The sequence below is a fragment of the Callospermophilus lateralis genome, chromosome 7 (genome assembly GCF_048772815.1).
Source record: "Callospermophilus lateralis isolate mCalLat2 chromosome 7, mCalLat2.hap1, whole genome shotgun sequence".
NCBI classification, from domain to species: domain Eukaryota; kingdom Metazoa; phylum Chordata; class Mammalia; order Rodentia; family Sciuridae; genus Callospermophilus; species Callospermophilus lateralis.
Window position 1 is genome coordinate 22,633,862 of NC_135311.1, and position 72,089 is coordinate 22,705,950.

Here is a 72,089-nt window from a genome sequence, read left to right on the forward strand (position 1 = left end):
GGCAAAGAGACCATCTTGGAGTGTCCCAGTAAAATAGCATCAGGATGAGGCTCTTCAGATACTTTTAATTAAAAAGCTGAATCCAGCAGGAGAGTGCTTGCTTAGCATGTGCAAGACACTGAGTTTGATCTTCAACACCACATAAAAATAAATAAGTAAAATAAAGGTATTATATCCAACTACGATGAAAAAAAATCTTTAAAAATAGCTGGATCCAATGAAAAGAGGAGTTCACACTAATTTTGGCTGTTGGGATACTTACTCTCCAAGTTATTTGTGTGTTTTCTAAAGTAGAACACAAGATAGCATTGCAGAGTTAGGAGAGGAGAGAACAGGAGGAGTGCTGTCACAGGCTCACTTGACCTGGAGACCCAGTGGGAAGCCTAGGGCTATTTGTGCAGAAAGCAGCAAAAAGGGACTTTAACCTAGAAAATAACCAGTGTTTTAACCTCTCAGGAGGTACGCAAGGGAATAGATTACATATGCACTCATATTAAGTGCAGTGAAAGATTCAACTTCAAGGTAAACCTATAGCCAATGCTTAGGTATCAGGACCTGTCAATTCAGCCTCTCACAGTGCAGTTAGAACCCCCATCATCAAAAAGAATAAAGGACTGCCCCCTGAACAAGGTTAAGAACAGCTAGAAGTCTTCTGGAATATTCCTTATAGAGCATTCCTTATGTGGCTCCCCTTACAGCATATTCACTCAGGCCCTGAAACACCAGGCCTTTTGTTGCCTTCATGAAATATCAACAAGTTTCCAAATTGAAGTCATTCTCCTATCAGTGGCCAGATTTAGATATGTGCAAACCAGGATGTGAACAGTCTCCACAATTATCATCCAGTCACCATTTTCTTCTTCTAAATCATGAATTGCTGAAGATTTTGCTTAATTTACTTTAATGAACATGCAAATGTGAAGTCTGTGGTAATTCAGTGACTGGAACAAAACTAATTAGAAAGTGTTTTGTGAAGGAATTTTTCAATTCAGAGTATCATTAGTCAAAATTTGGGTGGAAGGAGTGGTGGAAAATAATTTAGAAGAGAAAAAAATTCTCTTGAAAAGATAAAAGACATTTTCTGTATATTATTATAAACTGCTCTCTTTACTGCAAGAAATTCAGCACAATTATAACAAAGGAATTTGTCATTTTCATTCTAGAAGCATTAATATAATTAATATAAGTAAAAATTTTTATTATTGGTTCATTTTAGTTATATACATGACAGTAGAATCCATTTTGATATAATTACAGAAGCATGGAATATAGCTTATCCTATTAGAAACCCATTCTTGTGGATGTACTTGATGTTAACATTCACTGGTTTTTTCCTGTATATATGCATAGGAATGTTATGCACAGTTCATTCTGCTGATGGAAAATCTTCTCAAATTCTATTCACTTTTTTAATGATTATCATTATTAAAGAATAACTACAGCTCATAGAACAGCTGGGAGAAGAGAAAAATTCTAGAAATTTTTCAATATGCCAACCCATAGTATAGTATTACTATATGTAGTATATAGTATGGTATGTTTTAAATTATTACAAACGTGTTTATTCTATTATTTTCCTGTCTCCCTGCATCTTTAGGACAATTTAAAAAGCATAAATGTGCCTCCACTGAATATCTATGTGCAAAAAAGAGGAAGATAAAGTAATTCTGATGTAGTGTACCAAGGGTCATTTGAAAGAATGCAGTGTCCTTTTTTTCATGTAAATATACACTATAATTTTGTTGGAAGTTGCTACTCAAAATAAGATATATTAGAAATACTTTTTAGCAGTTGAGTCTGTGAGCTTATAAATTATCAAATGCTGTTTAGAGACATTTTAAGTTCTGGAAAATAATGTAAAACTAGAAATTGCTGGCCTTTTAAATTATTATAAATTGTGAGTCTTTATGGTGAAAAAAATCACTCATGTAAGGTAATAATATTTGTAATATTATAAATAATAACAATATTTTGAATTTTAAAATGATAGAATGAAAATTCAGATAAATCATACTACAAATTCAAAGAAGTGCTGTAGCACATTAGAAATAAATACCTGTGCCTGGATTTGAAGTAGTAAGAGGCAGACTGCAAAATGCATCCCTCCAGTGCTGACAACGCAGTCTCTTCTGCCTCCTCTTTCCACAGAGCTGAGGCTTCCAAGATGAGGTTTTATGGGACAGACACCTTTAGCTCATCTCTCGGTGGACTGATAATCTTGGTGTTGCGTCTGAAGTCTGACAGCACCTGTCTTGCTGTAGGCAGGGAGGGAGTCCCCAGAGGGAAAAAAAATACATTCTTCCATTATCAGGCCATGGTAAACAAGCATCATCTGGATGAAAACTTTTTACATGTAGCTCTCACTTTCCAAGGTCAGAGTACACTTGGTTGTTATTTGCATAGAATTCATAGCAAACAAGTTGAGGGGCTCTTCTTCTGATGCCAAAGAGTCCTGGCCTGGAATAAAATAATGTGACCAAACAAAAATAACTAATGTCATATTTACATTCTCAGATATGTCAGCTCAGAGTAATGACACCCCTATATCAATGAATATGCCTCAGAGGCAGTTTTGATTTCTAAATGCCTTAAACTTGAGAAGAAAATATGGAGAGTGATGTGGGACATCTTCTCCTAGCAAGAAATCCAGGAAGGGAGCCATGGTGGGAGGTAGTAGGAAGAAGGAAGGGAAATGAGGGAAGGGAGAATTCATGACTGAGGAGTTTCTCTGGTTGGGCCTGAAGACAGGTTAAAGGCCTTCTCCATGAAGGAGCCAGTTTTCTCTTCATTGTGGTGATTTTTACTGCCATTAATAGCTTTAGGTCCTCAAATTGTCCCCTATTGTAGTCCCTGTCTCCACCTCTCTCACCTAAGCCATACAAAATATGCAGCAGTATGTTTCCTTCATTAAAGACAAAACCCATTCAAAAGGCCCATGAGCCACACTTGTGTCTGGAGGTAATTTCTTCAGCTTTGGCAGATTTCAGATTAGTCACAGCATGAGGACCTTGAAGATCAGTCACCTGGAACTCTTTCCTTGTCATTCTAGCACCCAAAATGAGAACATTTTCCCGCTAACTCTTGCTAAGAAATGTCAGGGAAGCTCCTGACTGGCCCTGATTGTGTCCACCTCTACTAAACACAGTTGTGAGGACAGTGAGGACCTTGAGCTGGTCAGAACTGATTCACAGGCCCTGATCCCTGCTTCTAGCAGCTCAGTGTCATGCACAAAGTCCAGATATGGATTGTCCCTATGAGCAAAGTATTACATCATTAGAAAAAAAAGTAACAATGTGGGGCTGTCCAAAAGCAAATATCTGCCCAAACTCTGATCATAAACTTTGTCTTCATAATAACAGGAGCCACTGTTTATTTGTCCTTTCATGTGTATGAGCACGACTTTTTACCTCCATTATCTTGAATTCCTATCAAACCTTGATCATTAGTAAAATGGACAGTATTCTGTAAAGGTCACCTGGTGGAAATGAGGCAGACTTTAAAAAAGTTTCTTGGATAATTCTTTTTTCAATCATTAGTGTAAGAAGGTCACTTGGGAGCAAATGTTCCTTAGGAATCACACATTATGGAACAGAGGGACACAGAGTCACTGTTGTCTGATGGAAAAAAATCTGAACACTCTGTACATCTACTGTTGTAGTGTCCTTCTGAAGTCCTTTGCTCACTTTTCTTTGTAAAGAAAATAAAATTTGTGAACATAGACTTGGTTGAGCAACTGAGAGGAAAGAATCAGCAAAACCTCCCAGGGAAATAGAGTCCAAGGAAGACAGGGCTACTATGATTCCTTAATTCTCAGTACAAATACACAGTTGCTGATCATCAAGAGGGAGTTGTGGACTAGGGTTTGGCTGAGATGGAAAAAACCCTAAGCTTGGTCAGTTTGTTGTAATTAATAAACTTTGTTTTTTAGAACAGTTTTAGGTTCTCAGAATAATAAAACCCATGAGCCTGGACCATGTGCCTGGGTGCATGCTCCCCACACATGTTTTCTCCTAGTTTTTATATCTTGCATTTCTTTGATGCATTTAATATAATTACCAAAACTGGATAATTAAATCAGTATAGATGTATTTGTATTTATTAACCTACTTGTGCATTTGTTTCTTTTCCCTCCCTCCCTCTCTCCCTCCCTTCCTTCCTTCCTCCCATCTTTCCCTTCCCTTCCCTTCCTTTATTTCCTTTATTCTGTGGATCAAATCCAGGGGTGCTTAACCACTGCATGATATCCCCAGCCCTTCTTATATTTTCTTTAAAGACAGGGTCTGGCTAAGTTGATTAGGGCCTCAAGAAATTGCTGAGGCTGTCTTTGAACTTTTAGGTTTTTTTTTTTTTTTTTGTCTCCTGTACCTCTGGGATTACAGGCTGCTCACCATGCCTGACTATGCAGTTGTTTTAACTATTGGGAGAATAGTTAAAACAACTAAATAGGCATCATTTTGGTGTCTTACACAACAATGCATTCCACATCCGAAGGCCCCAGTATTTTTTCTTGTCATCCTCTCCTATTCCCCCCAAATCCCAGGGAACCACTAACCTTATTGTTGTCTGTGGTTTAGTCTCTTAAGTCCCCTCTTGGTCATTCCATGTTGGTCAGCCCATTACTGTCTCATGGCTGAAGCATAGTACATTTAATGGATGTGTCCATTTTTTGACAAATAATATGTAAACTTGCTTAAGTCTACCTTGGTTGCTTCTTGTTCTTGGTAATTATCAATAAAGAAATTAGATTTTTTTTTTTTTTTTTTGTGTGTGTGTATGTGTGATGCTGGGGATGGAATCTGAGACCTTATTTTCTCTCAACAAGTGCTCTACCACAGAGCTACATCTCTAGTCCAAGAAGTTACACACATTTGCATGCAGGATTTTGTATGGACATCCGCTTTCAACTCGATTAGACAAATACCAAGGATATGGTCATTAGATATATAGTAAGACAAGGGCTGGGTGTGTGGATCACTGGATGAGTGCCCCTGAGTTCATTCTCCAGTACCCCCTCCCCCAAAGAAAAGATATGGTTAGACTACAGCTTAATGAGGAACTGCTACAGGTGGGCTGCACAGTGTTGTGACATCAGTAGCCATGGATGAGTGCTCCTCTTGTCCTTTGGCTTTACCAGCAGTTGACATTGTCAGAATTTTGAATTTTAGTCATGCTTATGGATGTGTTAATTGCAATTTACTATGACCCATAATATTGAGCATCTTTTCCTGTCTTTTTTTCCTGCATCTATGAATCCCCGTTATTTAGTTTATGCTCAGATCTTTCATTAATTAAAAAAAATATTCAGGTAAAACTGATACATTGATACAATGAACTACACACATTGAGTGAACAATGCATTGAGTTTTGATATATTATTGTCTTTATGAAACATCGCCACAATTATGACAGTGAACACTGACATCACACTCAAACAGGTTCCTGGTGCCCCTGTGAAATACCTTTGTTTTGCCTCCTTCATTTAGAAAAAAAAAAAAAAAAAGAACACTAATAGGCCTTTTATTCTCATATGTAAATTATTAATTTAGAGTTCATACAAGTAGTCATATCCCTAGTCTGCATGTTGGGTGACATTGAAACATTCAGTTTGTCTCTTAGTCTTAATTAAATCATATGTAAAATTAGGATTCTGCATGGTGCGGTGGCTCAGACCTGCAATAACAGTGGTCTGGGAGGTTAAGGCAGGAGGATTACAAGTTCAAAGTGAACCTCATCAACTTATTGAGGGTAAAACAACTTAGGAAGACCCTATCTCAAAAATAAAAAATAAAAAGTTCTGCTGACACAGCTCAGTGGCTAAACACCCCTGGATAAATCCCTAATTTAAATAAAAGTAAAATAAAATAAAATAAGGATTCCTCCAAGCATGCTGTAAGACCTTGGAGAAAGGTAAGGATTAAAGTATATAAAGAATCTGGAATAGGCCCTGACACATACTAGGGTCCAAACTCCTGAAAGTCAGAATTACCATTCAAGGTTTGATTGAGGGATCCAGAGGACATGGGGGAGCCCGTAGCTTCCCAGTGGCTGTTTTCTTCAAGAGATGGTATCTCTAGCAACTAGGTAGACTTCTATTGTCTTTTGTATTTGTTATGTTTTGTTTTGTTTTTTTCAAAGTTAAATTCTTCGAATAGTGATAATTTTACCTTTAAAATTTAGTGACCATTCCAATATTGCTGTGTAATCACCAGCTTTATTTTCTTTCTAAACTTTTATTGACTACAAAAGAAAACCATGAATCCATTAAGAAAACACTCCCCACCACCCTTTCAGCCCTTGTGACCACCACTTTCCTTTCCATCTGTGAGTTTACTAATTAACTGCTGATACTTCACATGAATGGAATTGTACTATATATAATTTGCTCTTTCTGGTTTTGTTTACTTAGTTTAATATTTTTGAGATTGATCTATGTTGTAGGATGTATCTGTATTGCTTGGTTTTTATGGCACACATAAAAACTAATTCTCAAGAAATAAAAATTTCTCAAAGAAAGATAGTGCAGGAAGAAAGAAAACAACCCCAGAATAAGAGTCTGAGATACAAAATAAGTGGAAATTAAAGAAATTCATGAGCATGCATTGAAGATAATGATGAGGGGATAGGGAGAAAGAACACACAAGCTTCTCGCTAGCCATAGAGGTTTCTTGTTCAAAAAAAAAAGATGTTGATATATTATTATTATTATTATTATTATTATTATTATTATTATCTGTACAGGAAAATGAATCTAGAGAGGGTTGAACACTCAAGTGCATCACCAGCCTTTTTTCTTCCTTTTGTTTTTGCCTTGGGACAGGGTCTCACCAAGGTACCAGAGTGGCCTCAGACTGGAAATCTGCTGCCTCACCTGCTGAGTGGCTTGGCTCACAGCTGTCCTCCACATGCTGCTTGTGATTGTGGAGCAATTACAGCACAGCTACTTTAAGAGAAAAAGGAACAATATATCTTAAATGGAACTTCATTAAGAGTATTTTTAAGAAATAAAATGCAGGACAAAGAAAGTATACATATTATAAAAGTCTAAGATACAAAACAACAAGAAACTGTAAAAATCCATGGGTGTAAATCAAAACTGTCGTGCAGCTCCAGGGTAGAATTATACACAAGGCCTTAGTAGTGATATAGATTACTTTTACTGATCTAAAATTGAATATATTACATTAATTGTTTTTCATTCAGAGGATAATTCTATAAAGTAGAGAAAATTGTCTTAATGAGAGGGGCAAAGTTGTCTTAGGCCAGTTTTGTCAGAAGCTCACTTTGTTTCTCTGTTTAAATTGCAAAACTTTTATTATTTGAGTGTCTGCACTGATCAGCACCAAAGGACAGATTGTGCTATAGCCATTGCCCACAGCATGTGGATGCACACTAGGATGAGGTCATTTCTCCATGTCATAGTTATGAGCAATGACAAGACTGAATCTGCACAGCACAGGAAGGCAAAGCAGCTGATGAGCAGAAGAATAGTGTGAGTGGACCATTGTTCTAGGAGGTTCTTGGGGAAAACCTGGAGTTACAAAGAGGAATGGACCATTGTTTTAGTGTGTGTGTGTGTGTGTGTGTGTTTTCTAACATATACTTAGGGTGATGATGTCCATCTCATTTCATCATCTTTCCTACCCCTGGGCCAATTCTCTTCTCCTCCCAACCCTTTGCCCTTTCTAAAGCTTATCTAATCCTCCCATGATCCCCCACTATCCCCATTATGAATCAGCATCCTTATATCAGAGAAGACATTCAGCATTTTTTTTTGTGGGGGTTGGATAACTTCACTTACCATCATTTTATCCAACTCCATCCATTTATTTGAAAATGCTATGATTTTATTCTCTTTCAATGCTGAGTAATATTCCATTGTGTGTGTAATATATATATATATATATATATATTATATATATATATATATATATATATATATATATATATATATATATAGATATAGATACACACACACACACACACATATATATATATATATATATACACATACATACCACCTTTTCTTTATGCACTCATATACTGAAGGACATCTGGGTTAGTTCCATAGTTTACCTTTTGTGAATTGTGCTGCTATAAACATTGATGTGGCTGTGTCCCTGTAGTATGCTATTTTCTAATTTTTTTGGGTATACACCAAAGAGTGGGACAGATGGGTCAGATGAAGATTCCCTTCCCAGTTTTCCAAGGTTTCTCCATACTGCTTTCTATATTGGCTGCACCAATTTGCAGTCCCACCAGCAATGTATGAATTTGCCATTTCGCCCACATCCTCACCAACACTTATTGTTGTTTGTCTTCATAATAGCTGCCATTCTGTCTGGAGTGAAATGAAATCTTAGAGTAGTGGAAGAAATCATCATAATAATAAAGGGTGACACAGACACAATGAGTAAGGCAGGAAAGTTGCAGAGTGGCTGAGAGGCCAGATGCTAAGCTTTATTTATATCAACAGGTTACATTAGCTCATTAGTACCTTAACTACATTATTCTTTGGGATATCAATAAGGTTGCTTATTTTACAGTTACATTTCACAGTTATGTTATGCAATGTTAAATTTATTCAGTTTTCAAGAAGGTTCATTGTCTAAAGTTACTGTTAGGCAGGTAGATCCAGGAGCCCCACAGCTTGGTGAGACATTGTAATTACCAAGAAAGCAAGATCCTTTTTTCCAGAAGTTATGAGCCTGAGATCAAGATCAAAACCCTCTTAAAGAACACTGCTACAGGAGCCGGGCATCCTGTGTCTTTTACATGGAAGTTCCCCAGCAGCCAGACATTCTGTACCTTTGCACAGAAACTTCCTAGCCAGCAATGCCACAATCACAAAGTTTATCAGAGACCCTAATCTTAAGCACAGAAACACTACAGCTCCCTTTTCTTGTTTTCTTAAGGCCTTTTGGATAAATAATATTTGTTTCCTTCTTAATGCTGGTGGAGGAAAAATTAGGGTAGGCATTGACAACAGAAACCAACACATAACAATCCCAGTATCAGTAACATCCACTAAGAATAATTGTTTGACCCACATAAAGTTGGGTAACCATGAAGTTAGCCAATACATTAAGTCTAAACCTCCATCATCTTGTCAGACCTTATCAATGATGTCTTTAAAATAATCTAACTTCTTTGAAATAGAATTACTGTTATCACTTAAGTTAAAGCAACACATATTATTAAGCTCCTGAGATCCTTTATTACGTAATCATAAATAATCAATTGTGGCCCGATTGTTTAGAATAACTCAATAATGTTGTTTTTGTTCTTCATTAAGCATTTGGATGGCCATAGAGGTAAGATTAATATTTTTGACCACAGCACACACCCGTTTCATAGTTGTTTTGTAAGCCCTGACACCTAGTCCAGGGATACTCACTAAGGAAAACCACAAGGCTTTCAATTCTGCCTCGGAGAGAAGTTTACTGAATCATCACAGTTTTCATCCAGGGGAAGAGACTTTTTATGGATGCATTATTCAGGATGGTGGCCTATTAAATCCTGTGGGGATGGTAAGAACACAGCCTGCTATGAGGACAATAGGTACCATGAGACATTTTCACAGGTATATGACAATTTCAGTCAAGTGAACCCAGATATTGTAATGGGTTTTAGAAGTGAAGGAGTCAGGCTGTACTGAACTTCCACAGCTGGGGTCCAACAACAGAACAGCAACATTGTTAAGACTGAAAAATTTACAGAGTTTTAGCACTCAAAGCAGTAACTAAGTTTTCTGGAGTATATTTTAACCCTCTTTGAGCCAACAGCTGTTGAGCTGAGGTTGTTAATGATTTTGTATCTCCCCAAGTCACTGGAAGTCTAGAAGCTTGGAATCCTCTTTCAGAGTGCCTTCTCTTTTGAGGAGAGTGATCCTTGTTCTTTTGTTTGGTGAGATTCTCCTCATCCACAATCAGATGAAACTTGGGGATCAGGTTGTGAAGTCCCTGATGTCCACTCATAATTGGTAGGACTCATACCCTGAGCTGGAATCTAAACTGGACCTGTTGGTGTAAGTATAGCAGTCAGTCATTTCCCATGTGATCAGATGCATAGGGGCTGGTCTTCCTGGTTTGGTGGAACCCTATATTTTACATAAAATTTTTGTAATGGCTGTTTGGGAATAAAATGTCTATCCAAAGCAGATGACAAAATGTGACTATTTTATTGTATATAGACTGCATTAACTATAAATAAAATAATATCTAAAGCATTATTAATATGAGAGAGGCTAGATTTCTTTTTTATGCTTGTTTTTGTTTAAAAAGGTAAGTTTTAAGAGTACAATGTGCTCATTTAACCAAAGTCTGTCCAGTAGGATTATTAGGAATATTATGATTCAAAATTATATTACTTTAATTATAAAATTGTGCAAAAGCGTGAGATGTATATGTGGGGGGCATTGCCCAATTTTAAATGAGCAGGCTTTCCCATGGTGGCTAAACAAAGCAATAAGTGAGAAATGCAAGTAGATAGCTTTTTAGACCTGTGGGCACCAGCCCAGGTGATCCCAGAATGAGTATCAATGGGAACATGAAGAAAGGAGTAAGGCTAAAAAGAAGGAAAATGGGTAACATTAATTTTAAAGCATATTAGAATGTAGGCCTCATGGACTTACAGACTTCCACATAGGGGCCCAAAAGCGTATGCAATAAGAACAGTTGTTAACTAGATCATGAGCCTGTTGTGAAGAGAGAAAACATCTTTATTAATGATTGAGCATTTTGATGAAAAAATCCATGGGATTTTATAGCCTCTGAAAATAAAGGAATTTTATAGCTTTATCTGCATGAGCGTTACCTTTCATCAAAAGTTCAGGAATTTTGGTGTGGCTGAATATATGAGAGAGAAAGATAGGAGACACATGATGCTGCAAAAGAGTTTATAGGGCTAAAAAAAGAGAGATAGTAAATTGAAATCCAAACAAGGCCATAACACAGCTATGAAAATAAGAGGAAGAAGTTTAGTTACATATTGAGAATCTGTAATCATGTATAAAGTAGTAGACAACAGTCTTAGTGCCAGGACAATAATAGTGAACTCAGCTTGTTATGGAGAGACTTGGGGTCGAGTATAATAGTCCATTTATCATCAGTAAACACAGATATTATTATTTTTTGTTTACCTCCATCTGTACACATTGTTATTTCATCTACAGAAGGCACAATAGAAATCAAGGAAGAAGGAGAATGTGTTACCTGAGATAGTCATCCATTATGAGGTATGTGAAAATTAACAGGTTGTATAAATTTAGTTAATACAGCTTGATAGTAGAATGAAAACTGCAAATATCGAAGAAGTGGAGTTTTTTTTTATAAGTAAGATATAAAACATGAATGTCTATGTCTGTCAAAGATAAAATTTTTTATAATCATTAGTAATTAACTGAGCATACATGTCAGCAAAAGGCAATATATCTTAGCCTAAAAAATGAGGACAATATCATTATTTTAATATATATATTTTTATTACAATTAACTATTGTTGTAAAATTATAAGGTGTTTAACAAAAATTATTAATACCAATGACATAATAAATGTGGAAAGTTGACTTACAATTATTGTTGACAACTTTTATTATTTTTTTTTTTTTTGTAAATCCTGTTTTAAAGAAGGAGTCAAGTAAGGAAGGAGGCAGCATCCTGTTTCTTGAATAGCTGAAAAAAATGAGAGATCATTTTGGCATCAGCTGTAATTTTTAATTTATGTTTTAAAGAAACTATACTCATGAAGATTAATCCCTTTTATGTAAAATTTAATTTATTTATTTTAATTATAACATAAAACATAAGAAAAACATGATCAATACCATTAATCATCAATTTTTAGTTGAAGAAAAATTTGGGAAATTATAGATATTGTATCTTTGATAACTTTTAGAAATTAAGACTACCGTGTGGACACCTAGAAAACCCCAAGAGCCTTAACTTTAAAGACATTTATATATTATTTAATGATTTGATTTGAATTAAATTATTTGAATCCATTTAATTTTTTAAAATTGTTTTATTTATGAGCACTCATTGTCTAAATGTAAATTTTAATATCAAGTACAAAATATATAGAGACATAAAGCATGCCTGTACAATTGGAAATACCAGGTACAGAAATACAGTAGGTATCCTGGAAACTGAATCAAAAGTTTCAGCTTAGCTGACCTTTTTGTCCTTGATACTTATCACACTTATTTCCAACATAACCATATTTACATCCTCTTGAGGATGTGTTAAAGAAATTTTTGGATGTATTTGAGAGTTAACTCTGGGGAAATTAGCCTTTGGATAAAGACAGAATAGAAAAACTTTTATAGTTAGATAAAACAAGTCTGACCAGAAAAATACATCAACTTATACAAAATATTTTAAAACTTACATTGCTGTAATATCAACTTTTTTTTTTTTTTAAATCAGGCCAGAGTGTAGTTTTAACTCAGATAAGAGCCAGTGGAAGCTTATGAAATTATTAAGAAAAACTTTTTTTTTCTTTTAAAAAAAGAAAGCTTGTACGTTTAAAATTTTTCTCCTTTTTTTTTTTTTTTTTTGTGTGTGTGTGTGTGTGTGTTGGAATAGTAGGGAGGAACTGGGTAAAAAACCTGGCTGAAAACAGGTAAAATAGCCAGCCAAGCAGCTTGGATTGAAAAGACATGCTTTTTTTTTTTCTTGTGTCTTAACTGGTTTTTCATAAGCCTAGTGAATTTTGTAGGTTTTTAAATTCACATTTTAAATATAAGGCTAGGCAAGTTAGAGATCCAGCAGAAGTTAAATGGTAAGTAAAACTGGCATAACCATTTATTTTTTTTTAAATGAACACAATCCCTTTATTTTTTAAATTTATTTTTATATGGTGCTGAGGATAGAACGCATTTGTCAAAATTTCTCAGTTCACTTTCTTCTTAAAGTCTCTCTTTTAATTTACCCACATTAGAGTTCGGTCTTTGTAAAATGAATTCCATGGTTTTGAACAATGGCAGGCATCCATTTTATGCATTCAGTACAGAAAAGTCTCTTCAACTTAAAAGTGACCTTGGTATTGGTTTGTTTGCTGTTGTTGTTTCTGTTTTTTTTGTTGTTGTTCATGTGTTTATGAGACCATCTTGCTGTGATGCCCACCCTGGTCCCACACTTGTGGGCTTATTGTCCTGCCTCAGCCTCCTGAGCAGCTGGGACAGCAGGCACAGTGTGCCGGGCCACATCCACTTGTTACCCAAGGGCTGCTCTTTTGTCTAATCCTGAAAACCAGTCCTCTCAGGTCTGGTCTCTATTTTCTCCTCAGAAATGGGATTTAAATGGAATGAAAGAAGTATCCTTTGCATCCTGATTTCTTTTATTTAGTAAAATTCACTTAAGTTTCATTTTCATTGTTGAGCAAAGGAAAAGGCTACTATTTTTATTTAATGGAAATTTTATAAAAGCATATTTTCTTCTCTCTAAATTTGCAAAAGAATGTGTGTATTCCTTCCAGTGTACAGTGATAGTGAAGGAAGCTGCTGTCTACACTTGCATATGTACAAGTTGTCCACCTCATGCTTTGCTGCTTTGCCAATGATGCTTCTATTAAAATAGACAGGTTTTCTTTTTCTCTTTTTCCTTTCATCCTCCACAACCTGTTAAGGGGGAATAAGATCATCTTTACCTATCCTAGACCAGAAACCTTTGAGCACACACCTACCATAGGAACCAAGGAATTAGACTTCAGGGATAGCACCAAAAGACCTAAGGAACTGTTGTCTCCCAAATTAACAAGTGAATTAAATTCCTATAGAGGGACTTCTTGACAGGCAGCCTTTGAAAGGCTTTTTAAAAAACCTTGCCCTGCTGGGCACAGTGGCTCATGCCTGTAATCCCCTTGTCTCAGGAGGCTGAGGCAGGAGGATCAAGAGTTCAAAGTCAGCCTCAGACAAAGTGAGGTCCTATGCAACTCAGTGAGACCTTGTCTCTAAATAAAATATAAAACAAGGCTAGGGATGGGGCTCAGTGATCAAGGGCCCCTGAGTCCAGTTCCCAATACCGCCCCCCCCCCCAAAAAAAAACAACAACAACAAAAACAAACTCTGTTCCCTGTGATGAGCAGAATCACATCCTCTGGGACTGGAGCCCCCTATGCTTCTTCATTGATAGCAAAGCAATAATGTACCTGCTTTTCCTTTTTGTCAAAACCATGCCATTCTTGTTCAATTGGCATGAGGGACAAGGTGCAGCCTTCAGTAACATACACCATTCCGGTGGGCATCAGTTTACAAATAATGTGGGTAAAATTTCGAAGTGTGATTCATGGATCATAAGGCAACTTTATTATGGAAAAAGAAAACCACAACACTCCTGCCCAGAGACTGTATGTGGCATCCCAGCAACAATCAAAGGTCCTTCCTGTACTATGCCACCAAGCAGTATTTGTTACTATTGTTTTGTGTGAGTGTGTGCCATTCTGAGTGCTTATTGGGATCTTATAGTTTTATTTTATTTTTCCAGAGACATGTGTTGTTGAGCATCTTTTCAGACACCTTCCTGCTGTCTCTAGAGCTTATTTTGTGAAGAGTCTTTTCATGTTTCATTTCTTCTTCTCCATTTGTCATTTTCTGCAAGTCCTGTGACACAGGAGACCATCATTTTAATTTGTTGGAGATGTTTGTTAACTAAGGCATTAGTTATTGTGCATTTTGAATATTTTATTATTTAGAAGATACACATGTGCAGCATTTTCACAAGTTACCTGAACCAGTCCTCAATTTTCAGTTGCTTCTTAGGTCATAATTTTAAAGCCAAAATTACCAGATAGGAGTAATGACAATATGAGACAGTAAAATATAACACTGCAAGAGCTCCTCCTCTATCTTCGGATAAATTTCAAGGTGGTGCATACCTGTAATCCCAGCTACTTGGGAGGTTGAGGCAAGAGAACTACAAGTTTGAGGCCAGTCTAGTTTTGCAAGGTACTAAGAAACTTGTTTCAAAATAAAAAATAAAAATGCCTGGGGATGTGGCTCAGTGGTTAGTCACTGCTGGGTTCAATCCTTGGCCAAAACAAATAAACAAATGAAAAAAGATTTGTGGACTGTTGTTATGGCTCAGTGGTAGAGAATTTGCCTAGCACATGTGAGGCACTGAGTTTGATCCTCAGCACTACATAAAAGTAAATAATTGAAATAAAGAAAATGTCTCCATATACAACTAAAAAGATTAAGAAAGGTAAAGTTTTGGATCTGATTCACTAAAATGCCACAAAAGTGTTAGAATATTCTAAAAATTATATTTTGGCATTTTTAGAATCACAGCATGTAAAATTCTTTTTATTTTAGAGAATTTTTTTCACAGTAGTTTATAAGGTTACTGGAAACCTCATTTTAAAAACATATTTTTACACATATATTTTTATGGAGTACATTATGGTAAGTGAGTACATGTATATAAATTGTAGTAATAAGATCATAGTAATAAGGATTTTCATCTTTTCAGCTGATAATGGTTTTTAATATTGGGAATTTCATTTTAAAACACAATTTAGGTTGTTTTAAATAATAGTTCCGCTACTGGGTCAGAGAAGCACCTAAAGTGATTCCTCCATCCTGTTTTTGGTGCCCCTCACTGAACTCATTCCATGTGTCCTTTGCCTGCTCTTCCCATTCCATGCTGACCACCATTCCATTCTGTTCTAGTATATTTACTTACTGCTTTCTACAAAAGAGTGGGAACATGTGCTGCTTGTCCTTCAGAACCAGGCATGTTTCTCTTAACATAAAGAAAGTCATGGGCCACTTTTTGTTATGGTAAGATGCACGTAACAAGAAATTTATGACTTTATCCTTTTTTTTTTTATTCCAACATCTTTGTTTTATTTGTTTGTTTTGCATTTACAAGACAGTTGGTCGTATTTTGACATATTATACATATCTGGGTTGCAACCTAAAACAATTTTGTTCCCATTCTCTGGTTGAATATTTGGATCCTTTCTAAGAGTGTAGATCAGATTTATTCCCTCAAGAATTTATTTATTTTTGTTTCCAGCTGAATAATATTCCATGGTATGCCAAGGACATGTTTTGCTTTTATATTCATATGCTTTTGGGCATTGCGGCATTTCTGACTACCATTAATAATGGTGGGCTACCATTAATAATGCTACTTTGAGCACTAGTGTACATACGGTAACTTGAGTCCTTACATTCAGTACTTTTTAAAAGATCAATAAGAGGACAATTGATGAATCAGGGATTATTTGTGACAATAAATATGTCAATATTTATTGGGAAGAATACAGCTCACTTAAGCACTTATTAAGACCTGCTGTACACTGTCAATGTATTTTCAATGACTCACCCAGGCCAGGAAGGTCCCACTTCATAACAATCACTTGCTGACACCAAGCAGATATGTTGGGCCCTTGTGTTAACTCAAAAAGTAAAGAATTGACATTTCTATAAATTTGTTATTCACTTGTTTTAAAGTAACAGATTTAACCAAACATGCATTTCTCCATATTAACTTCCTCCAGAGGGCATCTATTCTAGGCTATAATTTACTGTTCATAAGCCAGTTTATTGGCATATTAGGAAAACTTATCTATCATCACTAGTTAAGTATGTGCTATCTTCACCCACAAAGATTTCAAAAAGTTAATGATCTGTTTTTCAGTGCAGATCAGCAGCATAGGACTGGTTGTGGCATAGCCATTGGCCACCATCATATGGATATAATAATAAACTGGGTCATTGTTCCCCGTAGTTCTTGAGGAGGAGAAGATGTTGTCCAAACAGTACATGAACACAAATAAACTCATGAGCAGCAGGATGGTCCAGGTGGCCCTCTGCACGGGGGATGCCTTTGAAGAAAGCCTGGTGTTGTGGAGGTGCTGGATGTGCCTCCTATGCCTGCACAGCAGGGCCACCATGTACCCACTCGAGAGGGCCATTAACCCTATGAGAAAGACATCCCGGAATACACCTAATACAGAAAATAAATGCCTGAAGAAGTAACTCATTTGAACAATTTTGCAGGGTTCAGTAATAAACACAATGACATTTGAGGTCACATTGGGAATGGCATTAGAGGACAAGGAGAAGTGAGCACTGAAGGACATGTAGAAAGCCCACAGGAAAACAAGGGCACACAGGGTCTGCTGTGGGGATTTATGTTTGAACTTGGCCAAGCAGGAGCTTCTGGGGCTGAGGGTGATGGCCTGGAGGACACTCAGCAGGCAGGTGGCACAAATGGAGAAGCCCCTCAGAAACCTGTGCACGTAGATGACCGATTTACACTTGATGTCATCCCAAAAATCCTGAGAAAGAGCAACATCTGTAGCTATGTACCCCAAAATTGTCATCATCCCTATGTGGACTAGGGCCAAGAGACCAATGATCAGGTCAGTGGGCTTGAGCCTGTGCTGGAGGAGGAATGTGAAGATGTGGAAGAGAAGGAGGATGGAGTTGGCTGAGATCCCAAGGCCAACTTCGGAGAAAAATGCATTTCTTATGCCAATATAATCATAGAGTTTGTTGGAGATTTTCATCTTTTGAGCAATGAATCACATAGTATATATCTTAGGAGAAAATGAAGAAAAGACTTTATTTTGAATAGCATAACACCCATTAACCTCAGCCTCTCCTGTTACCATCAGGACATGTGTGGATTCACCCCAACACACTCTTTTCTCACTTCAGCATTCAAGTCTCTCTGATACTCTCCGGGTGCCATTTTCCTGTTATTACCAAATCATGTCTGGATTGTGTAATGATTTTGGGGGCTGTCATCCTTCCTGTGCATTCAGAATTATAATGTGCTACTGAAAATATTTCTAGTTTATAATATCATCTTGAAGTTTTTGGCATAGTGCCTTAATTGGTTTCTATCTTTATCTTCTCAATTCAGCCTCAAGTCCATATTGAAAATTGTACAATTATTGATGCATTTAAATGGGAGGCTTGCATAATAATAGAGAATTCCAACTCTCTCAAGAAATGAATCTTGATGGAGTAGTTGTATGCCTGGTTATTTTATTGGAGTTTTATCTTTAGTCTGGTTTATTACCAGACCTAATATCTTTAATACATTAACCAAGCCAACATTAACAACTACACACTGTAAGACATGTTGTTTGAATATGAATTTAAAATCTACCATTTATTTCAAGTGTGATCTTGAGCAGTCTGTGATGCTTAACTCTTATCATCTCACCTATAAATATGGGCAGGCATATTACCTGAATTCAAGAGCTATTGTGTGTGCAAAAGGGTGAAGTACCAAATGTGGAAGTGTTTTTGACATATAATGACATTAAGAAATATTGACCATTATTTTTAATTATGTGATTACTCACAGGTGACTGGAAGGACATTTCAGTTTTTTTTTTTTTAATAATAACTACCTCTGTTGCTGCCTCAAAAGAGTTCCATAATTTTGGAACATTTTATCACTATCTGTAGAAAATTCTTTGATGATATTTTAAGACTGTTTTTGAAACACCAGTGTACCTATATGTCTTATATACATATTATTATTATCACCAGAATAATTGTCCTAAGTGTTCCATGTCCAGTTATCAATTATTATTAGAAATATATTCTAATTTTTCTACTCAGTCATCTGGAATCAGGGTGGTAATTAAAGTCACAGTGAAAGTGATTCTGAGTCATTCCATTGTAAAGTTTTCATTAAAGTACAAGAAGTTGAACTTAGTCTGAAAGAAGGAACTTCAAAAGAGTCCAATTTGTCATCTCCTAGAATAAAGAAATTTCAGTTCAGAGGCCAAGCATAAACTTGAGACAGAAAATTTGATGTTGATCTGCCAATGGAATATTTCCTATACAAGGCATGTTTGTATTTTATTTCAAGTGTCTGAAATTGTAGGTATATATTTCAAATCATTTCCAGTCATATTTTAAAAACTAAATATCATTAGAAAACTATGCATGTGAGGCTAAATCATTTCATGATTCTTTAGAACATGTTAATGTGTAAGTCAATATACTAAACATGGGTGAAGGGGGGCATGACTCTAAATCCAGCAGCTTGAGAAGCTGAGAAAGGACAATTTTAAGTTCAAAGCCAGCCTAAACAGTGGTGAGGTGCTAAGCAAATCAGTAGGACCCTATCTCTAAATAAAATAAAAAATATGGCTGGAGATGTTGCTTAGTGGCTAAATTCACCTGAGTTCAATTCCCAGTACTAAGAAAAGAAAAATACTAAGAAACAACAAAAGGTAAACATTCATGAACGTAGGATGCCATGTATAAATCCAAGGTTATGTGCATAATTGGTTAAAACTGGCATGGTCTTGTTTGTTTTAATTTTTAATTGGAATATACCCTTTGTACTTGGATATGGGGCCCAGTATTATAATTCAACATATGTATATAGTGCTTTGGGATCAAAGTGTGTCAATTTCCATCTTCCCCAAAGTTCTCATTTTTATGTTGGAAACTTGCAAACACTTCTCTGGATACTGTAAGTTTTATATGTGACTATTAAGGACTATAATCACCCTATTGTGCTACAAGTCCTGGGCCACTTTTCTCTCTTAATTCTTTTTGGCACTCCACAACCACCATCTATCTCATTTTCTAATCATAGATCTAGGAAGCTTTTCTCTTCACAGCTTCTGTGTGATCAACCTTTTATAGGTTCAATGCATGAGTTTCAGCATGCAATATTCGTGGAAAATGAAACCTCTCTGCTACCATTAATAAAGGAAAATATTTTCCCCAAGTAATGATCAGGTAAAGTGACAAAATTTTCTGCATTCACTCATTCAGTGTTTTGGGGTTGTTCTCATAATAAGTCCAGAAGAAAGATTAGAATATACAAATAAAATGTCCATATGTTTCCAAGCTTTTCTGAATTACATTTGATCATCAGTCCTACATTGTTTTATTTTATGACATCAATAGATATACAAATGGCATATGCTCATTCTTGTAAATTGATTTCATACAAGTCAAATATTTACGGGTATTTTTATGGTATAAGTTTAAATATATTTACATTAGCATGTGATAAATAACTTTTAAAATGTTTTAGGCCAGGGAGAGTAGTCTGAGACAGGAGATTTCCAAGTTAAAACCCATCCACAGTAGCTTAGCAAGGCCTTAAGCAACTAAGTGAGACCCTGCCTCAAGATAAAAAAAATGATTGGGGTGTGGCTCAGTGTTTAACATTAATGTGAGTTCAATTACTGGTACAGAAAAAAATAAAATTTGCCTTCTTTCAACAACAATAAAAGAGTGTATTATAAAACAAAACAAAAAAATCGCATTATGTGACATACAGGATCTGCTTAAAAATTATTTAAACATTTGAACCTTGTAAAAAACAAGCATGAAAACACTCATTGAATAAAATGTTTTAATCACCTGTGTCTCAATGCCATTGACTGACTTTAAGTTCAGTGTTACTGAGAAATCTGCAGTCCTCCAAACACAAATAATGAAAAGCAGGAGTGTATAGTGCCATGAGTTTGCAATAATACTCAAAAATGCATGGATTTTTTTGTTCATTGCCTTAAAGCCAGTGGAAACTTGTTTTCTGAAAGTGAATTTTTGTATTAGTAACAGGAAAGCTTAGACTCTTTCCTGATGTCTGCATGAATTCAAGGGACACAATTTGCTGTAATCCTAAGCACAATTATTCTCTCTCCATGTAGTGCCCAGAGAAACCCCAGAAAAATGCTTTTCTAGTCATCCTGCCGTCTCCAGTTTTGAACCACAATCATATCAGCAAATGCTGCACATCAAGTCTATATGATTAAAATGATGTAAGTATATCACAGTTGTAATGTAAAGAATGTTCTATAGTATTGTCCATGCTGATGAACCATTGTTGTGGGAAAGCATCCTGGGGAATGAGAACCATTCATAAAGGGGAGCTAAGGAAAATCCTGTGGCACCAACCTTCCCTTCTCTGGTCCATCTCAATCACACCTGGCACAGCATACCTTAGGTGATCAGGGGACAGAACACAAGCTTTTTGCCATCATTGGGGTGATTGGAGAACCCCTCATCAATAAGGGTCTTAAGGTTGATGCTGCCAATTTGGTATCTTGATGCCCTCTTGTATCAGCACTAATATTGTACTTTATGCATTTGAGAAATCAAGCTGCCCCCAGACTCGACATTCTCTGGGGAAGGATGTATAAATCACAGTGACTATAACTTGAATTTCTGAAATAGGTCACCCTTGATGAATCCACATCTGGTAAGAGGAAGGAAAATCTAAGTAAGTAGATGACTAGAGCACATTACACATTTTAAAAAAAGAAATGCCTACAAATTACAGAACTTTCACTTGTTAGTGCTCATAGTAAAGACTTGGGGACCCTCATGGTGAAGACTCCCTTTAACATCTAGATTATGGAAACAGTCCTGTTAGACAATGTGTAGTCAACAATACCATGGGTGGCTCATGATACATACATCATCATACATGTTCCCTGAAACTAGTGAGACCTGCTCAGGCAGTGGATATGAGCTGGAGGTCAGGACAGAAGTGAGAGAATTACAGGAGGAGAATACCCCTTTGCAAAACTCACTGCAAGTTTGCCTTCTTAGGACATTCCAATTCCAGGTGAAAGAGTGAAGGGAGCACACATCTGTTCTCTCCTCTGCAGTGTGAGCATCATCCTGCCTCTCTCTCAGGGGTGAGATGACAGAGGAATCCTTTTACTTACTCACCTCTAAAGATTGCATGAATTTTCATGATCACACAGTTCCACTTCATTGTTGCAATCTTCCCCATCCTCCCTTCTATTCATTAAGGTAAAAATGGAAAAAAGGGGATGAAGCAGGTGAGATTAGTCCTGCTTTAAGCAGTTGGGTTTGGAGCTGAGGTCAATGTAGGCAGCACTTTCTACCTTGTGGCACTTCTTGTGCTGGAAATCTATGAAGAGCACAAGGAGAGATGACTGGCACCTCAGGGAGGGCAAAACCATTGCCCAGCAGATGTTAGTCCTGTGAGCACATCTGCTGTGAGATACAGAGACTCTAGCAACATGATGAGCAAAACCCTGCACAAGGTTTTGGAAAATGAATGTCAGCTCTTTGTGAGAAACAGATATGAGAATTATCAGTTTACTTGTGAATTGTCAGTGTTGTAAAAGGACAGCCTGGGATTCACAATTAGAGCTATGGGGTTTATATTACCCCATTTTAACTTTCACATGAGAAAAGCCACTAGAAGTGAAAGTGTTCTTTTAAACTAAAGAAACAATAATCCCCAGAGGTGCTTCTTCACAGACCCCAAGCTGTCTGTCACTACTAGAAAACCCAAGCAGTCCTGCAGGAGAGACCTTCTCCCAAATTGATGTAGTGATGGAAGATTCAAGTCCTGCTTTCCTGCTCTACAGCTTTGGTTTCCTGTCTGATTTTACCCTTTGAGTTTTAGTAACAAGAAAATGATATAGGTTGACATTTAGCTACTCATGCTACAGATATGAAAAAGTGAGTTTTGGAAAAAAATCTAAAATGTAGGTACTGTTATCATGGTAGGGTGGGATTTGACTGACCTAAATGTTCCTCTAAACAAAATTAGATTCAAATGTTTCCAATCTAACAGAAATTGCAAAAGGTATTCCTCTTTAGTGACCAAATCATAAAGGACTCATGAACACAATTATTCTTCCTCCAAACTATTCTGAATTATATTCCTGGGTGTTTTGGAGCCAGTAATGGGAAACAACCAGCATGTTCATTTGATTTTTTAAAATATTTAATGTATATTCAAAACTTATCATCATTGCCCTTTCCTAACTGATAGAGTACAGCATCGGGGAATTTTTAATTTGTGAAATTAAATTGAATGCAAAGACATACTGAAAATGTTTAAGTAGATATTTAATACTAGTGTGAGTTTTCCTTCTACGAAATGAGATTTTGAACATAATAGCTCATTTCCTTCTAAAGATTTTAAAAATTAAAATGATTCAAACTTTGAAAGTCACTTGCTGATGCTCTATTTGTTTATGCACATGACAGAAGCAAAGGTATAGATAATAAAATGTCCAATTAAAACTTATGGCTTTCCTGATATATATATATATACCAGTAAATAATATATAAAGACTCTAGAATATATAAGTTGTCACTAGATATCACTAAATTACAAAAATAAATGGAAAAATTAAAATTAATTAATATTCTCTATGAGAAATTGAGTAACTTTAGGAGTATCTAAATTGAAGAAGCAAACATTCTTAGAAGAGAATATCCTCATTGCACCATGAGAACACAGTCCTCTGGGCTCAGTAAGGCTGTTGAGCTGATGTCTCCTGCAGCTACCAGACACTTCACTAAAGGCACAGATTCCCTCCTCCCACAGCTTTTCTAGGGCCACCCAAACACTAATTCTGCATCTGAGGACACAGAGACACTTACCCAGATGGCGGAGGCAGGGAAGGACTCAGAGAAGTTGAGAAGCGCCGAAAGAGATGTGAGGTTTTAGGAAAGGATGTCTTTAAGTCCTGTCTCTTTGGGGATGTAATTTTAATGTCTGCAAAGGTGACAAGATCCCACTGGAGAACACAGAACTGTGGCTTCCCCAGTGGAACATGTCCCCTGTCTCATAGTTTTACTTTCTTCTCTGGTGGATAACAACAGTCCTGGGAGAGCTGGGCCCCAAACTTTACTCTAAGTTCCCTGGACACTTCAGGAGAGAGATCTTGATTGGGTTCATGTCCCCATCATATTGACAAGCCCAGTTACACTCATTCTGATCCTGAGGTCACATGAGTTCAAACCATTCCACAATTGACCATGCTTCTATTTTGGGGTGATGGATTCTTGGCACCCGTCAGGGTTTCCCAGTGGCTCTGAGGGTCCTCGCCCTACAATGTGTGATGATGGGCTCTTTCCCCCTTGTTTGTTCCCACATAGAGCCCCCTGTTTCTGGGTACTGTTGGTTCTGTGTGCCTTCGTTTTCTGTTAGGCACAGGGTCTCTGTTCTAATGCTTAAGTCCTTGTTCCATCAGTCTGTCATGATATATATTTTTTTCATCACAACTTTTAGTAATTTGAGTTTTTTCTCTCTTTGTTAGCTTGGCTAAGGGTTTCTCAATTTGGTTAATTTTTTCACAAACATTTTGTTTTTCAATTTGTTGAATTTTTCTTTTGTTTCAATTTTATTGATTTCAACTCTGATTTTAATTATTTTGCCTCCTACTGCTGTTGGTGTACATTTGTTCTTTTTTTTCCTAGGGCTTTGAAATACAATCTTATATTTTATTTGGCTATTTTCTATTCTTTTAATGAATGAGCTCAATGCAATAAACTTTTCTTTTAGAACTGCCTTCATAGTGTCCTAGAAATTTTTATATGTTGTATCACTATTCTCATTTCTAAGTATTTTTTAAAATTATATCTCTGATTTCTTTTGTCATCCATTGGTCATTCAATAGTGAATTATTTACTCTCCAGGTGTTAGAGAATGTACTATTTTTATTTTACATTTGATTTCTAATTTTGTTCCATTTTTATGATCTGATAAAATCCAGGGTAGTATCTCTAGGTTTTTTTGTTTTTCTTTCTTTTTTTTTTTGTATTTGATACTATTTGCTTTGTGGCATAACATATGGTCTATTTTTGGGAAGGATCCATGTGCTGTTGAGAAGAAAGTGTGTGTTTGCTTGTTGATGGAGGGAATATTTTATATATGTCTGTAAGTCAACATATTGATTGAATTATTGACTTCTATAGTTTCTTTGTTTAGTTTTTGTTGGGAAGATCTATCCAGTGGCAAGAGAGATGTATAAAAGTCACCCAGGGTTATTGTGATGTGGTCTTTTTTGTTCTTGTATTTGAGAGGGTTTGTTTGACATAGATACCCCATTTTTTGAAGCATAGATATTTATGATTGTTAAGTCTGGTTGAAGTATGAATTCCTTAAGCGGTATGAAATCTCCTTCTTTATCTCTTTTCACTAGCTTTGGTTTGAAGTCCACTTTTCTGATATGAGGATGGAAAAACCCTGCTTATTTACATGGTGCATGCGAGTGGTGTGCTTTTATCAACCCTTTCAGCTTAAATCTGTGGATTTCTTTTCCTTTGTGATGAATATCTTGAAGGCAACATATTGTTGGGATTTTTAAATCCAATCTGTCAGTCTATGTCTTTGTAAAATTTTTTTTAGTTGTCAATAGACCTTTATTTTATTTATTTATATGTGGTGCTGAGAATCCAAACCAGAGCTTCACATATGCTAGGCACTGAGCCAGAACCCCAGACACAGTCTATGTATTTTAATTGATGAGTTTAGACCATTTACATTTAGGGTTATTATTATTATATGATTTGTATTCCTGGACATTTTGGTTTGTTTTTGTTTTTTAACTTGACTTGGTTTCTCTTTGACTTACCTTTACTTTAATGTGTTTCTGCCTTTGCTAATTTTCATTGTTGTTTTTCATTTCCTCCACCTGGAATATTTTACTGAGCATGCTCTTTAGTGTGGGCTTTCTCACTGTGAATTCTTTTAACTTTTGTTCATCATGAAAGTTTTTTTTTTTTAATTTCATCATCAAATCTGAAGCTTAATTTTGCTGAATGTAAGAGTCTTGGTTGGCATCCTTCTTTTTACAGAGCTTTGTATATGTTGTTCCACAATCTCCTGGCTTTGAGGGTCTGGGTTGAAAAACCTGTTGAGATCCATATTTATCTCCCTCTATATGTGATCTGATTCCTCTCTCATGGCCTTTAAGAGTTTGTTCTTATTCTGTATGCTAGGCATTTTTATTATAATGTACCTTGGTATAGATCTGTTTCAATTTTTTTACATTTGGTATCCTGTAAGCCTCTTGTATTTGGTTTTCCAATTCATCCTTCATGTTTTAGAAATTTTCTGATATTATCTCATTGAAGAGATTGTGCATTCCTCTGGTTTGAAATTCTGTTCCTTCCTCTATCCCCAAAACTCTTATATTTGGTCTTTTGATGCTATCCCATAATTCTTGGATGTTCTGTTCATGATTTATTAAGATCTTCACTGTGTGGTGAAGTATATAATTTTCCAGATTTTATACTTTGTCTTTATTATCTGATGTTCTGTCTTCCAAATGATCTAGTATGTTGGTGATACTTTCTATGGAGTTTTTATTTGGTTTACTGTTTCCTTCATTTCAAGGATTTCTGAGTTTCTTTTTTCTTTACAGAATCTCTATCTCTTTCTTGAAGTAACCTTTTGCTACCTGTATTTGCTCCCTTATCTCTTTGTTGGAGTGATCAATTTTTTTCCTGTATTTGCTCTAAAAATTAGGTCATTCTGAAATTCATCCATCACTTTAATTATGTGTATTATGAACTCCTTCTCTGACATTTCATTGATTGTGCTGTCCTTGGATTTTGTTATCATAGCATCCTGGTTTGTTTGGTGCACTTTGTTTTCTTGTTTTTTTCATGTTGTCTATGTGTCTTCCTTTCCTGCAGTGAGGATCCTTGCAGATTATCTGTACCTCACCTTGGTGTTGGGCTTCCAGACTCTGGTGGTGTCTCATGATGGATGCTGTTGCAACTAAAGTTGGTGGTGGCAACAGTGGAGGTAACTCAAGAGAGCAATGGGTGTCCCAAGATGAATTCAAACTCTTACAGAGATGGGGCTGAAAGGGCGGGCTTTACACTGGCTTTGGATGCCTGTTCTGATGCAGCTGCTCTTAGGCCCTGTCTTTCGTCACAAGGTGGTGGCTACTGTGTGTTGAGGGCCACGTCCCCAGATGGAGGTAGGTTAGGCCTGGGATCCCAGGTGGATCAAGGTGTGGACCTGTACTTAACCTGGTCCTGGATTCCCCCACAGGTTGGAGGAGGTGGTCCTCGGCTTGGACCTGAGCTCTGGCGTGGTTCTACCTGTTGGCGGCTGGGTGAATCCAGGCTACCTGGGCCAGGGCTCTCACACAGGTCAGCAAAGGTGGTCCAAGAACCAGGTTTTGGCTTCTTGGTTTTCTCCATTAATATTCTGATTGCAATGTTTTTCAATTTTGTTTTAATTTGTATCATTCTTTTTCTGTTGCTTACTTTGGATTTAATTTGCTTTTCATCTTCTGATTTCCTAAAGTAGGGGTTTAGATAATTGAGTTTAGATTTTGTTTTCCAAAATATACATTGAGTTCCAAAAATTTACTCAGTTACTGATTTTACTGCATATCACAATTTTGATAGATTACTTTTCCATTTTCTTTCAGTTAACATTCTTTCTTTATTTGTGTTGCTTTGTGACTTATTCAGAAGTATAAACTCCCCAAGTGTTTGGGGGAGTTGCCCATTATCTCCCTGCTTTCTATCTTAAGTAAATTAGGGTCCTAGAGTGAGTATCACATTATGATTTGTTTAAAGTTTTGGGTAAGGCACGTTTCGTTTCATGACCTAGTCTTTTAGGATGTGGTCTGTCTTGCTGGATGTTTCTTGCAAACTTGAATGTGTGTCCTGACCTTGTTTGAAGAAGTAGTGTGTAAATGTCAATTAGATCCAGTTGATTGGTGGCACTGGTGAATGTAACTGTGTCTTTACTTATTTTCTGCCTGCTGAATCTATTCATTCCCAATGAATGGGTGTTGAAATCTCCAGTTATGATATACATCATACTGTTTCTCATTACAGTTTTATCCATTTTTCACTCTTGTATATTTATAACTTTTGAGGAATGACCCCTTTGTCATTATGTGATGAGCCCTAGGTCCCTGATAATTCCCTTGCTCAAAAATATGTTTTCTTGAAATTAATATAGGTACTTCCACTCTTTTGATTAATGTGAACATTTTATGGGCCTATCCACCCCTTTACTTTTGATCAAGGTGTTATTATATTTAAAGTAATTTTATCATAAACAACAGATAGTCAGTTTGGTCTCATTTTTCAACACCTTATGGAAGCCTCTAAATTTTAATATTTTTAGGGAAACATTGGTCGGGCTGCGAATGTAGCTCAGTGTTGGAGAACTTACCTCGCATGCATAAAATCAGGGGTCATCAATCCCCAATACCACACACATACACACAAAGAAAACATAAACCTATATCTCTAAAATTCTTATAAACACTTGAATTAATATTTTCTACATATGCTATTTTCATTTTATTGGTTTGGTATTCCATACTTTCCCTGCCTTATGTAATCTAGTTGAGCCATTTACACTATTGCATGTGTCATTTTTCATCAAATATTTTTGGATTATTTTTTGTACCAGAGATTAAACCCTGGGCCCCTTTATCACTATACCACATCTCTAGCCGTTTTAAGATTTTTTTTTTTTAATTTTGACACAGGATCTCAACAAGTTACTTAGGCCCTCACTAAGTTGCTGAGGCTGGCCTCCACATTGTGATCCTTTTGCCTCAGCCTCTAGAGTCATTGGGATTACAGGCATGTGCCACTGCACCTGGTGCAAATACAGTTTTTTCAACTTATTTTACTAGTTTCCCAGGAATTTGAAATATATATTTATAATAAATCCTAGCCCACTTCCAGATAACCACCTATTTTACAAATACTACCAGTATCTGCAGTGTTGCTATCATTCATCTTACTTACCCAGTTAGCATTGCATCAATCAATACCATGTGGCTATTTTATTTTTATTCTGGATAAACTGATTCCTTAGTGTTTTCCCCCAATTTCACAGTAATGCACTAAGACATTGTTTTCTTTGTTCTAAATAGACTTCTTCAGATTCACATCATCAGGTTTGGTAAATTTGTCCATTATTTTCTCCTAGTATTCCCTGATTTTGGTTCCTTTCTGTGGTTTTAATGACTGACATTTTGGAATAATTAATAGGCCACTTATGTACTTTTCACTTTTAAACATTTTATTATCACTCTCTCTGAGTTTTGATACCTTTTAACTTGTTTTGAGGTATCTTGGAGACTTATTCTGCAGTGTGTAGTCTTCCCCCAGGTCCATCGTGAATTTTTACATTGCAGAAGTTACATATTTTTGTCATTGTGTTTTCATTAGATTCTGTTGAAAGTTCCATTTCTCTCCAGGAAAAAAGATAATTTTTACATATTATATCTGTATGAAATTTAATTTTTAAAATTTGTTCTTTTTATTTATACATGGCAGTAGAGTTCATTTTGATATGTTCATACAAACATGGAGTAGATCTTATTCTAATTAGGATCTCATTCTTGTGACTGTACATGATGTGGAGTTTCACTGGTCATGTATTCGTATATAAACAGAGAAAACATATGTCTTATTCATTCCACTGTCTTTCCTATTTCCATTTTATTTTTTCCCCTCCATTCCCCTTTTTCAAACTCACTGAACTTCTATACCGCCGCTCCCCCTCCCCAATTGTGTGTTAGCATCCACATATGGGAGAGAACATTCATTCTTTGGTGTTTTGCATGTTGATGCATATTGATAATAGCTAATTTAAAGGATCATCTTCTAATTCCAGTATCAGGGATATCAGTAGGTCTCCTTATAATGATGGTACTTCATTTTGATTAGAGATCAAAGGGTCCCCCTTGGTCACATATCTAATCATTTTCATATAAATTTTATAAGTTACATTGAAAACAGAATTTTATATTGGTTTTGCCCAAGGACAGTGCATGCTGCCTCTGATAAACTGATTCCTTAGTGTTTTCCCCAATTTCACTGAGACATGGTTTTCTTTGTTCTACATAGACTTCTTCAGATTTCCTTCATCAGGCTTGGTAAGTTTGCATAGCTCTCCCCTGAGTACTGTTATCCAGGAAAGAATGTGCCTCGGCTTACCTCAACCACCATGCACTAGCTCTGCCTCAAATTTTCTATAGTTTGATTCATTTTAGTATGGAGTTTTTATTAACTTTTAAAATTGAGAGCATAATGTCTATACAGATTAGTTGAGTTTATACCAAGAAACTCATAATGCTGTCTTATTTCTTATTAAATCCTCTTTTCTTTTCTTTCTTTCTTTGCTTTTGATTCCAAGGATTGAACCAAGGGACACTTCTTAACCACTGAGCCACATTCCCACCCCCTTTTTAGTATTTGTTTTTGTTTTGAGACAGGATCTCACTGAGTTGTTCACAGACTCCCTAGTTTGCTGAGGATGGCTTTGAACTCACAATCTTTCTGTCTCAGCCATCCAAGCTGCTGGGATTACAGGTGTGCACCACCATGCCCAGCTCATCATTGAAATTTGATTGGCATCTTGAAACCTGAAGTTGAGAACTTGGAAACCATGGAACACAGGACCCTGTAGTACTCAGAAACCAGGTGCTGTATGTGACAGTTCTTAAAGAAGAAAATGGCTGTCATACATTGCAGGGAGAGGACCCTCAGAGCCACTGGGAGGGCTCAGGTGCCAGGAATCTCTCCAGAGTACAGGAATTACAAAATCTGAAATAAGTTCACACTAATTTAAAGTTGGTATCAAAGCAATTAAATTGCTGTTGACTACATGATCTGACCCTTCAGGTGTTACATGCTTTTGTGTCAGGGGAACTTAGGGAAAGTTTTGAGCACAGCTCTCCCCTGAGTACCAGCATCCCGGAAAGAATAAAGGAAAATTAAGAAACATGTAAATGTCCCACATGGCACACCATGGTTCTCTCCTCCCAGGGAGATCTTATCACACTTATAGAGGCACTAAAATTATCTTCCTGTAGAGAAATGAGCTATGCTGGTTTGCTGAGGTCATTGCATCCTCTGCAAACCATCTGGTAAGTGCCTCTCTGTTCCAGATACATATCAGGGGGCAGGCAGGGCCTGAACCAGGGGTCTCCCAGTCAGATTTCAGGTTTGGATCAGCAGCCACCTCCAATCACCATCTGCATCTCCAGGGCTGTTTTCCTTTCACTCTATGGAAGAATTTCTTGCTAGCATTCTTATTGTTTTAATTTAGTGACTCATAAAATTAGTAGTTTTTAATATAAAATGCTATTAATAAATTTAGATATGAAATCCTATAATTGATGTCAATTATACATTCCTTTCCTGGAATATAATGACTTTTGTTCACTTAATATCATTTCTCAAGGAACATGTTATTCTCCTTTCATTTTACAGAATTTTGCTATGAGTTTTTGCTAAATATACTCAATTTTTCTTTTAGCTTCTTTGTGATCTATTAAAGCTTTTAAAAATAAGTGATCTGTAATTTGAGTTATTAAAAAGAATTTTTAAAATGCATGTGGTAGCTCAGTGGTAGAGCACATTTAAGGAACTGGGTTTGATCATCAGTACCACGTAAAAATAAATAAATAAAATAAAGTTAATTAAAAAAATTTAGTTTGAAGAGAGATTCTTCATTCAAAGTACCACCTTTGAAAGAGTTTGAATATGCTCATTCATACAAAATATGAACCAGCATTTTCTCACAAAAACCTTTCTTGCACTCCTACAAAATTCAACAAACATTACATTAGAGGAGACACTACGTCAAATGAGCTCTCTCCACTGGGCCATGTCTTATCAAGTGATAATGAAAGTTGGACTGTAATTACATCATAAATAAAAGAACCAATGATGGTAGAAATTTTCTTTGCCTTGGTAGAAAAGGGCTGAGAATATAATTTATCAGAATTTGGTGAGGATGAAGGCTGTCCATATATTTTTTGACCATATATTTAAAAATACCTCTTATAATTTTATTTATAGTGGATATGACAAACCCATTCATGAGGGTAAATTTTTAAAACAAAATTTGTATTAATTTTATTCATTGATTATAAATGTATTTGACAGAACTGGGCATAGATATAGCACTTGTTGAGCACATTCAAGGCACTGGGTTTGATCCTCAGTACCGCATAAAAATAAATAAAATAAAGATAATTTTATTCACCTGTGCTACATCCTCAGACCTTTTTATTTTTTAGGCATGATCTCACTAAATTGCCCAGGCTGCCCTAAACCTTGTGATTAAGCTGTTTCAGCCTCCAGAGTTGCTGGAATTACACATGTGCCCAGTTATAACAAAATGTTCTCCTCTTCCCTGAACTCATGTTTTTGTGTTAGATTTTTGTTGCTGCTCACCTCCTGATAAGTACTTATAAGTACTTAAGATAAATGTGAATAAATCTAGTTTTCTTGGTAATAAAACACAAAGAATATGATGGAAAAGGAAGAGGAAAGTCATTTAGTGAGAACATGATGCTGTCTTTGTTGCATTATTGGGTTGATCAGAGAGAGCTTCTCACAGAGGACACTTAGTGTTTTTGAGTGCTGACAGTTCATGTTGTGGAGAAAGCAGCTCTGGGTCTTTTGTGCTTCTTTCCTTTGCAATAGTAATTACCCATTCTTGATAGTTTTCTTAAATTAGGTGTAAAATATTGACACTGTAGATACCCATGTATAAGCAAGCAATCTAAACTATACTTTAAAAATATTTTAATTTGCAACACAGAGTATATAATTCTTACTTTTGTGTGTGCATGTATGGGGAATGAGTTTTGGGGAAAATGGATACCATTCTTGCTTTCACATAGTCCTCAGATTTTCTAGTTCATCCTCCCTGACCTCATGAATTTCACAAATGCTGTACCCTTGATGTAGAACACATGAGTCTGGACATCTGAGGAATTTTAGGAAGCAATTTTAGTTAAGCAGCAGTGATTCAGAGGAGCTAATGCTAAGAATCTCTGGACCCATGATGTGAAGATTCTTTAGAATTTTCTTTAATCAGTGTGGTAAATACATGACAGTTGGTGGGTACCTAACTGTTACTTTCATGAGCTGGACTTGTAGTTCAGTGGTAGAGCAGTTGCCTAGCACATGTGAGGTTCTGTTTTGATCCTGAGCACCACACAAAAATACATAAATGAAATAAAGTTAACTTCAATAAAAAAGTAACTCTTTGTCTCATATTTTAGGTCAGACAGATGTTTCACAAGTTTTTTTTCCAAGAAAAACAAAAATAGTAACCTTTGCACAATAAGAAGCTTGATTACAGACCTAGTTATTACAAGGAGAAACCTGGCCTTTACAACAAAGGAATCTTTGACCCACAATAAGCTCTCTACAGAGATCCTGCTGACAGTCTCTGTAAAGCTCTTGTTGACTAGAAGAGAAGCTTATAGGTTATAATAATGATGGAAACCTCAATTATGGTAAGGATTTTTTTGGTGGGTACCTTGTGGCTGTGTCATCCTTAGCACCAGCTGTTGAGTTGGTGATGATATTGCTTTCCCCCGGTTTCATCAGTCTCCCCCAGTTCCCTTTGTTTTTTTTCCAGCTCAAATTCTGCCAAAAATTGGGGTGTGTTGACCAGCGTACTTCCAGATCTAACTCACTCCAGTGTGCGTGGTCACTCTCATTTCCTGGAAATTTTCCCCTATTTTTACCTTTGTTTATAAAAAAGAACAATATTAATGGCAATCATGGTAAAGTCAGCTACTATGGTGTAGTGATATCAAGCCAAGCTGTGCTCTCTCAGGTACCTAAGTCACCTGGCTAAAGGCCAGTCATAAATCATCATGCCTCACATGCATCTTGAGAAATATGTAGATTATCCTCATGTCATGGACAAAAGTACAATTCCTTCCTCCCTTCCTTTCCTTACCCTCTCATCAGGTCACTGACATAACCATACATACCCACACTCACAGGGGGATTTGCTGAGGACTTTCTTTCTTCCAATGTACTCCCAATTTCTCCTGAGTGCTGGCTCAGGAGCACCAACATGAGCATTTTTCACTTATCTCTGGTCAACTTGATGACAGCATATACCTCAGGATTGCCTTTGGTCTTAGTAATTGCAAAATCAAACAATGTCTGAAGTGAATGCTTTAAGGATTCAGGTATTAGTAGGAATGTTAATGGTGTTCTGTCTCTCCTATGGGTTGGCCAGCTTTCACCATGAATGACAAGGTCCTTCAACCTGAGTATAGTATATTGACAGCTTATGTGTAGACTTTTCTCTGAATTTTGTTATTCCATTTACATATTGTTTTTTCACATCACTGCTCATATGGCTTTTCCTTTTTCTTTTTTGTTGTGGGCTTACAACTGTGAGCTATTTTAGAGATTTTTCTCCATGTTACTTTCCCTGTGATTTATCTCCTTATTGATCTTCCTCCAGTCTGTCTGAAAGCAACTGGACTTCTCCCATGTGCACGACAACATTCTTGTACTTGGATCATTAGGTGAGTCAGCTCCATTTTGGAATTGTCATTTGTAAGAGCCCCTATATTATCCTGCTCTTTGTGGAGAGTATCTGTCCTGTCCCCTGACCCCCTGAACTGTGCAGTCTCCCCCAGTGTGAGTGGGATGAGGCATACATAGGAAAAGACACGGCAGATTTCTTTTAGCTTGTTGTCATAACATATTGATATTCTACAGGAAAAAAGATTGTCTAATACAATGTTCAGAATGTCTATCTACCTTTCTTTTAGTAATTACATACAGGTATAACAATGATACCTGGAGCATGGGCTTCACTAATATAGGTGTGGTATATAAATTTGGAGAGAGCAATGCTTGGCGATAGTTTTCATGGTCTTTTTGGGGGAGGCTCCTTGCAAGCTAACATCAGGGGTGGCTGGTGGATGCACCTGACGGGGTCACTTTCCTGGATTCATGGCATGGTGAAAGGAGATCTTCTTTTCTGCCTCAAAGAAGATTTACTGGATTCAGGTAGTGACATCCTTACCTCATGACAGCTTGTGCAGCATCTGCATACATCTGTCTATGCTCATCCATTTATGTTTGTAGGACTCCAGTCCCTTAGTAAATCTGAGAATTATGTAGTCCCATCTCCTCAGATTATGGATTTTTCAAACAGGCCACCTCACCTGTTTATAAGGTCATATAGTTTTAAGACTCAATTTTTCAAAATAGTTTTCAAGGGAAGCCTGAATTTCATGGGAATAACTTGAGAGTTCAAGTTGACAGCAGGATTTATCTCATATTATTCTTTTAGGATATGATGTGAAAAGTTTTGCTCATTCATTGATCCTACTCCTTTGAAATATTATCTGGATATATTTTGTAACTTAAATGCAATAGATGTGTAGAGAGTGGGTGTATATTGTTTATAAATAAATGAAAGATTAAGAAGACCATTTACTGCTGTGTGCTTAAAGACAGTCTATAACTTCATGACAGCCTGTGACTTGTAAAACTCAGAATGAGTATTTTTGATGTCTCTACTTGGCATATCAGAGGTATGAAGCTTAATTATCTGAGTGTGTAAATAGATAAATTTACTTGATTAATATGTTAGAAACCAAACTTTTTCTAATTTTTATTATGAAGTATCTATTTTAAAAAACAAAATTTTCAAATTGTTGAGACCTAGTGTCCATCCACCTCTGAAGTTTTACTTGCAGCCACATCTGTGGTACCTGAACAGTGCAGCTTTCCCTCAGTAATTGAAGAACTGCATCTCTGTTTGGCTGTGAAAACAGTGCATACTCACATGTTTAGTTTCAGAAAATAAATCTGTGCTAATACATGACAGGAACCTATTTTCCCATGTTCTCTCCCTCATCTTATGGATGAATACAGGCTTCAGTTAAAGCAAACAGCTGCATGGTGCAGAACATTATTCAACATGGTGAGCACCCCCAAGTTCTAAAATGTGTAGTTTGGATTTGAGGTGTCCTCCAAAAGCTCATGTGTGATGCAAGGCAAGAAGATTTACAGAAAAAGTATTTGGGTTATGAGAGCCTAAATCCAATCAGTGCATTCACTTTCAATCCCTTTATGGGATTAGTTGAGTATAAACTGAGGGTGGTGAGGTGTGGCTGGAGGAAGTGGGTCATGATTGGGGGTGTATATTTTGTATCTGACAAATGGAGTCTCTCTTTGCTTCCTGATCATTTTGTGAGCCACTTCTCTCTGCCACGCTCTTCCACCATAATCTCCTGTCTCATCTCAGGCTTTGAAGAATGGAGCTGCCCATCTGTGAACTGAGAACTCTAAAAACCCCCAAAACCCCATGAACCCCCAAATAATCTTCTTCTCTAAAATTGTTCTTGGCAAGTCTTTTAGTCACAGTAGAACAAAGCTCACTAAATGACTAGTATAACTTTTATACTAAATTTTCATAACTCTGCAGAGATATTGTTTCTTGCTTTTGAAAGACTTGAAAACTTGGACTCCCATGGGAAACCACTAACTAAATCCTTAGAAAAGAATTATCCCAGTCCATTAAAATACGTCTGTGTTTACCACTATGATTGCATATGCCTCTGACCTGCTGAAAAAAAAGCCTACAGTGTGTTTCTGATAATAATTGATAACTGCATTCTGCTAAGACTAGGGTTTTCTGTTTTGAGTTTCTAAAATATTTAATACTTAGAGTTACTTATGATAATTCCAAGAAATGACTTTGTAATATGCATGTGTCCAACATTTAGGGATTATTAAAAGTATGCTACTTTAATATTAATTTTTCTTTGATTTTTCAAGCTATAAAAGAGCTGGAAATATTTTAAAACTCTCAAGTCATATATGGAGGACTATCTGATAATAACAATAATGGTTGGTATTAGTATCCTGGGCATTGCTTGATATTTGATACAATCACACAGACAATAGCTACAAGAAGCAATTATTGTGATCACCCATATTTTCAAATAATATTAAGGGTCCAGATGTGTTAGTTGACCCCTCAAGTCCTGAATTTAATAGCATCAGATTGATTATGTAAAGTCATAGTTTGTGACTTCAGACGCTCCTTAGACACATTTGTGCTCTACCAATAAATCATATTCTAGCCATTAACCAGAACAAAGAAGACCCTCACATAATACAAGTGTTTGCATGGCTACCCTCTTGGCAGCCATTGCCCAAGAGGATCTTATTTCCACGCTGATACAATTATTTTTAGAGAGAGAGAGAGAGAGAGAGAGAGAGAGAGAGAGAGAATTTTAATATTTATTTATTTATTTTTAGTGTTTGGCAGACACAACATGTGGTGCTGAGGATCGAACCCGGGCCGCACACATGCCAGGCGAGCGTGCTACCGCTTGAGCCACATCCCCAGCCCCCTCGCTGATACAATTTTGTCACTCAAATTCAATCCCATATTTAGAGCTATTGCTTTGAACTGAGGACTTTATCAGGTTTGTAGAGAGGAAGAGACATTCTGCTTACATTTGAAAAGTCTAACATGGTGGTGTGGAGATGCTGTGGGGTCCGGCAGTGTGTGTGTCTATCCAGCTGTGAGTCTGTCCTGGAGGGCAGGGGAGAGAGAGTTCTGAAGCCTCAGGAGGGTGTGGGATTGACTTGGGTTCTGCAGGGAGAAAGACTGCCTCAGGATGAACCCACACATTTTGCTGATGACCATAGTGTAGGAAGGATTGATGAGGATGGTGACACTCATGGTAAATATGTTTCTCTCAGATTCTCACCAACTGCTGCTTCTTCGTGAGGATGACTAGGAAGAGTGAAGCTCCCAGCTTTCCTCACCTGAGCACCGTGTTTTTCTGTGAAATCAGCGTTGGGATCATAGCCAACACTGCTCTGCTTCTCTCCCACATCCCCACATTTCCTCTCCAGCACAGGCCCAAGCCCACTGACCTGACCATTGGTCACTTAGCTCTTGTCCACCTAGTGATGCTGCTGACCGTGGGGTTCATAACTGCAGACACTTTGGGGTCTCAGGGTTTAAGGGATGACATAATATGTAAGTCAGTTATTTACTTGTACAGGCTGATGAGGGGCCTGTCCTTTTATACTACCTGCCTGCTGAGTGTCCTCCAGGCTGTCACCCTCAGCCCCAGAAGCTGCTGCTTGACAAAGTTCAAGTGTAACTCCTCACCTCAGAGCCTCTGCTGCTTTTCCTTCTTGTGGGTCTTTAATATGCTCATCAGTGGTCGCTTCTTGATCTCTATTGTTGCCACTCCCAATGTCACCACACACAGTCTCATGTTTGTTACTAAGTCCTGCTCTCTTTTGTCTACAAATTACTTGTTCAGGTATATGTATTTCTCCCTTGTGACCTTCCAGGATGTCTTCCTTATAGGACTCATGGCGCTCTCCAGTGGGTACATGGTGACCCTCTTGTGCAGGCATAAGAGGCAGTGCCAGCACCTTCACAATACCAGCCTGTCTCCAAAAGCATCCCCAGAACAGAGGGCCACCAGGACCATCCTGCTGCTCATGGGTCTTTTTGTGGTCATGTACTTTTTGGACTTTGCTGTCTCCTCCTCTTCTGCAATGTCATGGAACAATGATCCAGTTCGTCATTGTGTCCAGATGCTGGTGGGCAATGGCTATGCCACACTGAGTCCTTTGGTGCTAATCAGCACCAAGAAACAAATGATGAGGTTCTTAACAACCCTGTAGGGTAAGGATGGCAAATGCTTAATTATTCAGTAGTGGATTTTTTATTTTAGTATAAGTAAATATTTTCACTTTCTGTTAAGTCACTGAAATTTATGAAGTTCTCATATGTCTTCTCATATGCATGTATTTTTATGTAAGTAACTGACAAGTGGATCATAGGTTTAAACACTATCACTCTCTGAAAGAAATGCGATCTTCTAATTCCAATCATACTCATAAGATCTGATGTTCTCATGCAGTATCAGACTGTAAAGAATAAGCACACCACTGTATTTTCTTGGATGACCATCTTGAAAAAATAGGAAGACATTAAAACACCATGTCCCCAAAAAGAGACATCCCCAAGTCAAGGGAATGATGAAAATGAACCTGTTGTGAAATATCCAGATCAATATCATCTTGAAAGACACTGGCTGGCTCCCATGCATACTGGAAGGCAGAGAAAACTGGTATCACCTGCAGAAACCACTTTCTTGTACATATGACCAGAATTACTGGTCCCAGAATTACTGGTCCCAGTGGAACAGGCCAACTGATCCCAGTACAAGTAGCAGATACAAGCTCAATTCTTCTTGAGTGGGTTCTTAATGCTCCTGTTATCATCAGAGGATATGAAACTCTCCCTTCTTCACTCTTCCAAAACAAATTCTCCAGAAGCCTCCAGTCTCAGATTAGAATAGCACTATTGATCCTTCTTGTTCTGGGGCTTCAGCTTCTTAGACTGCACAGCTACTGGTTCCTCTGGCTCTCCAGCCTGCAGGCAGCCATTGTGGACTACTTAGTTTCTGGTTGCATGAGCCAACCTAATAAGCCTCGCTTTTATAGTTATACTTCCTGTTGATTCTGTTTCTCTAGAGAACACTGACTAATGCACTGACCTATAAAAGACTTCTTTTTATTTTTGTAGTGTGGAGGGTAAATTCTGCTCACGAGGTGCCTATCAGTGGACTTGCAGGTGAAGTGCCCTGACGGATAGAAGCACTGCTTATCCAGCCCTTCACCCTTGGCCATCCCCATGAGCATATTTCAATAGACACATCTCTTACATTTTCTTTAGTTTCTCAGCAACCTGTCCCACTACCCTAGCATAACTGGAATGGGGACCTGTCCTGGGGACAGCTCAAGAGGCCAAGAAGAGCAGGGAGAATGCACTGGAAAGATTCACCAAAAATATTTGGAGGATTATTGTGATTATACTTTTACATGTTTTATATATTTGTTAATTTGTATGTCATAATAGGCACAGTTTATTTGAGTTATACCTCAAGAAACCTATTCAAAACAAATTGAAATGGAGAGATCCTAACACCTTTACAAATAATAACTAATTAAATACTTATACAACGTGTCCATATATGTTCATAAAATGTAAGTATCATTGTAATAATTGATGTTCAAACTGTGGCAATGTATAAGGTTTGAAAAAAATCTTAAAAGTTCCATAAAGTAAAATTATGACTATCTTTGTACTCTAGATATAATTTAATAATCATAGTAGCAGAGAATGACACAGGATAAGAAATTTAATTATCTATATTCTTGCAAAATCTATAAGATGCTATAAAAAGCTATAGATCATATAGGTGCTTAATTATTGACCACATCCCCAAACATTTTTAATATTATTTTCTTTATAGAGACAAGATCTCCCTGAGTTCCTTAGGGCCTCACTAATTTGTTGAGGCTGCCTTTCAACTTGTGAGCCTCATGCCTGAGCCTGATGAGTTACTGGAATTACAGGTAGATCATATTAAATAAAAAAGTTAAGCTGTCCAGGTGTAGGGATCATACCTGCAATCCAAGTGACTCAGGAACCTGAGGCAGGAGGATTGTGTGTTGAAAGCCAGCCTCAGCAAAAGCGAGGTGCTAAGCAACTTACCAAGATCTTATCTCTACATAAAAAATAACAATGTCTGGGGATGTGGCTCAGTCGTGGAGTGCCCCTGTGTTCAATTCCCAGTGTGCCCCCAAATCATTTTTTAACTATTTTATACATGCTTTGAATACCAGAATATGAGAGTTCCAATCATTGCTATACCTTTTTAATAGCATGCTATATCTTTTTAACAGATTACAATGCTGAATATTGGTATTTCCATCTAAAAATAATAAAATAATATTTGAATTCTTATTTTTATAGCAGAATATTAATAGTAACATAGAATGCACACAGAAAAAATGCTTTTTTAACAATCTATTATCTATGTCACATGCATTTGAGAATCTTGTTTCTTAACATGAATGATGTGAATATTTCTTTCTGCATATTGTAAGGCAGGATAATTAGTATGAAGGACTCCTGTTCTAACTTCTGGATAAATTAAGATAAACATTAATTTAAATATTTAGAAATATTTACAAGAATAGTTATAATCTGAAAGTCCAAATATAAAGAATTATTTAAAACCAGATTATAAAGCAAATGGAATTTTGTGTTCCCCTGTGATAGCCCAGATACCAGGTATTCACCTTTTGGGTGGGACAGATATCTGGTGGAGTGGGACAGTTCACATAATTTTCAACAGCTGATTAGATAAACAGCAGATGGGCCATGGGAAGTGGCAGGCAACTTCAAGAGGGATATAAAAGATGAGAGTAGGGTGGGTGACAAGTAAGAGAGGATATAGCTTGGATACAGTGTCAATAAAAGCTTTCCTTAAAGCTCACTGGGATTTCAAGTTTAACTTACACATGACTCAAATATCTGATGTTACTGATTCAAAGCAGGAAAATAGGAAATGAAAATTTACTCTCAAGAATTACCTGGATTTTAATTAGCTATATATGGGTGGAGAATTTTACATTATAGAACACTCAAAGCCTATGTTCTGTAGATGTTGATGAGAAAAAAACATGATCAATACTATTTCAAATATTTTATAACCACATGTGTAATAAACATAGATATTAAATATTTAGATAATGAATATTTAGGCTTTTTAAAAGACTCTCTGGTGTCAAAATCTGAGAGAGTTTTCCTGAGTGAGTTTATTTCCCATTTATTTCCTGTTATGCACTTTTATCTTTCCCATGAACTGGCCTGACAGTGATAATAGAAACCATATTCTTCTGACCAGACAAACAGGTGTTAGGACCTTTAACACCAGAAACTATAGAAGGGAATCCAGAGGAGAGAGGATCCTAGTCTGGGTGGGTGGTTATCCCAGTGCAAGTCACTGTCTGACTCCTGGCACATCTGGACCTGACTTAAGCCAACCTAGATGATCTACACAGACACAAATAGAAGATGAGAGAGAAGTTACAAACCAACCTGGCATAACAGAGTGCCTTTTAAGACAACAAACAATCGTCCTCTAGATTTCCTTCACTATACATAACAAATGACATACCATGTCTTCCTGAACTATCTGAAAGTCCAAATATAAAGAATTATTTAACCACTATCTGTCTGTGGACATAAGATATTTGGGTATTTTGGCTCTTGTTATCTGTCTTAAACAGGGAGTTCTAATATCTCATAGGGATACTGATTGTAGTTTACTTGTACATATGCTGAGCAGGTGGATTGCAGGAACATGTTAATTCTACTTTAAATTTTTTTTTTTTTAGTACCAAGGATTGAAACCAGGAGCACTTAACCACTGAGCCACATTTGTAGCCCCTTTTAGTTTTTATTTTGAGACAGCATCTCATTAAGGTGCTTAGGGTCTCTCTAAGTTGCTGAGGCTGGCCTCAAACTTGCTATCATCCTGCCTCATTCTCCTGAGCTGCTGGGATTACAAGTGTGGACCACCATGCCTGGCCCACTTTATTTTTTTAATGCCAGTTTCATACTGATTTTCATACATGCTGTACCATTTTATATCCCTGCTAATAATATAAAAAGATCACAATTTATCTACCATTTTCTCAACAGTCATCATCTTTAGTTTTGTTTGTTTGTTTGTTTGTTTTCTGGTCATAATATAACAAGTATGAAATGATGTCACATTGTGGGGGTTTTTTATTGGTTTATTAACAAATTACAATTGTATCTATTGGGTAGAAGATGAGGTTAAAATATGTGAAGATTTTATGTAATCTTACATATGTAATATGTAATGATTAAATAAGGGTTATGGTATATTACTTTTAGTTTTGTTTTACATTTCCTTGATGAGAAATTGATAGCATTTTATTACTATTTGGGCCAGTTATATGCCTTCTTTGTGATAAATGTCTAATCAGGTTCTTTGCCCACTTTTTTATGGAAAAAACCTAATTTATTCCTGAGTTCATTCCTTCAATACTTATTTCTGAGATCCCCCAGTCAGGGGAAAGCAAAGGAAAATATTAAAAAAAAATGTAGACAAGGAACAAATTCTTATTTAAGGCACAAAAGTAAACACCAAGATCAAAAAGAAGTGGATTACAAGAACACCTTTCTCAACACTGGATTTACAGATAAACCATGAAATTTTCTCTTGAGAAGAAGAGCATAGACAAAGCTAGTGTGTGTGTGTGTGTGTGTGTGTGTGTGTGTGTGTGTGTGTGTGTTTGTGTGTGTATGTTTTTGTTTGGTACTGGTGATTGAACCCAGGGAACACTTAACCATTGAATTACATTCCCAACCAATTACTTTTCATTTTGAGACAGAGTCTCAAGAAGTTGCTCAGTGTGGCTTCTAACTTGGAATCCTTCTTCTCAGCCTCCAGAAGTGATGGATTTACAGGTGTGCACTACCACATGTGGCTGAATCCACCAACTTAGAGTCGTGATTTGGCTCTGTGATCTCTTCAGCTGACCCTCACATACAAGGTAGGCTTTTGAGAATTTGAGAATCAACAGGAGAATAATTAGTATTTAAAAAAGCACTTATCTTTTTTTTAGTATATTACACATATGAATGCAATTAATCTAGATGATAACACAATAAAATTTATAACGATAGGTAATGCTTAGGTTAATTACTCTGGTTATATCATAACAATGAGAAGACTGAGAATAGGGAAATGAAGTACTTTTCTCAAGGTCACATGCCTAATGATTGCCATGGATCATCTGCTATCTGTCTTTGCCCATTTTCAAATAAGTTATTAGGTTTCTGCCATTAAGTTTTAGGAATTTCCTATGTATTCTGAATTATTATAATTGTTATTTTTATTATATTATATGTATGTATATATATTATTATTTGCAGTACCAGGATTTAACCCAGGGTTACTCTACCACTGAGCCACATCCCCAGTCTTTAAAAAAAAAAAACTAGTTTTTTTTTAGTTGTAGTTGTACACAATACGTTTATTTTACTTTTATGTGGTAATGAGGATTGAATCCAGCACCCTGCACATTCTAGGTGAGCACTGTACCATACCACTGAGCCACAACCCCAGTCCCCGCCCCAGTCTTTTTTAATCTTTATTTTGAGACAGGGTCTTGCTAAGTGGCTGAGGCTGGTCTTGAACCTCCTGCAACAGACTCTGAAGTCACTAGGATTACAAGTATACCACCATAGCTCTTTTGTTTCTTTTTAAAATTTTTTCTTAGATTAAAAAAATTGGATTGAGTTGAGAGTATATCAGTGATAGAGGGATTGCTTAGCATGTGCATAACCTTGGTTTGAGCCCCAGCACTAAATAAACAAATAAATGAATGTAATATAAAAAATAAAATAAATTTTGAATTGACAGATAATATTGACAACTATTTATGTGTAGTGTAATATTTTGATACATGGATATATTTTGTAATTATAAAATCAGAGTAATTAGTGTATCTAACACATTGGGGGTGAAAGGATAAAGAGAGATTGGTAAATGTATCTACTATATTTTCTTCTAGGAGTGTTGTAGATTCAGGTGCCACATTTCAATCTTTAATCTGTTCTGAATTTGTGCTTAGAATGATGTTAGAAAAATTTTTTTTTTAATTTCTTCTGTATGTGGATATAAAGTTTCCCCAGCACTGTCTGTTGAGTAGATAAAAGAAGTGTAAAAGGCTTTACTTTCCCATTATACATTCTTGGCATCTTGTGAAAGAGTGATTGTGTATGTATGAACACATTTATGCATTTTTCCTTCTGTTTCATTAGTCTGAATGTTTATTCTTATTCCAGAATCAGAATGATTTATTTACTATATGTATGGAATACATGTTGCAACCAGGAAGTGTAATGCCTTCTGCTTTGTTCTATTGAAGCCTGCATGGCCTGATCACTTCTTAGAAGACCCACCTCCTAATACTATTATATTGGCAATACCTTAAATGTGGAGAGGACACATTCAAATACTAGTTGGGTGATTTTAGCTTTATATAGAGATTAGGATTGTTTTTCTATTTCTGTAAATTATCCTACTGGAATTTTGATGGGAATTTTATTGAATCTGTAGACTGCTATGAGTAGTGTGGATATTTTAACCTATTGTTTCTATCAATCCATGAACATGGGATGTTTTCCCAATTATTTGTAACTGCTTTAATTTCTCTCAACATAATATAATATAGTTTTCAGTGTTAAAGTCTTCCACTTCCTTTGTTAAGTTTATTTCTATGCATTTGATTATTTTTCATGCTTAATTTTTTTTTCACATTTGAAACATTTAGTACTTGGAATTGAACACTGGGATGCTTTACCACTGAGCAACATCTGGAGTCTCTTTCTTAATTTATATTTTTATTATGGAAAGTACATATGGCATATGAGTAATATTTTTTTAAAAAAATTTATGTTTTTGGCTTTAGGCAGACACAATATCTTTATTTTATTTTTACGTGGTGCTGAAGATTGAACCAAGTGCCTCACGCATGCCAGGTGAGTGAGCTACTCACTTGAGCCATATCCCCAGCCCCTACATATGAGTAATACTTTTAACAATTAGTGCATTTCTTTTATTATGGAATTGTAACCATCAGCCATTCCCAGTGCCTTTTTTTCTTTCAAAATCTAACTCTATCTAATAAAACAAATTCACCATTGTCTTTTTTTCTGAGTCTTTGAAACCTGCCAGTCTGTCCTCTGACACTATAAATGAGAAGAATCTAACTCTATCTTCTCAAAGTAGATTATGACAATATTTTTTCTTTTGCAACACATTTTACTTGCTACAGGGTCTTGAAGTTTCTTCTGTAGTGAATGGTGTGCCTTGATTTTTTTTTTTTTTTTTTTTTTTTGCTATTGAAAGCCAATAAATTTCAGGCCAGATTTTGATTCTAGATTCATCTACTTATGCACATTGTGTTGTTTTAAACATTGGCTATTGTAAATGATGTTACTATGAGCATAAGTATACAAATCATATTTTTATTTTTTTTCTGCTGTAAACAGAGAAGTACAGTTAATGGGTCATATGTTAATTTATGGTGAGAAATGTTACCATATTTTATTAGGCAAAATACGGATCACTGAGACTATTAACTTATAAAAATATTGTACACTTTTATGTATATACCAGAATGGGTTAACCCAAGCTATGAATTTAAGAACAACCTCTCAGGTGTCCCTTGCTGAAATCAAGCAGAAACATAGCAATTTTGTGTCATTTTATAGGTAAATGACTAAATTATCTATTACATATTTTCCATCTGTGTGTATCAAAGTAAATCAATTTATCTTATAAAACTATAAAGCCATGATTAATTTCTTTAACCTAGAATGCACATACAATTTTTCATAATTATAAAACTGTTCAAAGTCTCATTAACACAACCAGTCCATCACTCAAAGTTAAACACTTAGCATACTCCTCCATAATGATTTTAAAGAGTTCATAAATTGTTTCTCAGTACTGATCACCAATAAAGGACTGATTGTGGCATAGCCACATGGCCACAATGACCTGGATACCATGACCTATTGGTCATTGTTTTGTAGAATTCTTGAGGAGGAGACCATGCAGTCCAAACAGTACATGAACAAAAAGAAACCCATGAGCAGCAGAATGGTCTGGGTGACTCTTTGTTCAGGGGATGCAGCTGAAGACAGGTTATTACACTGGAGATGCTGGTACTGCCTTTTATGCCTGCACAAGAGGGTCACTATGTATCCACATGAGAGGGCCATGAGCCCTATAAAAGACATGTCACTGAATATGCCCAATGTAAAAAAATAATGCCTGAGCAAGCAACTCATGAGTAAAACTGTGCAGGATTGAGTAATAAATATAAGACCATGCATGTTTACTGTGGAGTTGTCAACAGTAGAGATTGAGAAATGAGCACTCAAGGACATGTAGAAAACCCACAGGAAAACCAGGGAACATAGGCTCTGATGTGGGGACTTACGTTGGAAATTTGCAAAGCAGGAACTTCTGGGGCTGAGGATAATGGCTTGGAGGAGACTCAGCAATTCGCCACAGATGCATGGGTTTATGTTTGCATTATGTCCCATTTCCATTGGTGTATGTGTGTGTCCTTCTGCAAGTACCATATTGTTTTGATTACTATAACTTTATAGTAAGTTTTGAGATCAGGAAGTATGAGTTCTCTGACTTTCTTTCAAAAACATTTTATTTGTGGTATTTGTGGCCCTTTGCCATTTGGTTTGAATTTGATGATCAGCTTTGTCATTTCTGAAAAAAAAAAAAAGCACAATTTGGATTTTGGTAGAGATCTCATTGGATCTGTAGAACAGCAGAGGTAAAAGAGGGAATACCTCTCCTGTTCTGGATATGAGAGCAAACAGTTTTAATATTTCCCTATTTAGAATAATGTTAGCTGTGGTTTTTTCATAAACCTGCTTTATCTTTTTGAGAAGGTTCCCTTCTTTACCTAGTTTTTGTAATTCTTAAGAAAAAAATTAACAAGTCTTCAATTTTGTCAAATACCTTTTTCATATCAACTGAAATTATCATTGAGATTTTTATTTTCTATGTTAATATGATGTATTACATTTACTGATTTTTTTATGTTGTACCACCCTTGCATTTATAAGTCAAATTCTTTTTGGTACAGTTTTATCCCTCAAAGTCGATAGTTTATAGTAGTCTTGGTTTTGAATATTCTATGGGTTTTGACAAATATATAATGATGTTACCAATGTCTTTGGTATCAGAAAAATATAGACTTATGGAATAAATCAGGAAATATGCCCTACTATTTTATGCTTTGGAAAAGATTGATAAGTATTTGTATTAATTTTTCAAAAGTTTAATAGGCTTCACCAGTAAACCCAGTAAACTTCTACTGTGCAGTAGAAGTACTCAAACTGATTCCTCTATTCTGTTTTTGCTGTCTTTCACTAAAATCTTTCCATCCGTCCCTTCCCTGCTATCAAATAAGAAATCCTCAATGACACCTTTCCTCAGGTCCTGGTAACTGCGAATCTATTTTCTGTCTGTATGTGTTTCTAAGCTCAGTTCTACCTTCTACATTAAAGGTTTGTGAATTACTGTCTCATGCAATTTTTGTTGTTCTTGTTCAGATTGAATAATATCCCATAATATGCTGAGGCCATATTTTGCTTATACTTTTATATGCTTTTGGACACTGAGTTGCTTCCATCATGGGTTATTGATAATAATGCTATTATGAGAACCGGTTTATATATGATATCTTAAATACCTACATTCCATTCTTTTTAGCAGATCAGTAAAAGAACAATTGGTGGTTCCGGTGGTAATTCATGGCAGTAAATATTGACATATTTAGTTGGGAAAAATACAGCTCATTTAAAGCACTTACTAAAACATAATATACACTCTCCATGTGTTTATAGTGGCTAATGCACACCTTCCTCATAAGAATCTTTTGCTAATGACAAAATCATGGAATTTTCAGGGAAATGGATGGAATTAGAGCAGATTATGCTAAGTGAAGCTAGCCATTCCCTAAAAAACAAATGCCAAATATCTTCTTTGATATAAGGAGAGCAACTAAAAACAGAGCAGAGAGGAAGAGCATGAGAAAAAGATTAACATTAAACAGGGACAAGAGGTAGGAGGGAAAGGGAGAGAGAAGGGAAAATACATGGAAATGGAAGGAGACCCTCATTGTTATACAAAATTACATATAAGTGGAAGTGAGGGGAAAGGGAAAAAAACAAGGGGGAGAAATAATTACTATAGATGGGGTACAGAGACAAGATGGGAAGGGAGGGGAGGCGAGGGGGGATAGTAGAGGATAGGAAAGGCAACAGAACACAACAGACACTAGTTTGGCAGTATGTAAAAACGTGAATGTGTAACCGATGTGATTCTGCAATGTTTATATGGGGTAAAAATGGGAGTTCATAACCCACTTGAATCAAATGTATGAAATATGATATGTCAAGAACTATGTAATGTTTTGAACAACTAATAATAAAAAATTTTAAAGAAGAATCTTTTGCTGACACCAGGCAGATATGTTGGACATTTGTGTTATCTCAAAGAGGTAAAGTATTGGCATTTCTGTGACACATTTGTTATTCACATGTCTCTAACAGATTTAACAAAAAAATGTATATCTCCATATTCACATAATCCAGAGAACATCTATTGTATGACATGATTTATTGTTTGGAAGCCAGTGTATTGGCACATTAGGAGAACTTATCTATCATCAGTACTTAAATTTTTGCTATCTTAACCAAAATGATTTTAAGAAGTTAATAATTCATTTTTAGTGCAGATTAGCAGCAAAGGACTGGCTGTGGCATAGCCATTGGCCACCGTCATCTGGACATAAAAGCTAACATGGTCATCTTTCCACATAGATCTTGAGGAGGAGAAGATGCTGTCCAAACAGTACATGAGCACAAAGAAACTCATGAGTAACAGGATGGTCCAGGTGGCCCTCTGTACAGGGGATGCTTTTGGAGAAAGACTGGTGCTTTGAAGGTGCTGGAAGTGCCTCTGGTGTCTACACAAGAAAGCCACCATGTACGCACTTGAGAGGGCCATGGGTCCTATAAGAAAGAAATCCCAGAATACACCTAATACAGAAAATAAATGCCTGATGAGGTAACTCATGGGTAAAATTGTGCAGGATTGAGTAATAAATACATGGCCATGTGCAATCACATTGGGAATGGCAGTAGAAGACAATGAGAAGTGAGCACTCAAGGACATGTAGAAAGCCCATAGGAAAACAAGGACACACAGGGTCTGCTGTGGGATTTATGTTTGAACTTGGCCAAGCAGAGCTTCTGGGGCTGAGGATGATGGCCTGGAGGACACTCAGCAGGCAGGTGGCACAAATGGAGAAGCCCCTCAGAAACCTGTGCACGTAGATAACTGATTGACACTTGATGTAATCCCCAAAATCCTGAGACACAAAGACACTTGTAACTAAGTACCCTAAAATTATCATCATCCCCATGTGGATTAGGGCCAAGAGACCTATGATCAGGTCAGTGGGCTTGAGCCTGTGCTGGAGGAGGAATGTGGAGATGTGGAAGAGAAGGATGGAGTTGGCCAAGATCCCAAATTTTTTTGCAGAGAAAAACGCATTTCTTATGGTAAAAACAAAAATCATAGAGTTGGTTGGTCTTTTTCATCTTTTAGGCAAGGAATCACAGAGTATATATCTTCAGAAGCAATGAAGAAAAAGTCTTTATTCAAGTAATATCACCATCATGAATCTCAGCCTTTCCTATTACCATCAGAAAATGTGTGGATTCACCCTAACACACCCTTTTCCCACTTCAGCACTCAAAAGTTTTCTGACACCTGCCAAGTGTCATATTTTCTATTATTACCAAATTACATCTGAATTGCATAACAATTGTTGAGTTCCCACTGTACATCAGCTTTCCTATCCATTCAGACCTACTATATATTATTAAAAAAATTCTCCATTATAATCTTATCTTGAAGTCTTCTGGAGTAGTGTCTTTATTGGTTTTTCATCTTTCTCTTCTCAATGAAGTCCCAAGTGCATATTGAATATGCAACAATTTTGGTGAATTCAAATAGGAGGATTGCATAATAGTAGAGAATACCATCTCTCTCAAGAAAAGAATCTCAATGGAGTAGTTTTAAACTATGAAATGTTATTTTGGTGCAATAATTTTATACTGGTTTATTACCAGACCTTACATCTTTAATACATCAACTGAGCCAACGTTGAGAATTACACACTGTATGACAAATTGTTTGAATTTGTATCTGTTATCTTCCATTGATTTCAAGCATTACCTTGAGTCATCCTTGATGGTGAATTGTGATCATCTCATCTATGAAACCTGGGCATTCCTATTATGTGAATTCTAAAGGTATTGTGTGTGCAAGAAGATGAAGTACCAAATATGTAAATGTTTCTGACATATAATGACTTCTAGAAATATTGGCCAATGTGTTTTAATTATGCAGTTCCTCATTTATATGACTTGGGATATGTAATTCATTATTAATTTTAATAATGTCTATCTCTGTGGCTACCTCAAGATTTTTCCATGTTAGGACATTTTAAAAATGTGTGTAGAAATATCTTTGGTGGCATTTTAGGACTGTGTTTGAATTCCCAGTATAGCTATACATCTTACATACCCATTATTATCACCACCAGAATAACTATAATAAGTGAGCCAATTCCAGCTACCAAATATTAGTAGGAACATATTCTAATGTTTTCTACTAAGGCAACTGTAATTAGTATGGTAACTAAAGTCACAGTTAAAATAGATTCCAAGTTCTTTCATTGTAAGGTTCTCATTAAAGAAATCATTTGAAGAAAGCCTGAAGAATGGATCTTCAAAAAAGTCTTGATTATCATCTCAAAGAAGTAAGCATTTTTTCAGTTCAGACATCTAAGCATAAATTTGATACAGAAAATTTGATGTTAATCTACCAATGGAAGTTTTTCTATACAAGGCATGTTTGTGCTTTAATTCAAGTGTTTGAAATAGTAGTAGGTATGTATTTTAAATCATTTCCAGCCATATATTGAAAAATAACAGTCACCAAAAATCATGCATGTGTGGCCAAATGTCTTTGTAGTACATGTAGATCTATATATAACCCAAGATAAAAGAGAAAGCAGAAATATAAAATATTTATATGTGAACATGAGCTATCATTTAAAAATCTGTAGAAACTAGGTTAAAACATCAAAGTGTTGATTCTTTATTTTAATTTTTAATTGGAATCTGCTCTTTGTACTTATATATGAGACCTAGCATTATAATCCAAGATGTGTGTAGATTGTGCTTTGATCAAATCAGGGGAATTTCCATCTTCTCAATTTGTTATCATTTTTATGTCGGAAACCTGCAAACTCTTCTCTGGTTATTTTGAATTTTATAAGTCATCATTATAGCCTCATCGCTCTATTTGCTATAAAACTTTGCTCTGTTAAAAGTTTTTTGCACTCCTTACCCACCATCTATCTAATTCTCTTTCTTATTATTGATATAGAAAGTCTTTGTGTTCTTGGCTTCTGTGTGATAAACTTTTTCAGCTTCAAGGCATGAGTGCCAACATGCACTATTTGTGGAAAATGAAAACTCTCTACCACCACTAGAAAATGATAATTTTTCTACCAAGTAATGATTAGGTAAAATAAAAATTTTTCCATTCACTCATTCAGGGTTTGGGAGTTGTCTCCCATGATAAGTCCAGAAAAAAGAAAGTTGGGAATCTATATCTACACGAGTCCCAGCTTTTATGGATCATACTGGATCACTAGAATACAGCTGTCTTATTTTGTGACATCTATGTACATATAAATGGCATTTGCCCATTCTTAACAAATTTGTTTTACATAAGTCAAGTATCTATGGGCACTTTATAGTATAAGTTTAAATGGATCCATAATAACATGTGTTATATAACTTCTAAAAATTGTTCTAGGCCAGGCACAGGAGTCTAAGACAGTAGGATCACCAGTTAAAGCCAGTTTCAGTAATGTAGCATAGTTCTAAGCAAATTGTGAGACTCTGCCTCAAAATAAAAAATAAAAATAAAAATAAAAATAGTTGGGTATGTTTCTCAGTTGTTAACACTAGCCCTGGCTTTAATCCCTCGTACCAAAAAAAAAAAAAAAAAAATAGAAAAAATGTTTTTAAATTGTCTTCTTTCAAAAACAACAAAAAGTGTATTATGAAACAAAACCAAAAAAATTGCATTCTATCACATAATTCCTGTAACATACAGGATCTGCTTTAATTCATTTCAGACATTTGAACCTTATAAGAACCAAGGAATATAACACTCATTGAATGAAATATTTTAATCACCTGTGTCTCAAGACCTTCGGATGACATTAAGTTCAGTGTGATCAAATATCTGCAGTTCTGCAAACAGGAGTAATGAAAATCAGTAGTGTCCTGTGCCATGAGTTTGCAATCATATTCAGAAATTCATGGATTTGTTTGTTCATTGCCTTAAAATAAGTGGAAAATTGTTTTTTAAAAGTGAATTTCTGTATTGGGAACAGGAAAATCTTAGACTGTTTCCTGATGTACGCATTTAATATACAATTTTTAAAAATATTTGTGGTTTTTAGTTGTAGTTGGACACAATATCTTTATTTTATTTTTATGTGGTGCAGAGGATCAAACCCAGCACTCGTATGTGCTAAGCAAGTGCTCTACCACTGAGCCTCTACCCCTGAGCCTCTACCCCAGCCCCAACAATTTGATATATTCTTAAACATAACAATTCTTTCTCCATGTAGTGCCTGTAGAAAACCCAGAAAATACTTTTCTAATCATCCTATTATCTCCAGTTTTTAACCACAAACAATCATATCAGTAAATGCTGCACATGGAGTATGTATGATTAAAATATGTAAATATATCTTACTGGAATTGTAAAGCAAGTTCTATAGTATTGTCCATGCTGATGTACAATGATTGCTAGAAAGCATCAGAGCATCCTGGAGAATGTGAACAATTCATAAAGATGACCTAAGAGAAATCCCATGGCATGTCCCTTCCCAGCTGTGATTCATCACCCTCAAGCCTGGCACGGCACACCCTAGGAGATCAGAGGACAGAGCATGAGCTCTCTGCCATTAGTCAGGCGATCTTAGAAACAGTACTCAAATGAGGGTCTTAGAGGTGATGCCAAAGTGGCCCTCTTGTGCTGCTCCCAGACTTGATATTCTGTGTTTTAAGGATGTGTCAATCACAGTGAATCTAACATGAATTTCTAAAATAGGTCACATCTGAAGAATCCACATCTGGTAAGAGGAAGGAAAGGCTAAGTGAGTAAATGAAAAAAACAGATCACACATGAAAAAAAAAAAAAGAAATATCCAAAAATTTCAGAACTTTCATTTGTTAGAGCTCATAGTGAAGACTGGGGACCCCTCAGGGTTAAAACTCCCTTTAATATTCGGATCAGGTAAGCAGTCATGTCAGACAGTGTGCCAACCTGCAATCACCAAATCCTGGGTAGCTGTATGATGCATGCAGCATCATGCATGTTCCCTCACACTAGTGAGAACTGCTCAGGAAGAAGTGGCCATGAGCTGGAGGTCAGGACAGAGGAGAGAGAATTACAGGAGGAGGACACCCTGCTGAAGACTGCACTGCAAGTTTGGGGTCTTAGGATCTTCATGGTGGGCAGATTTCAGGGTGAAGGTGTGAAGGGAGCACACATCTGTTCTCTCCTCTGCAGTGTGAGCATCATCTTGCTTCTCTCTTTGAAATGAGATGGCAGATAAATAATATTTACTCACCACTTATTTATATGTGTGCAGACTCATATGCTTTGGACTGTCATCACAAACCTCAGCTTCACCACTGATGCCAAATCCTGCCATTCTCCCCTTCTATTCACTAAGTTTTTGTAAAAATTGACAAAAGTATCTAGGAGGTGTGACCAGTCTGCTTTGAGCAAGTAGGTTTGGAGCTGAGGTCCATGTAGGCAGCACTTTCTACCTTGTGGCACTACTTGTGCCATAAATCTATGATGAGCACAAGGAGAGATGCCTGGCTCCTCAGGGAAGGCAAAACCATCGCCCACCAGAAGTCAATCATGTGGGCACATCTGCTGTGAGATACACAAACTCCAGTAATATGATGAGCAAAATCCTGAACAAGTCTTCAGCAATGAGTGGCAGCTATTTGTGAGAAATAGAGGTGAGAATTATCAGCTGCTTTTTGTAAATTGTCAGGGTTATAGAGTACAGCTCAGGATTCACACTTAGAGCAATGCTATTTACATTACCACTATTTTAAATGTCTCTTGAGAAAAGCCACTAGAACAGAAAGTGTTCTTTTTTTTTAATTAATTTTTATTGTAGGTTGTTCAAAACATTACATAGTTCTTGATATATCATATTTCACACTTTGATTCAAGTGGGATATGAGCTCCCATTTTTACCCCATATACAGATTGCAGAATCACATCAGTTGCACAACCATTGATTTACATATTGCCATTCTGGTGTCTGTTGTATTCTGCTGCCTTTCTGTGTTCTTTTAATGTCAAGAAACAGGAAGCCCTAGAGGTGCTTCTTCAAGGACCCCAAGCTGTCAGTACTAGAAAACCCAAGCAATCCTGCAGGAGAGTCCTTCTCCCTGATTGATGTAGGGATGAAAGATTCAAGTCCTGCTTTCCTGATCAACAGGAAGTGCTTTTGTCTCATTTTATTCTTTGTGACTTAGTGACAAGAAAAGAAGATAGGTTCACATTTATTTATTCATGCTAAAGACACGAAAAACTAAGTTTGGGAAAAAAAATCTAAATACTAGGTACTGTTACCAGGACAGAATGGGATTTGACTGAGCTAAGATGTTCCTCTAAACAAAATCAGATTTAGACATTTTCAATATAATAGCAATTAAAAAGTTTTTTTTTAGTAACTAAAACAAAAAAGGACTAATGAACACAAATATTCTTTCACCAAATATTATGAATTGTGTTCTTAGGTGTTTGGAGCCATGGATGGAAAACTACCAGCATGTTCATTTGATTTTTTAAAAATGCTTAATGTACTTCCAATTTCCTATGAAATTAAATTGGATTTATATGAAAATTACAAAGGAAAAGTTTATAGTAATATTAGATTCCCCTTTATGAAATGATGTTTGGAACACAGAACCCCATTTTCTTCAAAAGATTTTTAAATTTATAATTATTTTTATTATAGAAGTTGCTTACATCAATAATAGTTCTATTTGAATTATGAAGATGACAGTAGAAAAAATTATGTAAAAAAGTTAATTTAAAACTTATATTTTCCCTGATACTATGTATATGAAGAAATATTATTTAAAATATCTAGATGACATACTGCATGCAAGTCATGTTACTAGAACTCATTAAATTAAAATAAATTAAAAACCTAAAATCACTTGATATTTCTTATGAAGAAAGTTATGAACTTTAGGAAAATCTAATTTAAAGACTCAAACATTTTTAGAAGAAAATAGTCTCATTGCACCACACTGAGCACGGTCCTCTGGGCTCAATACAACTTTATAGCTGATGTCTCCTCTGCAGCTACTAGAAATCTCACTGCAAGGTCAAATTCCCTCCTTCCACAGCCTTTTTTGGACCCACCTGCACTCTGATTGTGCACCTGAAGACACAGAGGCACTTACCCAGATGGCTGAGGCAAGGAGGACTCTTTGCAGCTGAGAAGAGCTCAAAACTGTTTGAACTCCTTGAGGTTTAAGGAATGGACACCTTTAAGTTCTGTCTCTGCAGGAGTGTAATTTTAATGTCTGTAGAACAGCGACAAGATCCCAGTGGAGAACACAGAAGTGTGGCTTCCCCAGCAGAACATGTCCCCTGTGTGTAAATTTTACTTTATTCCCTATTGGAATAAAGGAGGAGCAATCTAGGAAGATCTGAGGTCTAAACTTTTCTCTAAGTTCCCTGGACACATCTGGAGGGGGATCTTGATTGCAATCATGTCCCCATAATTTTGACAACTCCAGTTACTCTCATTCTGATTCTAATTAGTCCAAACTCATTCCATAATATACAATGCCTCCACTTTGGGCAGGGTATTCCTGGAACCTCCTATGGTTTCCCAGTGGCTCTGGGGGTCCTCTCCCCACAGGGTGTGACAGGTGTCTCCTCCCTAGTTTGTTCTTACATGGAGCACCTGGTTTTGGGGTAGTGTTGGTTCTGTACATCATCACTTCCAACCTGGCAGTATTGAGTTTCAAGCTCTAAGTAAAATATTAAAATCCATCTGAAAAGAAATGGAAAATAAAAAAGTAGTGGCAGAGATAAAGATCAGAGATTGAGGCGATCACAGGCAGATTGAACATAGAACTGAGGCAGAGCCCAAGCTGGGAGTTTTCTCTAGGGAACCTACCTGATTAGCCTCATTAATGGAGGTAGAGGAGAGGCCTACACTTTCTCTGAGAGAAACCATGTGAAATTAGGCTCCATTTCCTGTGTATTTTGTATGAATTTGTATAAAGCATTGAAGACAAATTGGAGCCCTGTGACTCAGAGTCAAAAGAGAGTACAATCATTTCAAGTAGATCCACTGATGCACCAGGTATTGGAATCAGAAGAAACTTTCTTTATCATAACCATTATCAATATGTGAAGAGTTAATGCAGGTATGATAACAAATGGAAAAATAAGTTATTTCTAAAGAGAATTGGAAAGTTGAACTAAGTGGAAATCTGTAAAATGAACACTGTAGCCTGTACAGGCTCAAATTCCACATGGTTGACCCTGGGCTAGTTTGGAAATGGCAGAAGAAATTTACAACAAATGCCAAAGCATGAGACTTCCAAAACCATGTGAGAGGGAGATATAAAATAGGAGAAGATCCTAAATAGTTGAGCAAGCATTTTAGCCTCTGTGCAATTTGGCAAGACATATCTGGTAAGAAGGAGGCTCAGGGCTTCATGTGCTGTGCAAAGTTTATCCCCACATGCAGCCCCCATTCTTTCCTAGGCTCTGCCCTACTCCCTGATATGGCATGGCCCATTGATCACTAAGGTGCTTCCTGGAATCCTGTCTCTCTCTCTCTCTAGGAAGCTTCTTGAGTAAACCATAGGATACAGTTGGCCAGTGTACTCCCAAATTGTTTTTTGTGTGTGGAGACATGATGAGCTCTTTGGAGAGGTATTGAGGTGTAGACAGACACTCTGTACTGTTGTGGACTTGCTGTATGTCTTTGGACAAGTGACTTTAATCTTTTTGTCCATGTTTCCCTGATTTTTAATAGAAAAGTGACTGTAATTGTCAGAGTTAGGCACAAAAACACTGATATGTGGGCTGTAGTGCTGACCAGTTTAACAAGAAACTCTGGAGAGTAGGTCTCAAACATGGGATTTATAAAAGCTTTCAAGGATATTCTCATATGTAGTGAGTAGTAAATAATAAATGTTAGTGGACCAAGGTCTGAAGTGGATCAGGATGCATTTGAATTATGTTTTTTTATATATTTATAGAGCCTTGAATAGACTTTAACCTCTCAGAGCCTCTGTTTACTCATCTGTAATATATGGATGATGCCACTTTCTTCCCAAGGTTATGAGGAAAACTAAATGAAGTCATAGATAGCAGGCACTTGGTTCACAGTGGGTGCTCCCCAAGACAGGGGAAAACTGGCCTTTCTGTTTTTGCTTTACTGGTGGACACCCAGCAGTAGATACATGCCTGCCCCAGAGTTGGCACTTCAAAGAGATATAAGTAAATATTATCAAAATGACTATACTACCAAAAGAAGGAAAAGATATATAAGTAAATAAGTGTACTTTTATTTTCATAAATATTTTCATCACATAAATATGATGATTTAACATTAGTTACTGTGAAGAGAGTTACTTCCTTTTTATGGCTCTAAAACTACATTTCCCATTTTTTTAAAAAAAAACTAGAAGAAGAGGCAGCACTTCCAAACTCATTCTATGAGGCCAATATCACCCTGATCCCAAAACCAGAAAAAGACACATTAAAGAAAGAAAACTTCAGACTAATAACTCTAATGAACATAGATGCAAAAATTCTCAATAAAATTCTGGCAAATTGAGTACAAAAACACGTCAAAAAGATCGTGCACCATGATCAAGGGGGATTCATTTCAGGGATGCAAGGTTGATTCAACATACAGAAATCAATAAATGCAATTCATTACATCAATAGACTCAAAGATAGGAATCATATGATCATCAAAATAGATACAAAAAAAAAGCAATTGAGAAAAGAAAGCACCCCTTTATGTTCAAAACTCTAGAAAAATTAGGGATGATAGGAACATGTCTCAACACTGTAAAAGCTATCTATGCTAAATCCTAGGCCAACATAATTCTAAATGGAGAAAACTTGAAGGTATTCTCTCTAAAAACTTGAACAAGACAGGAATGACCTATTTCAACACTTCTATTCAACATAGTTCTTGAATCACTGGCCAGAGCAATTAGACTGATGAAAGAAATTAAAATGTTATATATAGGAAAAGAAGAATTCAAATTAGCACTAATTGCTTATGATATGATTCTATTATCTAGAAGACCCAAAAAGTTTCACCAACAAAACCCTTCTAGAACTAGTAAATAAATTCAGCAAAGTAGCAGGATATAAAATTAATCCCCATAAATAAGAGGCATTTCTGTATACCACTGACAAATCCTCTGAAAGGAAAACAAGAAAAACTAATGCATTTACAATAGGTTAAAAAAAATACTTGCAAATAAACTTAACAAAAGAGTTGAAAGACCTATACAATGAAAAGTACAGAACCCTAAATAAAGAAATCAAAGATGACCTTATAAGATGGAAAGATCTACCTTGCTCTTGGATAGGCAGAATTAATATTATCAAAATGACTATACTACCAAAAGCACTATACAGATTGAATGCAATTTCAATCAAAATCCCAAAGATGTTACTCAGGAATAGAAAAAGCTGTCATGAAAATCATCGGGAAAAATTAGAGACCCAGAATAGCTAAAGCAATCCTCAGCAAGAAGAGTGAAGCAGGTGGCATCACTATACCAGACTATACTACAGAGCAACAGTAACAAAACAGTAACAAAACCAGCATGTTATTGGCACCAAAATAGACCAGTAGTCCAATGGTACAGAATAGAGGACACAGAGACAAACCCACAAAATTCCAATTATCTTATATTAGACAAAAGTGCCAAAAACATACATTGGAGAAAAGACAGCCTCTTCAACAAATGGTGCTGGGGAAACTGGAAATCCATAAGCAACAAAATGAAATTAAACCCCTATCTCTCCCCACACACAAAACTCAACCCATTTTTATTTATTTTTTATTTTATTTTATTTATTTTTTAAATATTTATTTTAGTTGGACACAATACATTTTATTTTATTTATTTATTTTTTTGTGGTGCTGAGGATAGAACCCAGGACCTCACACATGCTTAGGCAAGCACTCTACTGCAGAGCCACAATTTCAGCCCCCATTTTTATTTTTTGTGACAGGGTTTCATTAAGTTGCTTAGGTGCTTGCTAAGTAGCTAAGGTTGACCTTGAATTTGTAATCCTTCTGTCTGAGACTGTTATGTCTGATATGTTATATGCTTGTTACACCATGCCAGACTGGTTGTGCAATTTTTTGGATTCAAAACTCTAAAGCCTCTCTGTCTTAGGTGGTGTTCATTGACACATAGGTACACAAAGGATACAGAGTGCACATGACCTTGGGAAGAAGTAAAAAAGGGCACCACACACAAGGTTTAGGGAACATAAGAGAAGTCAGGAAGCTGGGTACAGAGCTCACAAGGGCACTTGGGTCCATTAGAATGTTGTTTGAGACTCTGATAGGAACCTGGGTGCAAGGATATGGTGCATGAAGAGGGTACCTGAGACCTAGCCTAAGGCATCCTCCCTGCACAAGTGGGAAAGAGTTTCTGGGTGGCAGGTGGGTGAGGCTGGCCACAGGCAGAACTGCTGCACGTAGTTGTGGTAGGGGATGAAAGAATCTGCCTCTTAATCAGATGTGGCACTGAGTCTTACACACCTTAGGGTCTTGGTATTCACTGGAGTGGGGGAAATGCACCACCCCACCCTTGGGGTCCTACACTAAGCTGCTTCCAAGCCACCTTCCCTGAAGGGGACCTCACCTTCTTCTGGCCCTGGGTAACCCAAGGGACTGTGCTGCCCAGACTGTGCTGCAGTGGTAGATCTGTCCTAATGGACAGCCAGCAGGTGGGCTGTTTGTAACAAGTGATGGTGGTCCGAGTCACATGGCAGTACTGATGGAACAGACAAGCATCTTATTGTGGCCAGAAGGTGGGGAGGCCAAGCTGGGGGTGACAACATCTTGGGTGTAGACACTGAGGCTGCTGATTCTGGGAAGGGCCCGCCGAGTCCTCTGCAGTTCATAACAACAGGCTGAGCACTGGACCTGCCCCAGCCATGGCTGCCCATCACCAGCCCTTGCCAGATCCACAATGAAGGAGCTTCCCAGTATTCTAGATCTTTCCTTTGCTCATGCTGCATCCCTGCCTGAAACACCTTCCCCACCAAACCATCACCTTCAACACACACTGGAAATTGGGAAGACTCACCCTGTTTCCCAGTTGGCAGAGGCCCAGAGAAGCCACTCAAGTGAGGAGTCTAAGGTCACACAGCCTTTTGGGAGTCATTCAGGATATTTCTTGGGCTCTCATGGGTGTGTGGTCAGACCCTTCAGGGAACCAACTGCCAGTGACCAAGATTGAGGTTTGTCAGCCTCTGGTGACTTGCAACCCCAGTCAGGATGCAGGCCACCTTGTCACCATGAAGGGAGCAAAAATCGACAGTACATAAGAGTGACATCTACATGGAGAAAGGCAGATATATAAAGAGAGACTTCCAGTTGGCATGATATAAATCCCTGGATCTAATTATGAGTGAATTTCTCCTTCTTGGTAGGGAAGGCAGTCAATTTCCATGGATGCTGAAACCTAGTGGAGCTGGGGTTTTGTGACTGATGGCTTGCACATGGGTAGGCTGGACATGAGTCACATGGCAGTACTGATGGAACAGACAACATCTCCTTGAGGCCAGAAGGTGGGGGATTCCAAGCTGGGGGGTGCCAACATCTTGGGATGCAGTGCCTCTCACCAGTCTGGGATGTGCACTGAGTCACAGAGGAGGCATTCATGGACCTTCGAAGACCCACATGTACCAATAACACTTCAGTACTCACATGCTCAGAGTATTTAGTATGGCCAACACTTGTATCCCAGCCACAGGCCCCTGGGCTATCCCTCTGCTCCCAAATGCTCCCACCTTTTGCCCCTCCTCACCTGGTACCTGCATCCCCCCACCCCAACACACATGAAAGAACAATAGCTCAACTTGAGTGTCTCTGCCCATCCCTTCAACAGCCCATCAGGGGTCATTCAGATCCAGGGTCCATCCTTACTAGCGGCCCACACTGCCGGCCCTTGAGACCTTGCATGGGCTCTGCTATACAGCCATCCCATCACAGCTGGTTACTTGGGCTCAGTTCCAGACAACCCTCTTTTGTTCCATGAGGCCTGGACTATCCCTGGGAGTCATTCAAGATCTTTCTTTGGCTCTCATGGGTGTGTGGTCAGGCCTTTTGGGGAACCAACTTCCAGTGATCAAGAGTGAGGTTTGTTAGCTACTGATGACTTGCAGCCCCACATTTAAAAAAAAAAATGTGTTGTCAGCATTTCAAAATGACAGTGTTAGGCTGGAGGTGCAGTTCAGTGATAGAGCATGGGCTTCACATGTGTGTGGCTCCAGATTCCATCCTCAGCACCTAAATAAATAAGACACAAAGTAGCCAGGTGCAATGGCACATCCCTGAAATCCCAGCTACTGCTGAGGCTGAAGCAGGAAGACCCCATGTTAGAGGCCAGCAGCAGCAACTTAGGCCCTAAGCAACATAGTGAGTCCCTGTCTCTAATAAATTAAAAGATCTAGAGATGTTGCTCAGTTGTTAAGCACTCCTGGGTTCAGTCCCTGGAACAAAAAAAATAGGACAAAACCAATAAACAAAAAGCCCCCCAAACAAACTACATTCTCCAATATCCTTTGCAGACGGGAGTAGCTATGATTATGTGCTGGCCAATGAGACGTCAGTGGAAGCCACTGGGCCTCTAGCTCTTAGTTTTTTCTTTCTTCCCCTTACCCTATTAGTTGTCTTGAGAAGACAAAATAGGAATGCAAAATAGGGAGGGTCTGGGGCTTGATGGCATGCTTGGATAACCATAGAAACCCAGACTACACAGTTCAGAGCTGTTTTCTTTTCAAGTGAAAGGAAGAAATTTCTGTTTTTTTTTTATAGTAGAGAGAAAAGAGATGCATTGGATTTGCTTCTTGTTGACTCTCTTATTCAGAGTCCTTAGGTTCAGGAACAATCTAGGTCAATAGAACCAGGAACCTGTGTCATCAGTTCCTTTCTCACGTCTCTTGGGAAGGAAGACTGTACAGGTTAATCTGAGCCCTTGGGCAGCCTGAGCCCTGAGTCCTGTCCAGAATACTTCACCCTTCCCAGAAGGTCCACAGAGGGGGATTCTCTTTACTCTTGATGTCAACACTCAAGTCCCAAATCTCAAGGCCCCAATGACTCTCCTGAGCACTGTCTCCACAACAGGCAGACGCTGGTCCAAATCTCAATTCCTGCCCTGATTGACCACGTGGAAAGTGACTTTGAGCAAGCCTTGTTCCCATGTATAAAGTGGGGCTGTACCAACTGAAGACTTGAATCCAAATGAACAATAGGAAGAAGGAAGAAAGGAAGTAGGCAGGGTCCCAGGATGGGAGGTGTGCATAATCGTGTATATTCAAGACTGCTTTTCTCAATGCTTCTCCAGCTGTACAGCTGTTCACAATGCTGTACCCACCTTGGGAACATCATATTGGTTTGGTAATTCTATCAAATGCACCACAGTGAAGAAGGATGTAAATAGTAGGAGACACTTACTCTTAGGTCAGGCATGAATTTCTTTCCTTTCTTTCTCATTTTCTATCCTTTCACCTTGAGAGATCATCAGTCCTCATGAGTGATACAGATGCCTCTGTACTGAGAAGTAATATCACAGCACTACAACCCTTTCTTCTGTTTGCCATGTTTCCTTTGAGGTCTTCATGGTCTTTTCTTACCAGCAAGTCAACCAAATCAACTCTTACAATACTCACTTTCAATATGAAGACCAGTGGAAAAAAGACCTGAGACAGGAAATGAGTACCTTGAATGCCCAAGGAAGCTCACACACCCTCACATCCCTACACCAAGAATCTGTGTCTCTGTTTCCTAACAAGTGACTCCTTAATATTAAAACAAAAATTGATCTAGTGATATTTTACTCCACCTCTGCTTCAGGAAATAGTGTTTTTTTTGGGGGGGGGGATTTACTTTTTTTTATTATTAGTTGTTCAAAACATTACAAAGCTCTTGACATATCATATTTCATACATTTGATTCCAGCAGATTATGAACTCCCATTTTTACCCCGTATACATATTGCAGATTCACATCGGTTACACATCCACTTTTTTACATACTGCCATACGGGTGTATGTTGTATTCTGCTGCCTTTCCTATCCTCTACTATCCCCCCTCCCCTCCCCTCCCCTCCCCTCCCATCTTCTCTCTCTACCTCATCTGCTGTAATTCATTTCTCTCTCTTGTTTTTTTTTTTTCCCCTTTCCCGTCACTTCCTCTTGTATGTAACTTTGTATAACAATGATGGTCTCCTTCCTTTACCATGTAATTTCCCTTCTCTCTCTCTTTCCCTCCCCCCTCTCATCCCTGTTTAATGGTGATCTTCTTCTCATGCTCTTCCTCCCTATTCTGTTCTTAGTTGCTCTCCTTATATCAAAGATGACATTTGGCATAGTGTTTTAAAATGGGTTTTTCATAGTCCATCTCACTTCTCTCTCGTTACCCATTAAATGAGAACACTTTACCTGTCAAGCTTTGGTGGGAATTCAGCAAGTGAAATCATGCAAAGTGGAAAAGGGTGCACATTGTAGGATAAACAGACAAAGCTCATATTGTCAGGAGACAAAGTTCTCAGGGAGCACAGCAGTAGATATTTGGCTTGCCCAATGTAACAGGAAAATCATTCTCTTTTGTAATTTCTGAAACTGGAAAGGAGCAAGTCCTAATCCAAATTTCTCACATCAACCTGCTCATGGCTAAGCTCAAATTTACACCTTCCAGCTTAGGTGGGACCAGAAATGTTCCGTGAGGACTGTGTATTTAAACCTGAGAATAGATCCAGTCCATATCCAAGCATGGCTCAGGTGATAGGTATATATTTCCTTCTCTCAACAAAGGGATTTATTTGTTTTGGTACCAGGGATTAAACCCAGGGGTGCTTAACCACAGAGGCCCATTCCCAAGCCTTTTTAAAAAATTTAATTATTATTATAATTTCATTTTGAGAAAATGTCTCTTTCAGTTGCTTAGGGTCTTGCTAAGTTGCTGTGGCTGGTTCTAAACTTATGATCTTCCTGACTCAGTTTCCTAACTCACTGGATTTACTGGCTCAAAGTATGTAGAAATCAAATTTGAGAGGCAAATTTATTGATATCTGAATGTCATGGCTATGAGTTTTTTTTTTCCCAGCACACAGACCTGAGAAATCCATCTTCCTAATTTATATTTCTTCATATCTGACAATCTAGTTTTCATAATTTGTTCTTTTTTGCCAGGCTGTTCCCCATTTGTATCCATTTTAGTGAGCTAAGATATGTTATCTATGATTGGTACCCATCAAAACCCAAGGTCACTTGCTTTGGAAAATGAGAGCTACACATGCAAAAAGTTTTCATCCAGATGGGGCTTGTTTACCATTTTCTGAGAATGGAAGTAGTAGTTTTCTTTTCCTTTGAGGATGCCTTCTCTAATTCTGCAAGACAGATGCTGTCAGACTTCAGATGCAACAAGATTAGTAGTCTATTGAGAGATGAGCTTAAGCTATGTGCTCCTTATAACCTCATCTTGGAAGCCACAGCTCAAAATCTAAGTGGAAGAGAAGGAAGGGGAAGCTCCTAGGTAGGAACTGGAGGAATGCATTGTTACATCTAACTCTTGCCACACCATAACCAGGACACAGGTACTTTTCCTAATGTGCTACAGGACCTCTTTAAGTTTAAGGCAGGGAGTAATTTTCATGTAATATATAGGATTTTATTTGTTTTATTATAAAAATTTATAATATTATATGTATTATCTTACATGAGCGATTTTAAAGTATAAGGACTCATGAGGAATAATAATTCAAAGTCCAACAATTTGTATCTTTACATAAATTTATAGAACTTAAAATGTTTCAAATCTTCATATATTTGTTGACAATTCATATTTCTTCTTATGTGATGTGCCTGCTCACTTCTTTGCCTGTTTATTAATTGGGCTGTCAGGTTTTTTTTATATTTTTATTTCTTTATATGTCCTGATGATTACTGTTCTCTCTCTGAGGTGCAGGTTGAAAATATTTTGTCCAATTCTCTAGGCTCTCTCTTCACATCTTGCTTGTTTTCTTTTCTGTAAAGAAACCTTCTAATTGGATACCATCCCATGAATTTACTCTTTTTTTTTTTTGTGGGAGGGGTAGGGGTTAGTGTGGATTAAACTCAGGGACGCACAACCACTTATTCACATACACAACACCATTTTGTGTTTAATTTGAGAGAGGGTTATAATTCTTTTGTTTCAAAAATATTGTTGAGGAAGTCAGTTAGAGATTTGAGCCTACATTTTCATGTAGTAGGTGCAATTTCTCCGGTCTAATGCTTAGATCCTTGATCCACTTTGAATTAAATTTTGAGCAGCATGGGAGATAGGAGTCTAATTTTAGTTCATTACACATTGATTTCCAATTTTTCCAGCACCTTTTTTTTTTTTTTGAAAAGAGTATCTTTTCTTCAATGTATGTTTATGGTGCCTTTGTCTCCTATGAGATCACTGCATTCGTGTGGTTTTCTTCTCTTTATCTTCTATTCTGTGCCATTTGTCTTCAAGCCTGTTTGGTGCCAATATCATGCTGTTCTGTTACTATAGCTCTGTAGTATAAGTTAAGGTCTGGTATGGTGATGCCTCCTGTTTTACTTTTCTTGCTGAGGATTGCTTTGTCTATTCTGGGTCTCTTATTATTCCAAGTGGTTTCATAACTGCTTTTTCTCCTTCTATAAGAACAACATTAGAACCTTAATGGGAATTACACTGAATATGTGTGATGTTTTGGTCATATGACCATTTTGACCATGTTAATTCTGCCTATCCAACAACATGGGAGACATTGCCATCTTCTAAGGTCTTTTTCAATTTATCTCTTTAGTGTGATGTAGATTTCATGGTGAAGGATATTCTCCTCTTTTGTTCAATTGATTCACAAATATTTTATTTTTTTTGAGGCTATTGTGACTGAAATAGTTTTCCTAATTTTTCTCTTAGTTGATTCATTCCTGATGTATAAGAACACAATTAATTTGTGGGTGTTAATTTCATATTCTGCCACTGTGCAGGATATGTGTTCAATAAGTTGTCTGGTGGAATTTTTGGATCTTCTGATAATAGCAACATGTCATCTGTAAATGGTGATAGTTTGTGTTTTTATTTTCCTATTTATATCCCTTAATATTTCTTTTGTGTAACTGCTCTGGCTAGAGTTTTCAGGACTATGTTGAATAGAAGTGGTGAAAAGGGACATCACTCTCTTGTTTCCACCTTTAGAGGGCATGCTTTTAATTTTTCATTTAATTGATGTTGATCTTGGGTTTACCATGTAGCTTTTATAAAGTTCATGTATGTTCCTACTGTCCCTAGTTTTTCTAGTGTTTTGAATAGGAATGGATGCTGTAATTAGTCAAGTGTGTGTGTGTGTGTGTGTGTGGTGTTTTTTAATCTATTGATATAATCATGTGGTTCTTGTCTGTAAGTGAATTAACATGCTGAATTATGTTTATTGATTTCTGTATGTTGAACCAACCTCGCATCCCTGGGATGAACCCCATATGAACCTGGTGCACTATGTTTTAATATGTTTTTGAAGGTGATTTTCCAGTAATTTATAAATAACTTTTTCATGTATGTTTATTAGAAATATTAATCAGAATTTTTTCCTTGGTGTGTCTTTGTCTGCTTTTGCTATCAGGGTGATTCTAGATTTTTAGAGTGAGTTTAAAAAGGTTACCTCCTTTTCTATTTTATGGGATGATTTGAGGAGGACTGGTGGTATTTATTTCTCAAGGTCTGGTAGACTCCACCAAGAATCGATGGATTCTGGTCCTGGTCTTTTATTCTTGGTAAGCTTTTGGTGGTGTATTGTATTAGTTTGCTTGAGTTTGATCTCTTTTAAATTTCTGTGTCTTCCTGATTCTATTTGGGTAGGTCATGTGTCTCTAGAAATTTGTTGATGTTGTCAAGATTTTATGTTTTATTAGAGTGTGAATTTTCAAAAGAGGATCTGAGCATAATCTGTATTTTATAGTGTTCATTGTGATCTTTCCATTTTCATCACTGATACAAAACACCTAACAAAAATGAAAGCATATACTGTGGCATTTCTAAGCAGAGATAAAAATTGAGAAGGAGACCCTATCATCTCTCTACATGTTCCCCTGGAAGAAAATTGGAATGTGGAAACATCTATGTGTATTGCATGTAGAAATTTTAAAATGAGAAGAAAATAATGTCCAATATTACAGGTCTTAAGAATCAAATTTTTGCCAAAGGAAGCCAATCATACATGGGCATTTTTTACCTATACTAAGAAATCTTTAACATATTGCACATACTGTCCCACAACAAGATTAGAGACAAATGACAAAACAATAATGAATGATTTTATTGTGCCTTATATATATCAAACACATATTTAATTACTCACTCCAACAATACCAGACGGAAAGCACTAACCTGACCCACATTAACGGATGACATACACTGAGGCACAAATCATTAGGTATGATGACAGTATCCTCACAGTAAATTGTGGGATCTGAATTAAATGAAGGCCAAGTCTGAGGAGAAAAAAACACAACTAAACTCTTCACAATTCTACACTTGAATAAAGAAACATGGGAATGGGCATATTGATATTATTTTCCTGGAGATATATATATATATATATAATTTAGTTGTAGATGGACACAATACTTTTATTTATTTATTTTTGTTTGGGGGCCATGACTGACCCCAATGGCTAGGCAATCACTATACCACAGAGCTACACCCCAGGCCAAGACTCCTATTTCTGCTTATCTTAACTTTACATCAACAGGTTGTGGAATATATTTTTTATATAAGCAGCAATATTTTAGATACTTCAGATCAAAGCCAAATACAATAGCATCTTCATTTTTAAGAAATCTGCAGGGAAGATAGAAAGTCTGACCACTAAATCACATAATTTATGCTGTTAAGGAAAACCTGAGGTTTACAGGCTCAATGACAAGAGTAAGATCTGAGCACTTCCATGAAATAAGTGGGAGTGTACAAAATCATTACTCAGAAGAATTACAAATGCTTGAGACAAAATTTATTTTTAATTTATATTTTATTTACTTTTTCCTGTTTTAGAGTTTGGGATAAAGCCAGGTCTCCATTCGTGGTAGGTCAGTGCTCTACTTTGGAACCACAAACCAGCCCTTAACTTGAAATTAAGGTGAAGAATAAGACCCTGTCCTCTTTACAAAGATATTTGTTGTTAATCATGATTCTAGACATTGTAAAGGTGGCAGATGGACTGGAAGCATGGCAATGAAAAGCTGTTGCTGTCAAATGCTCCTGTTTTTCTTCCCAGGATCCTGATGAAGATGGACCAACATTTCAGTTATGTTGTCATAAGAAATGCCTTCTATCCTCAGGCTGGCATTGGGATCTCAGCAAACACCTTTCTGCTTTGTCTCCACACTGCTGCTGTCTTTGTGGGCATCAAGCCCAGGCTCACTGACCTCCCCGTCACCCACCTGGCTCTAACACACATCCTCATGCTCCTCACCATGGGCCTTTTGGTATCTGCAGACATTTGGGAAACACAGGACTTTCCAGGTGACTTCAAATGCAAAGTGCTTGCCTTCCTAAACAGGGTCACGAGGGGACTCTCCATCTGCACCACCTGTGTCCTGAGTGTGCTTCAGGCCATCACCATCAGCCCCAGTGGCTCCTGGTTGGCCCACTTCAAACTGAAATCCACAAATCCCATTGTGGGGCTATTTGTCTTCTTATGGGTCCTCACCATGTCCCTCTCCAGCAACCTGCTCCTCTGCACTGTGGCGACTCCCAATAAGACCCAGCCTGGACTTCTGTTTCTCACTGAGCACTGTTCCTTTCTGCTCATGAGCTACGGGAGCAGGACTTTTTTTCTTGCTTTCATGGCATTCAGAGATCTCCTATTTCTGGGTCTTATGGTTCTTTCCAGTGCATACATGATACTTTTCTTGCATAGATATAAACAAAGATCCAAGTATCTCCATAGCCCTCATTTTTCTCCAAGAAGTTCCCCAGAACACAGGGCCACTAACACCATCCTGTTGCTCATCAGCTGCTTTGAGATCCTGTACTGTGTGGACTGCATCATCTCCCTCTTCACAGGTGCAGTGTGTACCAGTGACCCCATCCTGCTTGGTCTCCAAATGCTCTTAGCCAATGGTTATGGCACAATCAGTCCTTTGGTGCTGATCAGTGGTGACACTCAAATAATTAAAAAACTAAAAACTAAATGGAGAAACAAAGGTCAGTTTCTGCCTAAACTAATCTAAAGCAAAGTTGACACATTCCTTAATTTTTTTTCTCTAATTCATAACATTTCTCCTCTGACAAAAAAAAAAAAAAAAAAAAAAAAAAAACCAACATCAAGATAGGATTAAAATAGTATCTTAAAACAAATTAAATAGTTATCAAGTACTTTATGGATTTTTTTTTCTGTATAGGCATCTGGGTTTTGTTCAATAGTTTTATTAATTTTCACTATATTTTGTTTCATTTGATACTATAAATTATTAGTTGACATTGCATCTCAGACCTTAATACTGGGTCAGTTTTCTTTCTTCCAGCTTTACAGTTCTTAAAATTTCTTTCAATGAAATTCTATTAGAGGCACATTGATGTCTTTCTCTTTTTTTTTCCAAAAATAGATACATGCTTATATTCAAGCAACTCAGGAGACTAAGGCAAAAGGATTGCAAGTTTGAGGGCACCCTGGGAAATTTAGTGAGACTCTGGCCCTACATAAAAAAAAATGGCAGAAGATCAGTGGTGAACCACCTTGGAGTTTGTTTCCCTGTACCAAAACCATTACAACAGTAACAACAACAAAACCCACCAAATACCTTGTAATAGCATTTCACCAATAGAATGGCTTCATTTATAAAAGAGGGGGACAATAACTGTTGGTAATTATGTGAGAAAATTAGAACCCCCACAGAGTTTTGGTAAGAATATAAAATGATATAGAAGGCATAGAAAATAATTGGATGTTTGGTAAATATTTAAACATAGAATTATCCTATAATATACTAATTCCATTCCTAGTTATAGTGCCCCAAGAATTGAAAACAGATACTTAAACAATTTTTCATGAATGTTAATGACATCACTATTCACACAAGGACAGAGATGAAAGCTCAAATGTCCATCAAGGGAAGAATGGATAAACAAATGTGTATGTATTTGTATGTTTACCTTCCTGAGTAAGCACAGGTACATATAGATATATTCATGTAAGCAAATATACAACTATATATAGCATCTAGATGTATGTTTAAATATTACTCTGCCATAAAAATGAAGTATTGACACAGGCTGCAACATGAATGAACCTCAAAAATGATAAGTGAAGTAAATAAAATCAAACATGAAAATTCACATGTGCTTTAACTACATTCATATGATGTATCCAACAACTGGAAATCTTAGAATAAGAAAGGAGAAATGTGATTGCCAGGACCTTGGAGGGCATGCGAGTCAGTATCTGCTTATCAGATACTTGGTTTTCTTCCAGGCATGGATTAAATGTTTGAAACAAGGTGAATGGGGGTAATTGTACCACAACATTGTAAATGTAACTACATCACACATTATATACTGGGCTCTCTTTGTGAGAACTCAACCTCAATAAAATAAAAATGAAAAATAATCCTTAAAACACTAAAGTCTCTTCAACTATAGCTCAAGGTGACAGAAAAGAACCAATGAAATCAGACATGAATTTCTTAGCTCTGTATTTGAATACATGACCAGGGTAATTTCACATCATGTGCAACCACAAGAATAGAATCCTCATTAGAATAAATTATACTCCAAGCATGTATAATTTGCCAAAATATATTCTACTGTCATGTATATCTAAAAAGAACAATAAAATAAAAAAGAAAGGAACTATGGAGTTACAGACTCTCAGATGTACTTTGCATCACCAACCAAAACATGGATTGTAGCACTGAATTCAAGAAATTGAGAGCCTCAACTGTGTCGGGCACAATTACTGGTTCAGTATTTACTTTGTCCTCACCTTTCCAGGATTCTGAGTCCTGGTTGGAAGAATTCTGATCTTAAAGATGCATAAACAAAGCCTGAGAGAGAACTAATTCTTCCAAAAATCACCTTCCATGCAGTCTAAGTCTCTGATGATTGCATTATGTGAATTCCAGTTTACTACATAACTGCCACAAAAATAAAGTCAGTTGTTGGGAGCTGCCCTGAGCATGAGCTAAGACCCCCACTTATGGGTAATGGGGGTACTGGATGGGCATCGCATGCCACACACTGTGCAAAGCTGGGGGCCTTTACCTCCACTTGGCAAGGAAGTGCCTCAGGTCTGGGCTTCAGCTTTAACCAATGGGATGGGGCAACAACTCCTTTGAAACACTATCCTCTGTCTTATTTGGGTGGAATATTCTATTACATGTCTTTTCTCTTACAAATAGAGGGTTTCCAGGTGCACCCTCTGTCTCTTGCCTTGTGACATGGAGGAGGACCCCTGAGGTCATAGATTTGACCCAAATCCCTGCTTTGTGAAAACAGTACATCTGTGTTTCTGTGGTCTTTTCATTGCCAGCCTAAGTCCCACAGATTGATCTCAATTCCATTGCCCGCAAGGCATGTGGGCAATAGGTAGCACATGGAACAGAGACCACTTGCCTCCTGGACTAAAGGTACC

General features: G+C 37.0%; 3 protein-coding genes across 3 annotated transcripts; 2 read left to right on the top strand and 1 right to left on the bottom strand.

Annotated features, from left to right (window-relative positions):
• Window positions 1-16,581: 16,581 nt before the first annotated feature.
• On the bottom strand, window positions 16,582-17,514 carry LOC143404096 (vomeronasal type-1 receptor 90-like). Its single transcript, XM_076862425.1, has one exon. The coding sequence runs from the start codon at window positions 17,512-17,514 to the stop codon at window positions 16,582-16,584; it is 933 nt and encodes a 310-aa protein (XP_076718540.1).
• A 19,777-nt stretch (window positions 17,515-37,291) lies between these two features.
• On the top strand, window positions 37,292-38,206 carry LOC143404097 (vomeronasal type-1 receptor 90-like). The gene has a single exon (XM_076862426.1). The coding sequence runs from the start codon at window positions 37,292-37,294 to the stop codon at window positions 38,204-38,206; it is 915 nt and encodes a 304-aa protein (XP_076718541.1).
• Window positions 38,207-68,670: 30,464 nt separating this feature from the next.
• LOC143404098 (putative vomeronasal receptor-like protein 4) lies at window positions 68,671-69,690 on the top strand. Its single transcript, XM_076862428.1, has one exon. It carries the CDS (start codon window positions 68,671-68,673, stop codon window positions 69,688-69,690), a length of 1,020 nt encoding a protein of 339 aa, XP_076718543.1.
• The last annotated feature ends 2,399 nt before the right edge of the window (window positions 69,691-72,089 follow it).

What these genes read in the sequence shown, in the direction of transcription:
- LOC143404097 (XM_076862426.1), top strand. Translation starts at nt 37,292, where the DNA reads ATGACTAGGAAGAGTGAAGCTCCCAGCTTTCCTCACCTGAGCACCGTG.
- LOC143404096 (XM_076862425.1), bottom strand. Translation starts at nt 17,514, where the DNA reads ATGAAAATCTCCAACAAACTCTATGATTATATTGGCATAAGAAATGCA.
- LOC143404098 (XM_076862428.1), top strand. Translation starts at nt 68,671, where the DNA reads ATGGACTGGAAGCATGGCAATGAAAAGCTGTTGCTGTCAAATGCTCCT.